At 38.2% G+C, this 72,089-nt stretch overlaps 4 protein-coding genes across 8 annotated transcripts; 2 read left to right on the top strand and 2 right to left on the bottom strand.

The window, feature by feature from the left end:
- Positions 1–34,478: 34,478 nt before the first annotated feature.
- LOC124410797 (histone-arginine methyltransferase CARMER) lies at positions 34,479–40,428 on the bottom strand. 4 transcript variants are annotated; one of them, XM_046889418.1, is made up of 8 exons: positions 39,746–40,428; positions 38,673–38,813; positions 38,073–38,567; positions 37,675–37,941; positions 37,353–37,575; positions 36,984–37,270; positions 35,958–36,094; positions 34,479–35,197 (listed from the first exon to the last, which is right to left on the bottom strand). In XM_046889418.1, the coding sequence occupies exons 1-8, from the start codon at positions 39,876–39,878 to the stop codon at positions 35,069–35,071; spliced, it is 1,812 nt and encodes a 603-aa protein (XP_046745374.1). In that variant the 5' UTR covers positions 39,879–40,428; the 3' UTR covers positions 34,479–35,068. The 4 variants fall into 4 exon arrangements, with proteins under 4 accessions (XP_046745374.1, XP_046745376.1, XP_046745375.1 ...); XM_046889420.1 differs by having other exon boundaries at positions 35,999–36,094; XM_046889419.1 differs by having other exon boundaries at positions 34,479–35,179; positions 39,746–40,427.
- Positions 40,429–41,053: 625 nt separating this feature from the next.
- On the top strand, positions 41,054–43,784 carry LOC124410799. Of its 2 annotated transcripts, none has more exons than XM_046889422.1 (6): positions 41,054–41,188; positions 41,346–41,532; positions 41,655–42,317; positions 42,424–42,801; positions 42,875–43,175; positions 43,243–43,784. In XM_046889422.1, exons 2-6 carry the CDS (start codon positions 41,347–41,349, stop codon positions 43,494–43,496), a joined length of 1,782 nt encoding a protein of 593 aa, XP_046745378.1. In that variant the 5' UTR covers positions 41,054–41,188; position 41,346; the 3' UTR covers positions 43,497–43,784. The 2 variants fall into 2 exon arrangements, with proteins under 2 accessions (XP_046745378.1, XP_046745379.1); XM_046889423.1 differs by having other exon boundaries at positions 41,136–41,186; positions 41,342–41,532.
- Positions 43,785–44,626: 842 nt separating this feature from the next.
- On the top strand, positions 44,627–48,200 carry LOC124410796. Its single transcript, XM_046889417.1, has 4 exons — positions 44,627–44,737; positions 44,899–45,084; positions 45,168–45,300; positions 45,368–48,200. Exons 1-4 carry the CDS (start codon positions 44,687–44,689, stop codon positions 47,107–47,109), a joined length of 2,112 nt encoding a protein of 703 aa, XP_046745373.1. The 5' UTR covers positions 44,627–44,686; the 3' UTR covers positions 47,110–48,200.
- Positions 48,201–49,151: 951 nt separating this feature from the next.
- Positions 49,152–51,502, bottom strand: LOC124410800. The gene is made up of 2 exons (XM_046889424.1): positions 51,429–51,502; positions 49,152–50,803 (listed from the first exon to the last, which is right to left on the bottom strand). The coding sequence occupies exons 1-2, from the start codon at positions 51,453–51,455 to the stop codon at positions 50,162–50,164; spliced, it is 669 nt and encodes a 222-aa protein (XP_046745380.1). The 5' UTR covers positions 51,456–51,502; the 3' UTR covers positions 49,152–50,161.
- Positions 51,503–72,089: the final 20,587 nt, after the last annotated feature.

The raw sequence follows: 72,089 nt of genomic DNA, 5'->3' as shown, positions 1-72,089 counted from the left end.
CATGAGTGTGCAGCCAAGATTCCAACCTTCGCTCACATAAATTTTCACCTGAATACAGTGTGCAGTTGCAACAACTCCCTCGCTTCATCTCTGCTGCCTCTCCTTTCTTACTCCATAGTCGTTGCTCTTGGTACGACATATCATCTGCAGAGGTAAATTGCAAAAAGCAATCGTTGTGAATGTGAATTCTTTTTACTTGTGATAATCTGCACTTCAGACTAGTCTCAAGTCAAAGCATTAATAAATTATGAATAGCCCAACGTGGTCATGGACATACTTAAACTGAATGAAGAATCCAACGTAGGATGATACTTTCGTGGATTTAACTATTTAAGATGGAATGATGCTTTCATGATTTGAATAGTCTAACGTGAAATGATGATTTCATGGATTGATCAGACCAACGTGGAATGATGCTTTCATGATTGAATAGTCTAACGTAGAATGATGATTTCATGGATTGAACAGATCAACATAGAATGAAACTTTCAGGAATCGAACAGTCCAACGTGGGAACAAAAATTTCACGGATCGGACAGACCAACATCGAATGATGCTTTCACAGTCTAACTTGGAACGTTGATTTCATGGATCGGACAGACCAACATGGAATTAAGTTTTCAGGAATGGAACAGTCCAACATGGAACGATGATTTTATGGATTGAACAGTCTCCAATGGAATGATGCTTTCACGGCTTTTCAAGTTCAGCATGACCAGACGCTCTCCCGGATTGAATCTTGTTAAAGTGAGTAACGTTATCATAACGAATGATGATAAGGAAAAATCATTATTTCAGGACTTTGGAATTGTCTAAAATTCAATCAACGGTATTAAACAAAACATAGAGCTTCTTTTAAATTTTAGTTCCCTTAGCCATGATAAAACTAAGAAAACAGTGATCTTCTTCCCAATGTCGGATTGAACGTTCCAAGACGAAACAACGCTTTGACGACTTTTCAAGTGCAGCATAGCCTGAAGTTTTCCCAGATTGAACGGTCTAGCATGGAATGATACTTTCGCTGATTAAGAAGGCCGGTAGCATGGATCGAAGCGTTTAATTCCTGATCGAGCATTGCAATAGGTATCGAGTAGAGAGAATGGTCGGTGCAGGATGATTCGAGACAAGGGGTCGTAAATACCGAAGCCAATAATCATAGCTCCTTTGCCGGAATGAATGGTGGACAGTAGGTGGAGGAGAATCGATACAAACGAATGCATGCGGAGAAGCGGAATGAGGATGAGGAGCAGATCAGGAGACCCATGGAGCATCCGCGGAGGAGAATCGAACGGTGATCCCGGCGTCTTCAAACAGCCAGAGAGACTAAGAGAGAGAGAGAGAGAGAGAGCGGCCTGGAGGGGGGGTAGCTGGAACAATTATTTTTAATTCAATCGACATAACGAAAAGCGATCCCGAGCAAACGGCACCAACGTAACTCAGAGTCGTGAGTCGCCGATTTGAATACGCGCATGCCAAATCGGCCCCCGTAGCTCGGATCTTCCGGAGGCTCGACCGCCCGTCGATCTGATCCGTCCGTCCTCCTCGGCGTCTTCGTCTCCGTTCCTAAAGATCCTCCGCGGTTCGGGCAATAAATAAGGCCCCGTGGAAGACAAGAGGAGCGGTGAAACGGCCCGGGACACACACACCGAGGACCGCAGAATGCATCGGCAGCTCGGCTGTCAAACGGGAATACGGGGAGGAGGACGTGGACACGCGGGGGCCGGTTTCGTCGGGAAAGGCAAGAATATCAGGAGCTGCGCGAATAAGACGACGAGGCACATCTCAAACCCTGCTGATCCACGTCTCGTCCTCCGCAGTATGCGATCCGATTCACGTCTCAGATTACCGCATCTCTTCGCGGACACATTTCCAAAATGAATCACAACCCTTGCTTCGCCCGCTCGCTTCTCATTCTTATTCTTCCTCCGACGTTTTGCTTCCACTTCGCCTTTCGATCCTTCGCGTATTCTTGCATACTCTTTATGCAGGCACTTCTACTCAACAACCTGCTTTGGATCCTTCGACCAATTCTCCACGCTCAACGATCCGAAGTTGGCATCGAATCGGGATCGCTTTTTTCAGGTTCAACTAGGATCTCGTTACCGTGGTATTTGCCATTCGTGATCATCGTGATTGCAGCCTGATAATGGACTGAACGCGTAACTAACTTACCGACGGTGTACTCGAAACTGAGTCTTTTCTGTACTTCGATTTCGATTTTTATCTCAAATTCATTATAGGCATCGATTGTTTAACGATTAAGAAAATACCACAGAATTTTTAGTCTTTCGATTATACTTACCGATCCGTTAATCGTAGCTATACTTAATCCACACTCCCCAGAATCGTTTCGTTGAAAAAGAAATACTTATCCCAGTTTATTTTGTAGCTTGTGAGTAGAAAATTTTTACAAAATTCAAAAGGAATTAGCCTCAATTTTCTGGCAATTCTTTTTCCCCCGAAAGCTTTCATTCATTTACACGTCTTTCTTTTCCACTACTAATGTGCAATTTTATAAACACACAAGTCCGCAGATAAAATATCGTTAAATGAACAGCTGAGAAAATTCAAAAAGATATTTCATCGTTTTTCGACTAATTTTCTGACAGTTACAAAATACGACGTATTTTGAACATACAATCTTTACAAAATCATTTCGTTTCATTCGTTGAAAGGAACGAAATATACATTTTTCTTGTGCAGAACAGTGCGGCTAATTTTTAGCTAGACTGGAAGTCCAATATCAATCATGAAATTTTTATTTTACAACGGCCCAGGATCCCGTGATATTTTTTTCAGCTTTTATAATAACCCGATCTTTAGCCAAGGTATTCGAAAATCGCAGATTTTTTCTATTGCTCTTTTCAAACATCCGGTGAACCTGGACAGTGACAAATTCACGATTTTGAGGATTTTCACCTGCAATGTAGGAACAATTGTTAATCCGAATCCTGCGATCCACCGTCGATGACGTGTATCAGTGCCCGTTTTATTTCGTCCGGGGCTTGTCAATATACGGGGTGAAGGAGGGGGGGGGGGGAGGTCTTTTGACAGGTGCAATACGCATTAGCATGCAGTGTATAACAGCTGGTAACGTTGAGATTAAATTTATATTGAATTGAACAAAGGGACTTTGGAGAGCTCGATCAAACACCGAGAGCTATGACTGAGTGACCGAGTCGCAAATGAAGCTGAATTGAATTGAAAAAAAGAAGAAAACATCAAACAGGTTACAATCCAATGAATGTATATGCAATTATTTCTGAAACTCAATCACGACGTTTACGTGCCTCTTTCTCTCTCTCTCTCTCTCTCTCTCTCTCTCTCTCTCGGTCTTTGCATACACCACTCCTGCACATTTCCGTATCCCTTAATATATTTCGCTGAGGAATTTTTCGCAAAATTATGCGACTCGCTCTGTCAGAGCTCCGTAATATGAGGATTGAAGTATTCGCAATGAAGGAAAGCTGAACCGGCAGGAGGGCTTAATAAAAATACGAGGAAATCAATTTCCTCGGCGTAAATCAAAGTGAAAAATTCACATGGCTGTAACAGAGGTGAAAAAATTGAACATTAATGATTCCGTTTCTGAATTATAATTGAATCTCAACGAAAAATTGTAAAAATGTAATATTCTACGCCCGTAAACGATTTTCTTTTTTTCAACATCAATCCTGCGAATTCGGAGAAGTATAAACTAAAATATTGCGCTTCACGTTTTTTTTTTTTTTTGCGAATGGGGAAATAATATTGTAGTTGTGCGTATAAATATATGGAGCATTCCACGTCAATTCAACCAATGATTTTCCCCTACCGGTCATTCTTCATTCTCGTTACAATTTTTCATACGATTCTCCGATCTGAAAAGAGCGCTCCTGAATTTTTTCAGATTATTTCCTCTGGTAGTGAATTTTCTACGATTATTCAAACACATTTCAGAAATGGCTAAATATTTTTCAAGATCTGACGTCACGTTCCGATCATCTTGACACCCGTTCCACGATGGGACGATTTTTTTCAATTTCTTCAGCACTTAAAACGTTTCGAAAATTTTCCAGAAATCACCAAAACTTCTCTACAAAATTATGATGAGTTTAAAAAAAAAAAACTCCGAGCGTTGAAACACGGTGTTTTGTTTGTTCAAAATGTTTAGAGTGCTGACGAAAAAAAATATAGAAAAAACGATCGAAATAGAAAATAAGATTTCTGAGAATTGTTTGAAATTTTTTCCAAAATTGCCGTTTTTTAGATAGCTTTTAATAATCGTATAAAATTATTCATGATCGGAGATGAAAACCTGAAAGAAATTCGGGCGTACTATTTCAAGACTATAAAATCGTAAAAAAAAAAAAGAAAAAAAAAATTCTGAAGAGAGCGAAAAATGGTGAGGTAAAGTCATTCGTCGAGTTTACATAGAATACCTCATATATAATCGGTAGAAAAATTCCATGTCCGTTCGGATTTGGCGTTGACATAGAAGCGGGTACAACATTTCCAGTGAGATAAAAGTAGAGAGATAGAGAGAGAGAGAGAGAGAGAGAGTGAGAGGGTGAGAAAAAAAGAGGGGAGGGTGCAGCGGCAGTCCCAACTAATTTGTAGTTGGTAAGAAATTGGGGTTGTTTCAGCGGTTCCTCCCGGGGGGTTGAAGAAAGATGTGAGAAGAACGAAAAGATGGAAGCCGGCCGAGGTTGAGGAGCGCCCGAGACTTTTTCGCATCGTATAAACGATGAAAAAGAAAGGAAAATAAAAATACTAAAATAAGGAAAAAGTTGACCGGAAAGTTTTTAGCCACCGGGGAATCACGCCACAACAGCTCGCGAAACGCCTGCACGCGGCCTCTTCACTTCCCGCCGCATATCAGCTTCCTCAGCTTCTTCCTTCCGAACATTACGCCGCGAATTTGCAAAGGCACAGACGTAGCTATAGTGCAAGGGAGTGAATATATTTTTCCGCTCCTTCGACGCTTAGGGGATGAAAATTAATGATGACTGTTTTTTTTTTTTTTTTTTTCATTTGCTTCTTTTATGAAATCTCAAAACAAATTTTCGACGGAAATCACCTCGGGGAAATGAAATATCGTCTAATATTTTTTTTCTACGCACTGTTTTACCATTCGAGTTTTATATCTGTTGGTATCTACTCACCTTGTACTTTGGTTTATACAGTTAACGTATTTCTAAGGACTTCAAGGTCTGGTATCACAAGGATGCTAGTGGGTTATGTAAATAAAACAGACCGGTAACTGGTGGAAAGTTAAATGAAAGGCGTTTATTTTATGTTTATCGCTACAGACAGAGGTTATGTATCCTTTGACGTCACACAGCAGTCGTATTGTAAAAAAAAATCGTCAGACCCGAGTAACGTGATTTTTTTATAAATTTTTTATTACGTTTGGTTTTCTCATTTCTTGTAACAGGAGTAAGAAATAATAATATAATAGTGTGACATGAAAAATTTTTTTGTTGAAGAAAACCGTCGTTATAAACCCCAGATGTATAACACTTATATTATAATACTAATAAGATTGTACGAAGGGCAAGGAGAAGATTGAGCGAATGAAACTTTTTAATACTTCTCTCGCGACGAGACGGGAAACGGCATGAAAAAAAAAAAACAGAAATAAAAAAATAAGATGAAAAAGTACAAAAGACGTGGGGGAAAAAACTGCGATGTTACATTTAACAAAGTATAATTGCCAGAGTATAAAGCATAAAATCTCTTCTATAATTGAAACTTCTTGCCTATAAAGTTGACTATAATGTAGGTTTAATACAGTTTTCATGCGAGTAGACGTTTGCGATTCTTAATTATATGTTGTACCTAATTATACGTGTTTCTTCTTTTGTGAAAATAATTGCGTAGTAAGCATCCCCGGTTTCTATTCGCCCTCGCTTCTCGCTGTTCATTAATATCTGCGCGTATGAAGTGTAAATAATCCATGAGCATTAACTCCGCAGTAAGCTTCTGCGTATTGCAGAAAGACGTTGGAGAAGAATAAGAATGCTAAGATGCTAAAGTTCAAAGAGGAAAGACTGAAGAAAAAAAGGAACTCGCGAATAGTCAGGTTCGTTATAAATCCGGCAGGTGAATTGACTGCGCGATTGATGCATTAAAAGAGAAACGCAGTCGAGAACTGGGATCAATGAGGGAGAAAAAGAGGAGAGACAAATTTGAATTTAAGCAAATTCAAAGGGCAAGCGCATTCGTTCGGCTTCTGCAGGCTCGTTAAGCCCTGCAATCTGTTGAAGATAGATGGTTGTCATCGACCTTACCGACGGAACGGCTAGGGACTTTTTTTCGGCAATAGCTACACGGGACGGGTGCTAGTAACCTTTCATTTTCCACGATTGGACACACTGCTTCAACTCGACTAGTCACGACGACTTTCGGACCAGATGCTTGTAATCTATGCGCAAAACAAATCCAAAGTATTTTTTGTAATCCCGAGTGAAATCATCGACTTTACCGACAGAACGGCTAGGGATTTTTCTTCGGCAATAGCTAGACGGGACGGGTGCTAGTAACCTTTTATTTTTCACGATTGGACAAGCTGCTTTAACTCAATCTTTTGTAATCCCGAGTGAAATCATTCTGATTTCAAACAATCCTAACACAGTCGATATTCTTCTCACTTACTTTGTAAAGAATAAAGAAATAAACACCGCAAGGCTTAGACAGAAAAATGTTCCATCCAATTCAACCACGAATTAAGATTCGATTTTGCGTATACATGCAATCGGAGCTCTATTAGCTGCAGCCTTAAACTTTATGTAACGTTGAACAATTATTGCACACATATACCGAGGATATGTACCGCTTTAATTGTCCAATGGAGCTTCGCGATCGTCTGATTGCATATCGTTTCCTTAACGAGCCGGAATTAGCAGAACGGAGGTGAAATTATCCGCCCGGAATTGCATCTGACTGCACATCCGTTCTTATCCATGAATCGGTCGGTATCGAAAGTCAGGAGAAGGAAAAAAACGGTTAAAAAAGTCTTCTTCAAACATTAATGAAAAAAATATCCCTTCTATGAAAAGAAATGAATATGAGCAAATTCGATCAACAGAAGTTGAGATATCAATAATCTTCTTAGAAAAGGTCTCGAAACGAATAGAAGAAAAATTTTTTCCAAAAAATAATCATTTCGAATATTGTTATTATAAAACTTAACCTCAAGTCTTTAATATCTTAGCTCGTGTTGCTCGAAATTCCTTACAGTAATTTTAACTACATGTTAGGCAAGTAAATGTTTCGTTATCCTTATTTACCATAATTGGCACAAATAACACTGGCATAAAATGTTTCAAACCTTTCTCAACTTTTAATTTAAAAGGTGAATTGCCTGTTTAAAAATAACCGACGTAATTCCAATATAAATTTATAACCCTCCCTATACTAAAAAATGTAATTATCCAAAATTTGAATTATTTTGTCTCGTAGCTTCCGAATTAATTTACTGTGGCCAAAACTCTGTGCTCTAAAATTTCTCATGAGTATTAAAAGTTCGGAAGTGTAAAAATAGTGTTAAAAAAATATATACGAATGCCGAAAATGAACCCAAAAATTAAGAAACCTTAAAACATCACGAAACAAAGATGAAAATACCGACACGATTGTGGGTAAAACTCGGCACGAGGATAGCGGAAATTGATAACTGCAGGGGGAGGGGTGGGGGGTTTCGGTTGGCGAGAATAAGCCCAAGTCCTGAGTCCCGAATATACATAAGCCATAAAACTCAGGATGGGGGCGCAGGAATGGCATTGCTAAGGTGTAAGTCCCTGTTTAAGCGCGAGAGCCTTTTAAGAGGGTATATGGAGTGGACACTCCTGCAGCACTAAGGGCGCCGGCAGACCGGGCATGCAAATTTTATAGGTTAAGTGCGCCGTGGCCGGCCATGGAAATAATTACACCCAGTTACCGCATATTCAGCGGGGGCTGATATAGGTATGCATATTCACCCGTCTGCATACCAACCCCCAACACATCCACACAAACACATAGTTCTAGCTGTATGCTAGCGCTAAACACCCTCGCAGCTGGTTTCGCCCCCCTTTTCCGAGCTGGCTAATGTCAGTCGCTCTGCGTTAACTGGCCAGCTAGTCTAATCGCGAATTATGCTCTTTGCTAGTCAGTTCATTGCTGAAATTTTGAATTTTAATTTTTTTCCCCCTCTTAGTTACTGTGGGATGTTCAGCGTACCACCTCAAATATTTTCACGTCCTGGCCTTATTACAGTTTATTTACAACTTGAAATGATCTTTGCTAGTGTGTATACCTAACCACAAAAACCCCCGAGTAACAAGTTTCGGGCAGAATCAAAGAATTTGGATAGTTTTTTCAATTTTGTATCCGTCATCTTGGATTTAAAAAATTATCAAATTCTGACTTCAGATTCGTGATCAGAAGCTAGCCCAAAAACACCTGGGTAAGAAAATTTAGGCCGAAATATAAAGTTTAAAAGTGTGTAACTGAAAGAGTTTATTCTTCGAAATGTGTCTAGAAATGAGGACAATTTTTTTCATCACTTATTTGCGGAAAATGATTCTTTCGATAAAGTTAATCGGTTTTCTGGATACATTATTCTCATGTTTTGGAAAAAATAAAGGAAATTTAATATCTTATCGAGAAATACTGTCTTGTTTTATTTATTTACACTTATCAGTAGTTAGTAATGTTGATTACTAGTTGTATAACATCGGAAAACTCAGACATTCATCATGCTTTTCATCCGGCGTTCGTTAGACGCAACCGATCGACACAAATCTGAAAACAATAAGAATTGAATACGAATTATTATTAACCGTATCAAAGTCTAAGAGAACTGATAATTGCGTGTTATTAACTATAGAAAATAATTCAATTCGTTGATTCACGTGAAAAAATTACGACGCGAATTTGTATTATAATAACTAAAAATCGGTTTTAAGACAATTTTTTTATTTGTAAAACGATAAACTTCCGACTTACATTGTAAGGACAAATAATCTGGGAGCAAAAAACTGTTTTATTTAACAAAAAAGAAAACTCACCTTAGGGGGAAGCGCATATAACCAACAAGGATATGTGGTAGTAGATGATGAAGATGGTTAGGCAAACGAGGTGGAGAGCCGCGTAGTTGATGAGAAACTGGTAGATTCTTGAAAAGAGTCCTTGGCCCGTTGAATCATTGCGAATAAATTCACCCACGTGTTTCCGCATCGTAAAACTTGTATTTAAGGATATATTTATCGACAGTTTTATACGTTTTTACCGTATTAGACGCTCTGGATTCCTCTGCGTAAAATATCACGCAACTTCGATGCTCATTGCTTTTCCGTCTGTTATTAACACGCGAATAACGATTCTGGCGAGCTTGTCAATTGTTTCGACTTTCATTTTTTCGCGTCTCACTTCGCGCAGGTTATAATCGTACTACAAGTTAGACTTTCGTTCCTTTTCCAAAATTTTATTCTTTAATCCGTTCGGAGGAGATGATAAAAAAAAAAAATGTTCAGTCATGCGTGAAAAATCTGTTTCGATTAAATACTAGAATCAATTAATTTGAAGAGAGCAAAAGTTTGGCGGAACAGATTCAGACACAAGTTAGACATTCGTTTTTTTCCAAGACTTGTCTCTTGATCTTCAATCCGTTTGGGGAAGATAATAATAAAAAATATTGCAGTAACGAATTAAAAATCTGTTTCGAGTCAATACTAGAAACAATTAATTTTGGGAACAAAAGGTTTGACGAAGGGATTCAGACACTTGTCAGCCGTAACGCGAGGGTGCGCGAAACAATGAGGGGTTGAAAAAATCCCAACCCTAAAATCGTGCCGCTTTCTGCATCGTCATTAACGATCTGCACACACCGCCAAATGGCGGAATTAAATCTGCACAGATGCAGCTCACCCAGCATCTCCTGTGCAGATGCCCATTTGCCGATTAAAAAATCCCCGCAAATGCGAAACGCAATTACTCAGGGGCTGCTAGTGCTGCTCGATTACGCATTACACTGACAATTAGTATAACAAGAAGGTAAAAGTTCAGGCAACCACTTGTGGTCTCTCATTGTTTTTGGAAAAACGAAATTCTATTGTGAAAGCAGTTGAAAAACTCCGGTATAAGCATCATACGAGAAAACTTATTTGGAGTTTTGTTCTGCGTTTTCGAATTTCGCGAGTAAATTCCGGAACAGACTGAAGTGTTAGTTTTTTGTTTTTATTCAGAGGCCACATAATAATTATGGCAATAATTATTATTAATGTTTTAAACCGAGGAAATTTACGCCCACATGAGAATCATTAGAGAGCGAGGGATGAATAGATGATATAAGGTTCCTTGTGTGGTGAAATACAGCAGGGGTGAAATTTAGACTGGTGAAGCCAAGCTTCGCTTCGCGTCTCGCCGGAAATGATGTTAAAGCGCTTTCGCTTCTCTGAGACGGATTTCCTTCTCACAGAAGATGTTCCACTCGCGAGTCGCGCACACCCTTCGTCAGAATGGAAGTTAGAAAATGAAAAATGGAAAGTGAACCACCTAGAGTTCAATGAAATTGAAACAAGTTCAGCGTTTATGAAACAAATTGAATTCAATCTAACGGACTTGTAAATGTGCGGGAAAATTTCATTGATCAACCCTTCCTGCAGTTAATATTGCAAAAGAAGAAAAAAAAAAATTATTCAAAAAAAGTCTACAATTTTAACAAATAAAACGGTGTCTCGAAATGAACAGCCCTAAACTTTTTTGTATTTCTATATCATCTAATTAGTAAAAAATCTGAATTTTTAACCAGAAAGTTAATTTCTATTTTCTACCCAAAACTGTTTTTTAAGTTGCGATTGAAAAAAAAAACAAAAAAAGAAAAAACAAAAACAAAATGAGAATAGTCAAATACTACTGTACAGTAATCTGAAATAGAAAATCCACCTGTGACCTAGGATAGAAAATATAAAAAATATAAGAAACGAAAAAGAAACGTCATTTCCCCCCCAAAAAAAAACTCAAGAAAAGGATCAATTAACGATATTAGCAGTACAACAGGGTTCCTCATGGTGCAGGGGTTGTATAACAGCAGCGAAGCGAAGCGTTAATACAACAAGATGATTAAATATGACCTGGGCCTAATGTTGTTTGAAACGAGGCGAAACTGTTTTCTTGCCGTGGCAGAAATGAGGCGTCAAATAAGTAAGAGAGGGGGAAAGGCCTCCCCCTTTCACCCCGATCCTCGCTACCTCGTGTCTACGCCAGATTTTGCCCATTCGTTTAGCTACGAGTTAGGTATTTCTTTTTTCACGACTAATTGAACCCGCCCCTGGAGCTCTCCAACGTTTTGTACACTTCGCTGACACAGAATCTCCCTCCCCCCCCCCCCCCCCCTCACCCCCTCGTCGCGCCCCCTTTGCTCACCTACCCACAAACTAACCTCCGACATCGAGCAGATGGCGACTCGTAACCAGCCGCGCGTTCGCGGAATTCAGACTGATTGCTGATCTCGGAGTTTTTCCAACCTTTTTATAAACCGAAGTAGATTAAAATAAAATGGAAATATCTCGTTCCAGATTGTGTAGAGGGTATAAAATCAAGCTCTTTCTTCTTCACGGTATCTGCTTTTACTGACATCGAAATTAGTATTGGGAAACGCCATTCAATTATGTACAGAAAATATTTTTCTTCAATCAGACAGTTATTAACGATCAAAGTGGACTCTTTTTCGTACAGTTTATACTCTATATACACTCAACGCTACGAAATGCAAGTCTAGCAATTTGCATGAATACTTTTGTACCTTGATAATCCCACAATTTCATGCAGACGATCAGCTGATCGCCAGTTACGACGCCATATTGTTTTCGACAAGTCGATGTCTGCGCGTTTATAGGTATTCTTATTCCAATCATCTTGAATTATGCTACTAAGAGGACCTTATAGTGAGACACTTTACCGATCGCGTTACATATCGCTTTTTTCGACTATTCTCGAAGCCTACGTATCACTGATCTGAAAATGTCACAGTCAGCGCGATTCCACATTCTAAGCTGAACAAGAATAGTGGAGAAAAAAAAAAAATTTTGTCTCACGCAACAATGATGCCAAGAATTATATTCCTGTAATTGAATTACTTCTTATTGTATTGAGAATGAATTTCTTAAACTTATCCTCGCATAAAACAAAAAAGTTTTCGGATGATTTTATTTGGAATTGCACGTAGAATTACGCAAACTGCGATATTTTTATTAGAATGCTGCGTAGGCGTCGATAATAGTAAAAAACAGTGAGATTTTACTCCGTCGGTAAAGGCTGACTATAGCATCCTCTTAAGCCTGCAGTTTTGAAATTACTTTGAGGGCTACAGGAATTACTTCGTTACAGCCAAAAAACCACGATTATTCAAAAGCGTGTTCGCTTCTAGGCTCGTGCATTAATCAAATCAAGCCATTTCGTTTGATTCCGGACCTTCCCAGGTCCCGATCATCCCAGCTCGTGCGAGAATTTGTGAGAATGTTGAAGAAAAATTGTTCGAAGAAGAAGAAAGCGAAACGAAAGTGGAAATGGAGAGAAGATGTACGAGAAATCGCTTGAAACCCCTGCTATTACACAACACGCCAAACGATAATTACATCGGGTGTAAAATTTATATATATGGTATATACATATATACATGTCTTTGTACATACCTATAATGCTTTACCCTGCAGGTTAATTCTGCTATTCCGTGGCTTGGAAAGATTCATTATACGTAATATCTTCCGCGACGAAACTTTCGGTGAAGAATAGGGAGAGTTAAAAAAGTGATGAAAATTCCCGGCAAGGTGTGCTCTGGCTTAACACCGGCAAATCGCGGTATAAGGTATTGTAAATTTGGTTATAGGTGTGTGTTTTACATGAAACTTATGTGTGTCTTGCTGATCGATTCGATAAAACGTGACGCGAGCGTGTCTGGCAAAGATCAGAAGGGATTTACCGCCTGTTCGGTCTGAAGGTGCAGAGCTGAGTGTTTTCGGCCGACTTAACCTCCGTAACAAATTCCCCATGTCTAGAGCGTGTTGCGTTGGTATACCTACCCCGTACTGCCGCGAGTATCTGAACTCTGTTTGTAGGCGTTGCGGATTTATCGCCGATGTATCCTGCGTTCAGATTATAAGCATCTGATCACTGTAGACACGCAACTTGTGCAACGATATTTAATCCGAGCCGATCGAAACGTGGTGTGAGTATACATGGTGTGCCTAGGAGTCCAGCTTCTTTCTCCAAAAAAGTTTCCCTTCCGCGCTGGATTGGACTTAAGTAAGATGTTTACCAATGGCATAAAAATACCCTAGATCGGTGGTGATTAATTGTTGTAACGTTGGATCTGCGTGGGAAACAAATGAGCAAGACTTTAAATAACTCACACCACGACTACACGTGATGGTATTACCGAGCAGGGTAGCGTTCGCCAGAAAAATAATTCCCTAGCAATATAGGGATTTTTTTAGACAGTTGGTATACGTCTCACTGAAAGACTTTGACCTCGAAGAAAAGGGCGTATCGTAGGAGTTTTAGGCACACCATGGATTGAAGTTACTACGGAATCACAAATTTCGTGGTGAATTGCAACCGCAGTTACACCGCATTTGCGATGCGAATTCCCGAACTCCGATCATTGGTGAAAAAGGGAAACGAATGAAAATTCCATGATCATCGAAAATCGAGCGGAATCAGGGTTAATGAGCTAGGATTCCAAAATTCAAATTTCTTGCCCAATTGAGCGAATTCGAAGCCTTTGTAGGAAAGCTCGAGAATCGTGTATGAAACAATTTTCATTCTCTCCGCTTTGTTTTTCTATCTTTCTTTAAAAAAGTAACAAACGGTCTAAAGAAAACTAAAAATAATGGTAATATCAAACTGTCGAAAAATATTTTTCGATTACATAATCGATTGAACAACGGCAATACATTCTATGCTGTTTTTATTTTTTAAGTTGTTTTGTTATATCTAGTACACGCAATTACCATCGGTTGGGTGAAATTGTTGCCGCATATGTTCATAAATAATATTACATTCAAGTCATAATAACGCAGCTTTAAATCACACGCAAATGGCAGTCCATAATTCATTACCGACTTGTGCGTATCTACCTGCTACTTGTTAATATTACGTATATCTATTGTGGCGTACTTACGTAAAACGGATGTCTGTACATGTACATATATCTATACAGAAAGACCTACGCAGACTTAATACTGTAGTACGAGGAATATCTAATTTAACTTCGAAGAGCGCATGCTGCAAGGTGTGCTGCCGAGCACATTACGAACACCATAAACACAAACACACATCCGCATAAAGCATCGACATGTATAACGAAAGGTGCATACATACTTGCATATATACAGACATTATACATAGATTCAAACGCATGCCCGCGAAGATTAACAACTACCATCCTATCTATCTCTCTAGGATTATTTCCTAGCCAACAGTCTAGACTCGAGAGTTGACTGCATATGCGAATGCCTTCTGCAGAGCAACTCGATACACCCTCGACTATATTATATGTATATTTATGTATATATATATATATTGGAGACCCTACCAACCCTCAATCAATATAGTGAGAATATAGTACGAATAATATTTTCAAATGGTTATTATGGAAAAACTATTGCACGTAGCCAAATGCTTTAGCGGAATTTTGTGTGTGTGTGTGGATCGAGACCTTGAAAACTTTTGAACGTAACTTTTCTATATATCTGTACGAGTGTAGTCAGTGTTCGCATTCAACTGTGTCATCCCCTTCCGATCAGGTTTACAAATATCCTTATATCTCTGAAACCGTTGATCTATTTGTAACGAAATATAGTCTAAATTTTGACCAGACGATGTAGCATTGCACAGAAAAAAAGATCGTAAAAATCGGTTCGGTAGTTCTGGAGTTATAGACGGAGAGACGTCGGGTTTTAAATAGTTAGACACTGCAGCGTTGAGACATTCTCACGCATGGCTCTAGTCATGAATCAGCGATTTTTCCTTATCTTTAATTCTTTTCTTTTCGATTTTGAATCCTGAAAGAATTTCTCGAAATTTTGTGCTTTATTTGCGTATTCCCATAATTATTTCATAAGTAGCCGATATTGAGGAGAGACAAGTGAGACTCTAAACGAGCAGAAGAGTCAGTCTTCAAGAATGCAAATTTGCAATCGATAATTACTCGTAAGACAGGTGGATTTCACACGTCAGCTGAAAATCGAGAAGATCTCCTTCGTCTTGGTCTCAGGTACCGACTTGTACCTAATTCCCGAACACTCAAGATCTATAATTATAAATGCACTGCGGCGTGCACGTCGTGAGATAATTTTTTACTCTAATTAATTCTCGACCGAGAGGAATTAACTCGGGAGATGTTTTCTTTTTTCTCACTCTCTCTCTCTCTCTCTCTCTCTCTCTCTCTTTGTTTTTCATCAACTCTCTATAATTCCACAGCGAAGTTTACGTATCGCGTGGTGAAAAGAGAGAGCAAAGAGGAGAAGCTTATTACTCCCATAATCGGATACCCGTAATCCAATCCTTTGTTCGAAAAATTCAACCCAACTCGAAAATGAAAGAAAAGTTTCGAATTTCTTTCTTTAAAATTTCATTCCAAGTTTTTAACTCTGAGGCTTTGTCGCGTTGCGAAGCTTATTTATACGTGCGAGGGTAACTGCTATTATAGAAATTCTGCCACGGAATAGTACACGGTATACAAAGCGAAGAAAATACCGGCACCTAGGAGTTTTAACGGTCTGCAGGATGCGGAGAAAAGCGTAACTTTTGCAGGGATTTTTGCAGAAAATTTTTCAATTTCTTTTCTTTTCTTCTTCATTTTGTTTATTTTTTTTTCTTGTTTTTTATCAACACATGATCAAAAATACCAAGATTCCGGTTATCGATTAAACGTCAGAGAGCGGAAAAGTTATGGCTTTTTTTTTTTCTTCTTCTTTTTTGGGAAAGGATAAATTTTGACAAAGTATAAAAATAATTATAGAATGATAAGGAAGAAATGAATAGCGTATTAATTTAAAACGCCACATTGCGTGCCAATGGCTTGTTTCAACGCGGGGGGATTATAATTGAAGAGGTGAAAAGAAGCAGGAAAAGCGGCAACCTGCAAGTTATATCAATCAAAGTAAAAGCAACGCGATTATATTTATAGAGGTGAAACGTACCAACCAACCGACCTACCAGCAGCCATCCATAAATCAATACGATCACATTGAAAGGAAAAATTTTCACGACACTCGGGGACATTGTGTAATATAACAAATAAGCCGAGGAGCTGTCTTCAAACATTGAATTCAAATTCATGACTCGGGTTTTCTGTGTAGATTTTTTTATTCGTTACTTTTTCTTTTGCTTTTTTTCTCTGTTTTTTTTTTTTTCTATTTCTTTTGCAGCGGGGGAAACCAATTTTATACAGACTTACAGCGAACGAAGGTGGATAAGGAAATAAAAAGGAGAAAAGAAAAGAAAACACGGAAATCGATTTGCTACACGTGAGAATATATATGTATGTATAATTGATTATTCAACAACCATCAATAATAGTTGTTCCTTATACATATATCGTACGAGATAAAATTCAATTTCAACTGTCAAGACGGGTCTATTATTATTATATATTATCTTTGTGGTCGGCAAATATTATACTTCGATAGTACATCGTTTTAACAATAATAATAATGATAATAAAAATAATAACGTTAGATACTAACCGAAAACGTGTAATAAGAATTTCATAAATGTTATTAAATTAAATCTTGTCAGTTTAATGAGTACAATATTATTATCACGATGACAACAACGTGTGTAAAATGCATGATAATTTTAATTACGAATTTCTAATTTCGTTTTCCTTTGGTTGAATTATATTCTCAACCTGTTATTCGTAACGTGCGGATAACTAATTAAACAGCCACACGACAATGACTTTCCAGCATTTAGTTTCTCATTTCACAATATATTGTATACTTATGGACATAAGGTATGCCTGTATAAGCTGTTAAGAGAAGATTAGGTAATGCTGCACGTTCCTCTGTGTTCAAAATTTTCATAAATGTTTGCTTGTTCTACCATATGCCGCCTTTTACCCCAGCTCGTGCAATATTGTACAATGCGTTACGTACGGATATATATAAGGCGTTACGCGCCAAATCGGTTGGCTTGGAGATTTTTGATTTTTCTTTCTATCAAACTATCTATCAAAAACACGATTTAAAATGTCAAACTCTAAAATTTTAATCATAAACACTTTGATATTTTTTTGATATTTTTTTTCTGCAAATGCCATCTGAAAAGCAAGATTGAAAATCTCAAAATTTACCAGAAAGGCTGTCTTGAGACTTATTAAAAAATACAAAAAAAATTCAGGAAATGAAAAATCAAATTTTTTCAAACCATCCGATTTGGCGTGGAACGCCCCATATATATACGATCTTCTATAACTATACGTATACTGTGTATAATTTATAGATTTCAATCGAAATAGTTAGACGAAATTGGAGTTAATCAGATCAGTTCATATTTTCTCGGACTTCATGTCTGATTAAACCGCAATTTTGTACTTCTTCGATCAGATCCAGCTATACGTATAATCTGATAGTTTATAGATTTAAATAGAACTAGTTAGACGAATTTCGATCTAATTGGACCTGGTCATATTTTCTCTGAATGCCTCCATTGGCAGGAATTTTCTCCCCGAGTTTCAGGTCTTGGATATTTGCGGATTTCAGGCGAAGTCAAATTTCGGTCGACAGAGGGCGCAGCACGCTTAGGTTATGTAAGCCCCAATAATAAGTGATACGCCTAAATCATTCGTTTAATACGATTATGCATAATTGAGGGCTGTATATATTATTTATGTTGCTGTTAGAACCAGGACGCACTGCCTGAGTTAGGTTAAACGAAGACGAAGTAAGGGGTTGGAGCAGGAATTAAAGGGACGGATTAGACGAGCAGCTCGCGCGGCGCGCTTCGCGAAACTCAAACCCCCGGAACTTGAACCTAAACTGGGGGCACTTGAACGGAACGGGGGAATCCCCTCGTAAACGAATACACTTAGATAAGCGCGTATACCTCTCAGGGTCTTCCTGATCGTCTCCATTCACCCTCAGCTCGCTCTCGCTACTAAATTCTCTGCACAGCGAAGCCACGTAAATTCCCGCCGTAATTCCAAGCAGATTTTTTACTCGTCTATAAAAATAAGAAGAGTAGAAAAAAAAAATAAAAAAAATTTGTTCCAGCCAATTTTTAATTTTCTTCCTGAAATTGGACTGACGACAAACGTCTGGTTTCTCCAACAAAACTAACCTATATTTTGAACGATATAAAGCCGATGTATTAATAAAGTAAAATGTGGTTTCGATGGACATGAATTATAAATTTTCCAAAATCTCTACAATTTGTAGTATTGTATTGAAAAATTTTTATCTTATAGTTGCATTGTGTATATGGTAAGTAATCAGTTTTCCCTTAAATTTACTGCAACAAAATTTCACCGGCTTCGTATCTACGTTTAATTAGGTACGTAGAGACTCGGGGTAATTATAAAGTATAAATGGAAGATGAGAATAACGAAGAGTAAATTATGACGTACAAGCTAAAGCTGACGCTGTACTGTAAGCGGAGGAATCGGATACTGCGCGGGTTGTTTGCAATAGTTCTGCTGTTCAGAGCGAAATCAAAGCTATTCATACCCTTCACCCTATAAATAGTAGGTTAAGCAGAGATGTTATGCAGAATTCCGAGTTTGATGTTTATCTGTTCGTTAACGTGTTATAGTTCGATGCAAATATGTTGAAATCTTTTTTTTTTTTCTTTTTCTTTTAACAAGCAAGTTCCCGATCGTCAAAGTAACCATTTCACTTTTTCTTTGCCCAATTCTACGATTTTTGTTATGCCTCCAAGGAACGATTCGAGGGAAAAATCATTTCTCGTGACGTTGCCGTAGCATCGCTTTCTCGAATGATCTCTCAAAATCTGATGCTTTCCACCTGATGAATTATTACTCGCAATTAATACTGTTCGATAGAATCTCGCGAAATAATAACTGTCGAAGCTGGCGGATATTCGAATATACATATATGCATATCTCGGACAATATAAACCTGTAAACCTTACGTCTGTGACGGTTTCCCCAATTCGCCACACTCGAAAAGGGAAAGGTTAACGGCATTTGAAGCATGAAATTCACGCGGCGTTGGTATGGCTTGTATGAAAATTTAGGTATCCTAGTAGAAATATAATAATAATAATGTCTACTCGAAACCGTTTACAAGGTATACATAAACGCGTTCCCCTACATCGGCATTACACCTATTTGGCCGGTAAATATTTTGGCGTTTCGTTCGTACTACCTAGACTGCCGAGCTATACTGCTTTACCGACAGAATCACGAGTGCAAAGGTTCTCAATTCATCCTGCATTACTTATTACACCTCCTACGGCTCACCGTTCACCATGTGAATGTACAATTATTCGAATCAATACAATTTTCCTCTTCGTATAAATTTTTCGAGCTGAGATTTTGGTCTTTGATCTTAATGAAAATTAAATCGTGTTATAAAAAACGGAGTGCACGAGGCATACGATTAAACTCTGTTCACTAAACTTCATATTTAATTGTCTTCTCTCAAACACTTATAGTAAGTAAAAATGACAGTTGGTTTGCTTTTTAATCCTTTTTCACTTTTCATCATTACAGGTTTCTACAGAGTGTAATGTACACACGTGTCAATTGTTTAACAGCGTGTGTACAAGACTGTAAATAGAAACGCGTATAGTCGCAGAGTGTGTGAGGATAATGTGGGGGTATTTCGTAAGGGTAACACCTGTGACGCCATTATCATTGCTTACTGGCTCGGGGAGTAGCTTAAACCCTTACAGCTGAACTATAACGTTATAACCCAACCGCGTCATCGCCCGGCTGTTCCCAGCCTCGAAAATAAGAGCCAAGCTCTCTATTCACGGGAATATACGCAAAATTGATCCGTCGAAATTATTCTCCTGATTATTATTTCGCCATAACTGCACACGGAATTCACTGATCATGAAAATAATCAGTCCAAATTATGATATCAATTTCGATGCAAAAATTCCTGCGAAACCGCGCTATGCCGCAGGCTTATGTATAACCAAAGTTCGCATGAATAGCTGAGCCTGCGGGATCGGGAAAATCCATTTGTACGATCACAAGTAGACCGCAAATGTATAGTGGAATCTGTTCGCCAACTGCGGAATGTCTGGGTATATATGTTCATATATATATTATTCGAGCCATAAGCTAACAATCATATAAATTAGTATGGCCACTTGTGGTACAATTGCTGCAGCTGCAACGCGTGTTGTTTAATATCGCTATTGTCTAATTAATTGTTTTAATTCGTTTGCATTTACCGTTGAAACGAAGAGCATAATTTTGTGATTCATGATGTGAAATTGCCGTCAATTTCGATACTAATTTACTCGTTGAGTTGAACAAGTTACGGGCATAAACGCGAAGCTCGACTTTGCGCCAGTTCTGAATCTTCAGAATTTCACTTGGTACGCATATTATACAATACCATTGTGCGTCGCCGGTAATTATCTTCACGCGTCATTGCCTCCTTTCTAACGCCGACGCGCTGCTCACAGATAACAAACATTCTCCCTTTAAGCCAAATACTCCGTATTCAAGATTATTGTAATAACCGGCAGTAAATTAACCGTGAAAAATTAATGACCCAAACCTGAAATAAAACAGAAAATGTAAAGAGCCAATATATATGATATGCAAAAGCTAGTCATATGCTGGAAAAACACAGTAATAAAACAGATTTGCTACAGAAGAGATCCCCTTTTCACTTCCAGCACATCAGATTTTCGCGCTAGATATAAAAATAAGAAATTCTACTAGCCAAAGCCCTATTGATCCTACTTCGTTGCTCGAATTATACAAATATTGAAGATTTTTTCCTCTAACTTTCATTTAAACTAGATAATTTCCATCTTAGGTTAATTTCTGGACAACTTGTTCAGATTCCCGCCGTTTCTTAAATCTTGATTGATCCTACTACTTTTTTCAAACTATACAAAGCTTGAAAGTTTGTTCGTCTAGCTTTTATTCAAACTGGACAATTTCCATCAGAGATTAATTTCTGGACAACTTGAGCAGATTCCCGCCTTTTTTTAAATCTTGATTGATCCTATTTCTTTTGTCAAACCATACAAAGCTTGAAAGTTTGTTCGTCTAGCTTTTATTCAAACTGGACAATTTCCATCAGAGATTAATTTCTGGACAAATTGAGCAGATTCCCGCCTTTTTTTAAATCTTGATTCGGAATTTCGTCGTATCAACTGTAAAATCTTATAAGTCTTGCTAACTGCCTCATACGAATCTCTAAGTGAAGAAGCTCTGTTGAGAATTGATTTCACGTACCTCAAAAATTCATTTCCTTTTTCCAAAGACCGACTGCATAGGTTTGGATGTTGGACGTGCGAAACAGGCTCAGCTCACATTCATTTTCCAAGCAAAATCTGTAAGATCTAAAATCATTGCAATCTGCATAATGGCCAGTTGGCGTGCTCCGCAATCCATTCCCAACTCCTGACCTGGGACAACACGAGCTCCGTCGTCACTCGGGGTATGCTGCTGAACCTGGATGGTATTAGGTGCCAGGTATCCGTGTGGGTGAGGAAACAGCTCGAGAGCCCTAATCGATCGAGAAAATACTTACAATTAGTACCTACATGCTCGGCGATATTAGCTCCGCGTTGCAGCGCAGAAACGTCGGATGTGCTTAATTGTGCCGTGTTCAGGGATTTTCTGAACACGATTTATGGCTCGGAAATTCATTTCCTTCCTTTCGTTCTTAAAGAAACCGGTGAAGGGGGCTCCAACATTATGATAAAATATTTTTTTTTAAGGATCGTAATACAGAGCACAGCTGTCGGTTATCATTTTCGAAGTTTCGGTGAAAGATAAATTTTCTACGACTGTGTATAATATCTATATATGTATACATGTATTATGAGTGTTCGCAGTATGATGCAACAAAGGCCACGAATTTCTTAAAACGTAATTCAATGGGCCAATAAAATGAAGCTTTCAGTTTCAATCGAGCCCCTTGAAAGGACAAATCAAGTATTGAGGTGCTTTTACGTGGGGAAATCTATTTCACTCGCAAACTAAATTGTATCCCCGGATTTCTCTGGCTTGAGTGACTCGAGGTCTTCTTTCTCCTCAGCCATTACTTCTTTCCTTTCTCTTCCTCTTTTTATCCAGTGAATAATTCCGAACCGACTATAAATTGACAAGAAACTCGTATATTATAGCTGCAGAATTGCTTATAACTATCGGTGACTTGATAATCTGAACAGAATAGGTATAACCACAATTTATTCTGAGCCGAAAACTTACTCAACACATGCGACAGGCAAGTTCCGAACTTGTAATCTCCAGGTTCGGTTGAACTTTGGCAAGACTTCGAAGTACAACATTTAGGAATTGAAAATGATCTTTCGACGCGACACTAACTCAACAAACTTTAGAGCGAGACCATGGAAGCGCAGCTTCCGTGTCGATAGAATGTTACAAATTTATTCAATTTACAAAGAGATTTGGCAGCATGAGATTCTTGAATATAAATGGATAAGTCTTAAAAACTGTGACAATCTCACATGTTATGCATCGATGTGAAAAAGCATTTGAAAAATGGATTCATCGTTGATGTATAAGTTGGAAAATTATACTCATCATTACTACAACCATGTAAATATTTCTCAAAATTTTATGATGAAGCTGAGATATTGTCTAACAAACCAGTGGCGTAAAATCATCTAAAGCAAATGTACGGAGAAATTTTCCAAATTGCTGCTGATCAATTGATCCACTGATTGACTAATTTCAAACTAATATGAACGGCCAATTTCTCTCGTCATTGATTAACAATTAGCCGAATGTAAATCAGTCGTAAGCATGAGACATACGGATACGGATATAACTGTTTTCGCATTTTGTCCGTATTTCTATTTACTCGCGAAACATCCGACAAATTTTTGATCAAGTTCTAAGGCAGCATAAGACGTGCAAGAATCTTGTACGGCCACATTATACATCCGGTGGATCGTTCCTACAGAAGCGGGAAATGAAACATTCATTGGAATTAATTAGAATTATCCGTTTCTATATACCGTTACGAAAACCAACGCGATGGGAGCTTGAATAGGCTGTATAAGCGCGCCATTAAAGGCGCTGCTACAGGGATAAATACAAGAGTTTCATTTGTTTTTATTATTTTTCCCTTTCGCATTAACCTGCCCGCAGCCCGGAGTTGCGGAGCTGCGAAATGAAACAAGGCGTGTTTCTTTACCTCGTGACTAATAGCTCTTTGTCGTTAACCATTGTCTCGACCCCACGGCGTGCAAACGCCCTCAACGAACGCAGCCCTCCCCCACCTGTAACTACAAAACAATCCAATTTCTGCCCAACCCCGAAGTATGAAAGAGATTTTCACTGGAAACGCTGCGCTCTTTCTATTTTGTTTATTTATCTTTTTTTTTTCAATTCTCACCCACCGTTCTGAATCAAGCTATTTCTGAGATTTAGCGTGTCTGTGAAACACATTTGCACTTGTATTTTCTTAAATCTTTAATGTGATAATAATTTTCCGGTGAACAAGCAAATGTCGGTAAAATATTTCATTGGTCAGTTGCATAAGCTGTATAGCTGTATAGTTATAGGCGCGAAATCAACATGGTTACCATTGCAGACTGCTCGCTTCGAGTTTTATTTCGGCTTTCAGAGTCTATTTAACGTGCACCAACTACTAATGGCTACTTCATGTCAAGCAATACGATGGCAAGAATTGTTTCGTTACAATTCAACCATCGTCAATGGTGTAACGATTGCAAATTCAGCTCGCGAAATATCTCCATGTAATATCTTCGGGAGCGTCTAACACGTCTGTGTGTTCTCTGCATGGTTCATGCTTATAACCCACATGATTACGTGAATTGTCTTCCTGAGCATGCGAGTATTATTCGATTACATATATATGAAACATCAGACACCGCTCGAGATGAAAAAATATATCGCCGCGTGTTCAAATGAATTTTTAATGCTTGAAATCTCGCGTCGCTTGTACAGCTGATATTGAAGTAAAATATATGGTTATATTTTAAAAGGTAATATTTCAGCCGTACTTAAACCCTAATCTGACAAGGTAAATCCGCCTTACAATAATAATTCTAATCCCGGGCTTTCTACGATGCTGTGTATATACGTGCATGTATACATGCAGGAATATCAAAAAACTATAACAGGGTTGGAAGATTTTGAAGTTAATATCCTGTAACAATCCTTTGCTTATATTGTTCGGTCAGATTGCTAAGTTGGAGACAAAATCTCAATTCACTTTCAATGCTTTGTACAAAATTCGAATTCCTGCCTCGATATAAATACTCCATATGTGGTCATTACGATCAGGGTATGAAATTTCAACCATACAAAACCGATGACATAGAATTTTCTATCCAAACTTGCAAGGGTCTAGTACGATTCTTAATTTCGTTGTGGCTGAAGATTGAGGGGTGCAGAGGGGCTGAATACCTGCTGGGTATAAACCTCGAGTAATATCGTTCATTAATCAAAGTTATATCTCCATGAGTAGCGTAGGTATACGTACGTGTACCAACATATATTATATTTATACCTGCAACAGCAGCTGGAGTATTTCCCGAAATTAACGAGATATATATAAGACTGGAAATCGCGATTACATCGAAAAGTAGACATTCCAACGGAATTCCCAATTCAATTCCAGCTCAACCGTGAAGAACATTAATAAACATTATGCCGCATACGTACGAACGCGCAAAGCCGTACAGGTCTAAATATTTCGTCAGTAAGTATTTATCGAGTGAGCTATATATATGAGCCACTCTGCAGGCTCATCTGGGCCTCTTACTAACTCGACGCGGCAAACCGTTCGCTCTCAGTTATACTTTACGTGAATAAATTAACTCCGGACACGGATGTCGCGCATGAGAAGCATATGCCTTACAAATATATCTTTCTACGGCGTTTCTAATCTACCGTAGAAATTCGAAGTTCCTCTTTCGCCAAACGCGAATAATCCGTTCCTCGATCCAAAATACCGAATGGAACGGAAGCTGTTCGTTCACTCAAGGTCAATGAACTATTTCGCCAGCGGAATTCACGGTTCTCGGACTTCAAAATACGGCTGAACTATTCTTGCCATCTTTTTGTTGGACATACTGCCTCACCCGATAACTAATAAGGGCAGAAAATTTTCGTCCATCGAAAATAAAATCTCAGGTGGACAAACGGCGGCCATTTTTGTTACGTCTCTCAGCATTTCAATTCCAAAATTGGTTCAAAGAAATTGCACAATCCAAAAAAATTATGCGAAAATCATTTACTTTTAAGCAAATTGAACGGCATTCTACTCGAGCCGTGGAAAAATCGATAGTAATAGGAGGAGTAAAATTTGCAGAGGATGTTTTTTTTGCAACCACTAGCTTATCGATGGGTTATCGTTGTTTCGTCTGTCGCGAAGAGCTGGGAGTTAAGTGAACCCAATTCTATATTAAATTCGTCGGTTTTAAGCCCGCCAGAAATAAGCGTCGTCGGGACGAGCGACGTGTGTATAAGCAAAGAAGTCGTAAATGCGCAGACACGCGAATGAGACAAAAGGTCGAAAAGAAAACTGCTTAATGAACATGGAATAGAGACGATTCAAGGGTTAAAATTAGAACGTCACCTCGTTGCTGGTTACGTATGTATAACCTGTAGGAGCCCAGCATAATCTGATTCGATTTGTCCCCGGGCTGCAGCACGACTGTTCATATATGCAGACTTGAGGATTCAACCCCGATCAATATCTTGAGAGCTGGAATGAGTTCGTATTAAAACTTATACGTCGTTCGACGTGATCGTTAAATACAATATTACGCAATCGCGAATTTGGAATCCATTCGTTTGAGTTCTGCAAGAAAATAAAAAGAAAATCTCGGACCGTGTAATAAGAAGAAGAAGAGTAGAATAAGTAGGTATAGCTCAAAGTCACACTCGCCCACGAAGTGCGCACGGAGAGTTTTTCTTTTTAACGTACTTATATAAAATGAGGAGAAATTAGCAGTTCAGCCGGTGCCTTCGGGGCTCGTAGGGCGACAAAAAAGTTTGCTTGTTAACGGTTAAATGCGCACCTCAAACAAGCCGATTTTTTCCTTTTACCGTTTTTCCTTCTGAATTTAAGTACATACCTATATGTAGGTATTTCAGTTGGCACGTCGTCAATGTGTGCAGAGCGGATACAGGAGAGGGTGCAGAATTTTCGATTATTTATTTTTCACGCTATCCATTCCTCGACGTTATGTCCGACTGAAAGATCCTGCTACAGAGCATATCGGGCTCTGGTTGGTCTCGTTCAAGGTATGCAGAGCACAGGACTCCAGTATATGTATATATTCTACGACCAACAAAGGAATTCAGAGTCGTGCCAACACAGATGCATCGTTTCCCATTAAATTCAAAATAGAAACTTACCAGCTGCACGGAGACGAATAAAACATAGAAACCAACTGCAGCCTTGAATGGCACGATTATTTCCGTAGAGGAATTTCGTTCATCGTTCTGTCTTTGACAGTGCATCACGACGTCATCCTCGATACAATAATTACAAACATTCGCTTTCGAGTACATTTATTCATACTGGAATCAGCTAATACGCGTTATAAAATTATCCAGTAGAGAATTAAGTTGTCAAATAGGAAGAGATAATAGTTTATAAACCAACCGAGAGAATTCCAGTTGTAATCAGTTAATGCTAATACTTTAGTGCAACTTACGTACCTACTATTTAATGGAAAAAGGAATTCTCGAAGCAATTAACCGCAGCGGGTTTTCATATGATAAAATAGCTAGACCACCATAGAGCCACGTACAGTATTCGTCTCTCCGCATGTTAGAGAGACAACAAAGAGAAAGGTGGTGGGTACATAGGGACGCAGTGGGAAAATGGTCAACAATTATTCTCCTGAATTCCTACGTTGAAGTTTGCCGCTAGGGGTGGAAATTAGTTTAATTGTCTTAATTGGTCAAATACGTGTACGCCAGTCTGAATATGCATACAGTTATGGTTATTTCATTATTATCCTAATTTCTCTCCTGCATGGGAACGAGAGTACAGCCCCAAAGCTACACACACAGTGTCTATAAGCTCCTCAGGCTCGCCCAGCGGATCATCCCATCAGCAACATAATGCATCCTATATTACGAAATCTAAATATTAAACAAAAAAATTGTAAACGAGGTAAATGAAATCGCAGATGTTAAAAGCGTTTCATTGCCTCCATTATATCTTAGAGATGACTAAATACGGTAGGTAATTAAGTAAATTATGGCATCATTGAATCGCTAGCCTTCCGAGACAAAAGGGGTCGTTTTTCCATCGCCTCGTTCCTAGTTAAATTGTAATACCGACTTTGATAACAAATGGCCGGGCCAGATCCTAGCAGATTTCATTTTAAGTATGCAAATGAGATTTTAACCTACACTTCGGTTTCGCTTCGGGCTGCCCCGCGCTACCGCGCGTGGTGAAGGAGGCTGCGCTTCGCATTACAACTAATGATACCCGGGGAGAACATCTGAGCTTGCACACAATTTATTTCAACGCGTCAAGACTGTCGGGTTTCATTTTTATTCTGAACGTACCGTATTTCAAGCTTAGACCCCCGAAGGCATACTTTTTCTCCGTATAAAACGTACAGAAAAAAAAGGAAAAAAAATGGAGTGTATTATGTACTTCACGTATAGGAATGTTACTGTGATCGTATACAGGCAATTTCGTTTTTATTCTCAGTGTCTTACTCTCCTTACGGATAGACCACAAGCAATACAGATATGCAAGCTCATGCACATTCACCTACTTTAGAGTCCATAACTTCGCAAACCAAATTCTCGGCCCTCGAACTTTTCGCTGACTTATAATCACAACTCAATTATTCCAGCCATCATTTTATTCTGCATAAAGTACCGCTGGATAATTGATAAGCGATACAAACATTCAGACGGACAAAATAAAATCGCAAGCGTATGAATAGCGGCCATTTTAATTTTTTCTGAGCGTTTAATTGGCCACCTTTCAAACTGACAATTAGGTCTATGATATTATCACATCACGCCAAACATTAATGGATCCAAAGAAGAATTCCCACAGGAAGATGGTGTAATGAATTCAAATCGATTTGAATGAGAACTGATTTTTATCTTTCAAGTATCAGATACCTAGAACCAAGTGTTGTGCTTAATACTGCAGTGGATTTACAAGCAAACTGCAGGTGTAGGTACGTAGGTCGTACAGAAAGACACTACCAACGTGACTGTGACAAGTTTCACGCCAAGTCCATTAATACTTGAGCGGGTGTCCCTGTAATTCGGTCAAGTCTTCCCCAGAGGCTGGTCCCTGGTACAATACGTACCGGGTGACTGATTTGAATTTAGCCTACGCGTAGTCGTGATTCTCTCCGAATCGATACGCACTCGACTGAAAGCGAGTTTGCAAATGAAGTTTGTTTTCCGAGACAGAAGTTGAATTAACTTAAAGTAAACAAGCTTCTTTATTGTTTGCGTAGATTATTGCACAGAAGTGAATAAAAAATTCTTGCAATATAGTTTGACGTTGAGAATTCGTTTAATTAGAGGAGATGAACGTGGGGCAGGATTTCAACACTCCTTTTATCACTTCTGACGTGGTTCTATCCAAGTAACCGCTCACCCTGTACATATGCTGGAGCATGACATTAAGGAGAAATGTGTGCACGCGGTCATCAGGTTGTTACGGTGTACACACTGCAATACAGGCTCGGCTGACCATCGTTCAACCAAATGACTTCTCGAACTTGTGGTTAGTTGGATCCTTAATTATTCAAACTTGACCATGGGACCCCAAATTTACGGTACACATCAAGTATTCCATCACGGTAGTAAGAAACGTTCTGCGTTGTTCCAGATTCTGTTGAGATTTATTGAAATTCGGCAGTTGCCGATGAAGTACCAGCGAAAACGGAATAATGAATCGCCTACTTTTAATAAAACTGCAAGGTTTATTAAAACAATCGAATATTTTATTCTTTCCCTCTTTCTGCCTCTCTATTCTGTAGTAAGTATATACAGCAGCTGCTACTGCCAGACGAGGACAAGTTTTGAGAAAAATCAAATCATCACGAGCGGACTTAAAGAATGAAAAATTAAGGTAGTGACCTGACAGGATCTGAAACAAAGCGGTGTCAGACGCACACGACTGTTGGGTAGAGTGGGAATCAAAGAGAGAGAAAGAGATTGGAAGGGGATCAAGAGCTGATGCGAGAGAGAAAGAGAGAGAAAACAATGAAAAATGTTCATTAGCCGTGGAAAATCAAGTGTCTTTATTCTATGCTTGACAAGCCTCGTATATACTCTTCCCATTGTTTTTATCTCATCGTAAAAATCCCCAACGTAGGTGGACTCGCTGTATCAACGCCAAGCTGCGTCGTTTGTCACCGGAGAGCTTGGCTTGTTTTATACCTCAACATCACCGTAAATACTTACTGCACGTTTCAGCTGCTCTGGTACTTTAATGCAATAAAAACGTTCAATCATCCATCTCAAGGACTTTCGGAAAAAATTAAGAGGGATCAACCGATACCTTTGAAAAAACATACCAGACATTTTCTTTTGCAAAATTCCAATTCCAGGGATCCATTTTCTCTCTTGTAATGATTGAAGGAATAGTTCAAAGGGTGTTGAATATCAACTTAGAGTTTCCAATACTTCAATCAACAGCGTAAATGAATCATTTATAGATTCAACCGTGAGGACCAACTTTTTGTACGTAGTACCTAGCATTGCAGGCTACGCGACTCTATCTAACGCAACCCACACAATGTTTGCGAATGGCTGATAGTCGTAAATAAGGTTCACCGATATCTTGCAGAATCGTGCCATAAATTGAACTACAACGTGGTGTCAAATAGCGGCATTATCGCGAACTGTTCTGCTGATGTTACCGGTCCACTTATTATCGATTTGTTAGGACCATTGATTAACCATATTCTACCAAAAGGCTAGTCTCATAGGGATTCGTCTATCACAAAAATTAAATGGTAACCTACCCACATCAATGGTTATAGCAGATTAGTTCGCGATCTGTAGTACCGATACGGCTGACTGACATACCGACAAAGATCTTCTTTCTTTTTTTTTTTAGTATTCTGTTATTATCGAATGGACACCACGGTAACGTCTTATGACGTTGAGCTTACTGACTGACCCTTGAATGTGAAATATGCGAATTACCGACCACACTTACGATTAGCGCAGATGTCCCTCTGTAGCTGCAGGAAACAATGCTATCTTCAATAGGATATAGTTATTCGATGGTAGCACTTGCCGACACGAAATATGTGAATGGAACTGATTTTCGGGAGTCCTTTGTATATCCTTGGGTGTACCACGCCATGGTATCAAGTGGATAGTTTACGGGCGAAGTCCTGTCGCTTTCATTTAAGAGCCGTATAAAGAGCAGTTTAAAAGATCTTCGAATGATTCAATTTCGCATCCATCAATTTTAATTGTCATTCAGTAATGAAAATTTATAAAAAAATTTCACAGATTCTTGTCGGATTCAAGGATTCCATATTGGAACACTTATTTTGTAACATTTTTTTTTTAAATTTCCCTTTTGTTACATAAATTTATTGTTTTATGAAAATTCAAAAATCGAGATGAAATTCAAATCTTAAATAATCTATCGCACCTCTTCTCGTGGATCCTCTGTTCCGATTGCTGATCTCATTTTCTGCAGTAGAAAAAATGCAATTACCAAATTATTTCTCAGTGGATCGACTGTAAAGATTGTTCCAAATAAGGAACACTTAACATTCCTGATCTAGAGGAGCTACCAAAAGTAAATCGAGGAAGTACGGAGGTCATTTTAGACGAAATGTATTACAAAATTCGTCAGATAACCACGGAAGGAAAGACCAGGATTGCCGAATCCAAAGGGTCGAAAAATAGAGAAAAAATCCTGAAATCGTAATTTTTCGAATTCAAACAAGGCGGGCACTCAGTTTTCCCATCTATAGAGCCAAAATAGATAGCCTTCTTTTCGAGCGATTTTTCGAGGCTAAAAATCACTTTGTCTTAGAATCGATTTACAGGACCCTGTTTTCATTTATAAAGCCCTTAGGAATCAAAAATATACAGACTCTATTATTCCCATTTCCTTAAACCCACTGACATTGACCATGTATGAAGACGATACTGGAATCACGGTATTGTAAGCTGAATATAAATTTTTTACACAAATTTTCGAAGGATGATCTGAAGGGTATTGCTTTGACATTCGTGGATCGATTCGTGCGAAAATTTTCACTGTTATATAATGTCAACTTGTTGAATAAACCCTGATTAATACGATTCTATACTTCGCCCAATTTACCTGGGGAGTTTTTTTTTTGTTTTCACGGCTATAAATCTTCGATCATTAATTGAATGAAGATTGTACAATTAAGAAGGAAGTGGACGCAAGGGTTGTATTAAATTATGTATAGCTACTTGGATGGCAAAAACGTATGATTTATTTGCCGGAACGGCTCGAGTCACATGATCGTATGAGTTTGTTATAATCTAAAAAACACACATTACAGCTACTTAAGGAATATTCTTTCCAATTATTCGTACCAATGTAGAAGCTAACACCTGGCGTTCGAAAGTAACGTGCGCGTATATCACCGAGGTCTTACTAATTTCTATAAACATTCGTATGTATCATGTAGGGCCGATCCTCGTCAATGTTTTTCCATTTTCCTTCTTTTTTTTTTTTTGACGAAAAAAGAAAAATGAACAAAACGAATGTTTCACATCATTAAAATCCTAAACTAATATAAAGAAAAAACAATACAAATAACACCGTAGGTTTTCTTCAAAGCATTTAATGACAATAATATTATAATAATTATATTGATAATAGATGATTGATCGATAGCGTTAAGCAGCACCAAATTCAAGTAGGTACTTTCAGCTCTCGCTAGTCAATTCCTTCAGCCTGAGGAGGTGTATTGAGCAAAAGAAAACATTTGTATGTATGCATGTTTGTTTGTTTGTTTAGGGGAAGTAAGTAGGTATATATAGTCGAAAAACAAATAAATAAACCAGCGAGGTAAAAATATAATAATAATCGTTTGTATAAAAACCTAAAATTAAAACTCACACACGAACTAATTATCTATTACAATATTAGTTATCTTAAGGCGATATCAAACCGATCTCACGCGTGCACGTGCACAGAAACATGGCGTCGTGGTATCAAATCGAGAGAGTCTTTTCTCCCCGAATCACAACACGTTGCTGTTCATAAAACCGACGAAATCGGTGATTTCCTAGTCTGCCATTACCGGGAAAGTAATGGATGTCTGAATCTTGGTGAACAAGAACGTGTGCCAATAGATACAGTGGGCTAAAGTGGCGAGGTGGACTGAGCCTGTGAGTAATGGCAACAACAAGCTAAACAAAGCTATCAAAAGAAACGTCTAGAACACAAAACTACAACAACTGAACGGGTGGACCGTTCCAAGTCTTAAATTCGAGACGATACTTCTAAGAACAGTTTTATTTTCAACTGCCACACCATATTCACGGAACAACATCGTTCACAATTTTTCGAGATCTTTAGAGTTTGATTGGCAGTCACAGTGTTTAAAATGAATTTCGAAACAGACGTAAGACGGAATCTCCTCACTTTTGATGCCACAACGGCAGCTGTGTTTTATGTGTTGAGATCGAATTTGACTACCCACGTATATCTAGTACCTACATTCCAGTATAAAAAAAGGACTAAAACAATAAAAGAGATATTGAAAAAGATGTTGCGTAGGGTGCATGCATGCATGTGTACAGAAATAGAAAACGAATTAGGATTCCTTCTTTCACATCATGCGTGGTAATATTATTAGTTTTTATCGGGAGGAAGAATACGAAAAGAATAATAATAATATTAATAATAAAGATAATAACAACAATAATAACCGCATTAATGTAATGGGCGTTTATGACCGCTAGTGTAGAAATTCATACTGTAGAGCGTAGAATATATATATATATATATATATATGTATATATGTATATATGTATATATATATATATATATATATATATGTGCATAGTCGCAGAGTTTAGCGTTTTACACCTTATAGAATAGGGCAATTATCCTCTAAATGCGATGATTCCGTTAATATTAATAATTAATCTTCAGGATAGAATTAGGGTTATTTAGATTAGTTTAGTTCTTAAAATTACAGCCAACACATTCAACTATATTATTTAAACCACTGGGCGTCGATTCTTCTTTCTCTCTGATACTTATTAAGATTTTACGTACTACGAAGAGATATAATAACTAGTATCGTATTATCGTATATAAACCACCAAAAAGTGATCAACGCTCGCTTATTTAACACTCGCAATACTGACTGAAGCGTGATTCAAAATAAAAATGTTTTGCTTGTCTTTGCTTAGTTTTTCTTCTAACCTACTCCGACGTTTCATTATATGTATTATTGTGTACAATTACCTTAAATTCTAAGATTATTTAAATTTATCTATAAAGATTGATTACAAGGGTCTCGAAACGTAATGCGAGAGTTGAAATATCGATATCTAAGAGAAGGGAGGGAAGGAAAATTGAAAACTAAGTACAATCGCGCTTGAAGCTTTCACTCTTGAGTTCGACGGATGTTTCAAGTGGAAGTAAGAAGTTAAATTAAAACTGGAAAAAAATCAAATTATAAACAGACAACGTCAGTTTGATGACCCTTCAATACTAAAGTGATGATGACCAGTGTATAAATAAGAACAGGCATATTGAAACGACGTATCATGTTATTTCCCCTAATGACCTGTAAAGAAACGGTCTAATTTTTATTCTGAAAAATATAGGTACTTTCTCGCTCTAATATCATTGTTATTGTACTAAACGTGTATTCGATCAAATATTCTAATGACGATTTGATATTTTTACCTTTAAATTGCCTATTTTTATTTCACCTTATTTTTAATGTTCGAAGACAAAGACGAGGACTAAAGAAAAAAAAAAAAAAAAAAACAACAAAAAAAAAAAAAAATAAACAAAACAAAAAACTATTCGAACTACGACAAACACCGACGACGACGACGACGACGACGACGACAACGTTTGATCAATTATTGCTCTACCCATACTTTGTGGCAGTTCAAACTTGACTTACAGGATTTGTTTAAAAACATAGAACGATAAAAGAGAGAGAGAGAGAAAATGATTAGCAGTGAGTTGAAAAAAACTTGAATAACCGATGTTATTTGTGTCTGTGTGTATCGTATAGTACTAATTAAAAAATATCGCTATCTTCTCGGTAGTTTGGCAAGCGAGCGTTTTTATGTCTCTCTCTCCCTCTCTCTCTCTCTCTTTCTCTCTCTCTCTTTAATCGCAACGAGAGGAAGGTCGGAGGTTATCATTCCTCCCGAATATACGTTTCATCTATTTCGTTGGACACGATAATAATTGTTATGTAGGTAGTTATGAATATCAAGTCGTCCGTCCGTATCAATAACGGTGGCGATAATCTTACTGGCGCTATCGTGATGACGACAGGCTATATTAAAACGTAAAAACCTTAGCTACGAAAGTATGGCTCGTAATCTTCTCCAGCGGGCTTCGATCAGCGATCTGTTCCTGGCTAATCCCAGGCTCAGTCCTATCCCGAAATCGAAATCCTTGTCGACGGGCATCCCGTGATTTCCTCCGTCGAGGCACGCGATGTCCGAATTTTGAGCGGACAAATTGAAAGCCCTCACGATCCTTAGAGCGGAAGATAAACGAGGCTTGCTTGTAGGCGAGCTGAAGACGAGCCGGCGATTCTGCTTCTGGGAAATGACGGTGGATCCGTTCTTCGTCCCGTTTCCGTTACCACTTCCGCATCCGTTTCTATGGCTGTTATTATAGCTATACAGATGTTTAACTTTACGGCAAAGGATGGATCGTGGAGGCTTCGCTATAGATCATTGCCGGTAAGGTTGTGGCGACATTCCGTTACCAGGCGTAACGTAATCCCCAATCATCAGACTTGGGTTGACTGGGTAGTGAGACGTGTTGCCGAGGACCAGCGATTGCTGGAAAGTAACACCAAGCTGTAGCGCGAAAGACACGCAGGCAGGCCGATACTTTAGTATTCTGTTTACACGGTTTTACGGGGTCTGCGTTAAACCAGCTAGCTATAACGATATATCCAAGGGAACATGGCACCGTTTTACATTTAATTTTTATAATTTTGAAAGATCACTTTTTTTTCACCTCGCCACCGTTCACCTCTCCTTGAAATCGGTAAAGCTCGCGAAATTAATTCGACGTGATATGGAGGCGAAATTGAAAAACGAATGATTGTCTCTTTTGAAAATATCCAAGAAGAATCGGTCGATGAGAAGGAAATTTTGGTTTGTTTTCTTTTTTTTTTTCTTTTTTTTTTTTTTTTTCTCAAGTACATACGTACGAGTTGCGAAACTGAAACAGAATTTACAAATATTACATAACACGAGCACTTGGTATTTCAAGAAATTTCAGAAAGAAAACATCATTGTTTTATTTCGTATTACTTTACTTTGCTTCGATTACGCCAGACCTGAGTTAAAGAATATCGGAGCCTAGAGAAAGACTAACAAAACTTGTTACATTGCTTTTGCGAATTTTCATTATCTGACCTGTAGGAATGATTTTGTTGAATTCTTTGAAAAAGAAAATGTTACTTCCGGTTCTCTTTTCTTTTCTCTTTTTCTTTTTTTTTTTTTTCTTTTTTTTTGTTTGTTTCCAAATTGACTTTCATATCTACCACACACATTACTGTGGATACAGAGTAGCTAGCTGGTTGAAAGCAACAAGGTTTGTTATACTAACTGTGGCCGGCGACGTAAACATGTTTGGTGTAATTCCACCACCTATAAGCTGTGCTGCCTGCGTGCTGGTTGCCGTTCCACCTACTCTTCCTCGACCTGTACTCGATATCGATCCGGGATGTATGTTAGGCTGACCCCCTGCCACAGAGAAAAACGTAGGCCGTTAATTTTTACGTAATTCCAATAGTGTTTTCCTCAATATCGCTACGCTACTCCAATTTATCTCCAACGTATATCTTTCTCTGTCGCTATTACTGCGTATACATTTTCAAGCTGTTGTTTCTAGTGAAAAAGAAACAAAGACAGCATAAGTAGCAAAGAATCAACCTCAATCGTCTCGCTGAACTTTACTGATCTATGAGAAATACTTCGACGTGTTGAATTTTTGGTTTGCTCGCGACAATGTTTGATCATCGAGAGTAGACGACGAGCAGCGTTTCTCTCATGGGAGTCAAAAAAAAACAATCAAAAAAAGAATGAGGAAAAATAAATGAGTGCAAATATTGCAATAAATAAACTCGGAGCAAAACGTTACTCGACAAGTTGAATATTATTCGAGGATACGTTCAACAACAAGGTATAATTTAAATGATCGTTATTTATTTATAATTTCGCATTTTCCTGTGTTTACTTACAGATAAATTTGAAACAAAGAAGAGAAAAAAAAAACAGTAATAATAAAAAAAAAAAACAAAAAAAAAACGAAATAAATAAATAAACATTATACTCTACAAGTAACACCAGTATACATTGATCGACAAGCTTGAAACAGAACTTGGGAAAGGGAATGGATTGGCAGAGGATTAAACGTACATCGTTCGATAATTACACAGCATTCAGGAAATATCCCTCAGGTTAAGGAATCTCATGCGTAAAGAATAACGATATTGGTGTAAAGAAATCTAGACGAGACAGTAAATACGGGATAAAAAAGAAGACAGACTTTACTTTAAATAAACAAAAGGCTGGCTAATCTCTTCTATAATTTTCGAAAGCACAGACTACGGTTATCTGAACCAGCTCTTACCTATCGCTAATAAGTTATTCTGATTCACTGCCGAGTTTGTGTCCATCGATACCTCGCCAAGACCGTTAACAGACATTCCGTTGACCATGTTAACGGCTTGTCGAGCTCCTTGAGCGTCAAGATTTGTCCAGTAAGCCTCGCTCGGCGAAGTGTTGTTCAAGCCTGGTGGTGGCTGAGCAGCTGCTCCCGTATACCTAAAGTACGGGTTCTTCAAGTCTAAAGTATTGCTGCTAGTTTCCATGTTGGTTCCTTCCAATTTCAGTTCTATCGTAACGTCGTAAGATTGTCTGAAAGGTAAAAAGAGTCAAATATTCAGTAACAATGGATCGAACGAGCTATCGCAAGAGTCATTTTAGTAGAACGCTTTACCTTTTGTTTGCGATCAGTATAACTTTGCCGGATAAAAGTTGACCGCTCTTGCAAAATAGTGGATTTTCTAAAAGGCATCGAACCTGATACCAGTGAGTCAGCGGCTCCGTAGGAGCTGTGCTTAGCCAGACTTGTTGGGTACAACCAATAAATGCTACGTCAAACCAAAACGCCAGTCCGTGACAAGTGCCGCTTTCTAGTATGTGAAAATCAACGTCTATTTCTGTAAAGGCGAAAAAATTTCTAGTTAGATCAAATGAAATTGATTATTTTTTTTCTGTAAAATAGGATAGTGACGATGAAATTGTTTTCAATCGCTTACCTATTTTATGTAAATCAGTCTCATGTGCTGTCTGAAAATCTACAACGTGTCTGACGGATTTTGCCATACATATGCGTATATCAAACGTATCGACTATCGGCTGTCTGAAGTACTCTTTGATGGCGTTGTTTCTCATCGCAGATAAATCGACGCCGTGAAAGCATGTCTGGTACCAAAAATTCGCCTTGTTGAACTGCTCCATGTACAGATTTTCGTCGGAGAATGGAGCGACGTGGAGATCCCCTCGAGAGGGAAACATACGACCACCTGAAAATCGTTTAGATTTTTAGCTTTCGAAAACAAAGATAAACGAATGGGAGAAAAAATAATAATAATAACACGAAAACTAATATCACTCCAGTAAGCGGAGTTACAATAATTTTTTCCAACATCCTCACCTGGGGCGAGCCACTTCTTTGCGTGAAGATAAGTCTCGAGCATTCTTTCGTTGTACAGCATGTATCCCATTGGTTCGCTGACTACGCAGTCAACGTGTTCAGGTAAATCGATTTCTTCAATTTTACCAGCAATTACAATTATTCTATCAGACAGATTATTCGCGGCAACGAGAAGTTCGGCGTGATTTGCCATGTTGCTGGCTTCTACTGCGTAAACTTTTTTTGCTCCAGCTTGAACGGCAAAGAAAGAAAGGATCCCGGAACCGGCGCCAACGTCCAGAACGACTTTGTCCTTGAAGTCTGATATATTGCCAAGAATCGCCCGCTGGTACGTGCTCGTCCTTATGTAATCCTGCATCATGTTTTGCTGCTGCGAAAGGTAGCCGTAAAATTGGAAATACTGCATCGCCGACGACTCTTCTGTTCTCTCGTTGAATGCCGAAACCCCTTTTCCATTTTTCAACTTTAATATGTTCGAGTGAAAGTTGCGAATATCTGTAAGCATTCGTCATAAGTTATGAAATTTAACAAACTTTTATTACCAGTAGATGTAAAGACGAGGAAATCAAATAATCAAACAAATCTTTATCATATTTTTACCTGTCTCGTTTGCAAATGTGAGCAAAAGACTCTCCGTATCCAACGTAAAAACGTATCCTAGCGAAGCTACTCTCGAACATTCTGTGCTATGTGTTACTGGGAATTCTAGCAGCGTGATTCTCTCTCTGCTCCCTTGTTCATCTGTTGAAAAAAATCATTCAATAAATTGATATATGCCTAAACAACTAGTTAAAGAATCAAAGTGCACTCATCCTTTTAGAGATCGAAAAGAAGAATGCATTGAAGAAAATTCTCTTCTAGAATTCATGAGTGCGCTTATATATTAGTTTCTTAGCATTTTCAAGTTTCTCTTATAGCGAACTATTTCTTCTTTTTTGGATTTGGATATAGTTGGACAAAGCAGCGATATGACGTGATTTAAGGAATTACCGGTTACAAAATAACAGTTACTTAAACTTTTAAAAAAGTCATAATTCTCACGACTTATTCGCGCGTCAAGTTCCTCCAGAAAACTCATAATAATGAACGTGTGAAACAAAAAATCACGAGTCACGATTGCACTTAGCGCAAGAGAAGCTTTCGTCCTCTCAAGTAGTTTCCTTATCTCGCTCTCTCGTTCTCTAGTTCTCTGACAAACGATATTCAGAGCTGCGTTATCATTGCGGTAGATAAATATTCAGTTCGATCTTGAGATTGTAACGAACTAAAAATAGTTAAAAAAAAAAAAAAAAAATATATCTCCAATCCGTTGTTTTCCCTGGGAAAATGAAAACTGAAATGAAAATTTGAATAACAAAAAAAAAAAAAAAAAATAACTCCATGCAGCCCGTAAATCAGTTTGAAATCGAACAAATTGTACATCTTTTTGTCCATTGTTTTTCCAATACGTCTTTTGTTTTCGACATTGAACTTGGTCGATAACGCTGAGTGGCGATGCGGAAGCACATCGGATAGAAGCACGTGATGCGAGTTTCGGTATTTCGGAACTCACGCTAAGGGGAAGAAGACGGGCGTCGGGCATCGACAAAGATATAGGTTAGGTTCTGCGAACGGGGGTAACGTTATTTCAGCGATATTATTGATCGGGTTTAAGAGCATTAAGAGGCCATTACCTGGTATCAATTCGACGCTCAGTCCCTGGGGGTCGTAATTGATGTTAAGAGTGACCGGCTTGTCGTATTTCAGCGTCGACTGTCCATTGTTTGACAAAGTCGATACTGTCACCGCGCGAAATACCTTCGCCATTTTTATCAACTAACTACTACCTAAAACCGCGTGCGTTTTTGCGCGGCTCCTTAGACCGCTGCTGCCGCTTCTCTTTCCCTTTCCCACCAAGAGTCCAAGGCTCACTCGCACTCACTCACTCACTCACTCACACGTTCGTTCATATATCGTCACCTCGGGTCGCCGGTCGTGATTTTACATGGATTTTAGACGACTACGCAACGGCGACGAGCCACGATTATTCCAGTCTATTATCACCGTCGCTGGTATCTCGGTGTTGAGTTGCGCGTGTCTGCTTCAGCTTTAGTGCTTTGGTTTACCGGTTCCTGTTCCTCTCTAGTTGCGATGCACGGATTACCCGCTCCTCCGAGGGGGTTTTGTTCGATTGTCTCTCCAGTTTCGTGGAGGATTTTACAATCGATGAATCAGAGATTCGTTTTATCTATTTCAATCGCTTTGTATATGGACGGCAATTTTTTTCACTCTATTGCTCTTGATTATAATTATCGCCCAGGGATCACTTCGGATTATTTCCTCTATCTGCCACCGACCAACCACCCCCACGGACACTCTTCACCACAGGCCAAAATTCATTCGCTCCTGCTGCTGCTGCTGCTGCTGCTACTCCTGTAAGCGCACGTTTACACACGCGCGATTGTGATGTTTGATTCGTTGAATGCACGCACCTCAGCGCTATTGATACGAATTGTGCTAATCACTCAAATCCAACTAAAACCTTGATTATTAACCACGTAGCTGAATTTTACTGATTTCTAGACAATCTAGTATTTTTACAAATTTTCGTCACGTTCCAGCGGAAGAATGGTTGAGAAAACGCGGTTGTTCTTCTTTACCGACGTGAATTATGCACTAGGATAACAATCTTCTGTCAACATTGGTACTTGATACAGCTACTTGTTGTGACGTGACGGAAACACGTTGTACAGCCTATGAGGTGTCCAAGATTCTCCTGTTTTTCCCATGAAGTTTTTTCAGTCAGTAAAATAGAAAGAGTTGACTCACCGCTGTCAGTATGACCATTTACTCTATCGAAAGGATAGTATGTTTACTTACCGACTGAGCCGAAAATATTATATCTAGAGGTTAGAAGACCTACGTGAAGTTGGTCGGCGACCTTCAAATTTTTTGAATTTTCTTGTTTATACACTTGCTCTCACACGGCATTCAGGGAAAAACAAAAAACAAACGTGTCGGGCACTTGATCCCGAGTATGATGGCGCCAAATTTCAACAAGTATTCGGAACAAAGCCATGGTTACTCGATCGAAATGACCCAACGCATGCAGTAAACAAAGCAATTTCACACGTGACGTTAGTCTAGCAATTTGAGGTTATAATCAAGTAGTTAGTGTTGTCAATCATGTTTACAAATGTATAAGTAATACAGAATAACTGGAAAGAAACAAGTTTTATCACATTTGTTTTGTATGTATATTTGAATTTTTATTTTTTCTTTGTCTCCATAAAGCATGGATACGAAAGTCTTAGATTTGTCAAGCTTAACTGAATTCGTCCTTCACTCACTCCGGTCGACGGACGACGTCAAGAATATTCTAAAGTCTCAATGCGAAGAAGTAAAATTTGTCCTCGCCCCATGGAATCTCGAAACGATTGAAAAGCGACCAATCGACCAAGAATCGTGCAAGTGCCTTCGGGTAAGAATGTATATTTTTTCTTTTTCTTCAACAAAAAATGAAACGACTAATAACAGCAAAGGAAGACCGAAAAAGATAATATTCATTTTACCATTTTTTGTTGTTCCACCAATTTAATTAAGATCCCATCGTCAGAGGACCACGTCAATGAAATAGCAACTGGTATAGACAGAGCAGTAGCGCAAGCGCGTCAACTTAGAGAAAAGCTTGCGATTAACGTTCTGGCTGAGAAAAAGCTAGCCCGCAAGCCTAGCGTAAGTCAAATCTACGCTTCTGGCTCGAGAGTGACGGGGAGCAAAACAAGGCTGTCCGATTCCAAGGGAGGAAAAGAGAACGGTCGCAAGCTGTCCAGCAATGCGAATAAGCGAGGTGTAACTGAGCAGTGTGATATTGGAATGAACCAAAGGGAGCCGGAAGAAGTGAAGTCAAATGACAATTCCTGTTCTAAGAAAAAAATTCCAGTTCAAAATCAATTGGGAGTTTCAAAAGCGTTGAACGAAAAAGATAGGGCAACGAAAGTTAGCAAAGGGGATAAAAAATCTGTCATTGAAACATCTCAATTTAGGAAGAATAGAAACAGAATTTCAGAATCTAAACAAATTGATAAAAAGCTTATATCGACATCTCCGTATAATTTACTGGCTGCTGCTTCAAAAACGGATCGAACGTCAAAGGGAAAGAAGAATTTCATCGCTGCTAATAAATCGCGTATAAAAAATATAGAAGCTACAAATGCAAGATCGCAGGCTGTGATTAGACGGAGTAGCAGCTCGTCGGAAATCTTGGTAAAGAATTGGTACTTTCAATAATTTGAATGACTTAAAATTTTTTATGGAAACTATCATATGAATCTCGTCCGCTGAGAATTAATCTTCAATTTTCTGTACTCAGATTCACAGCTCCCAGAGTTTGGCAACTGAAAAATCTTCAGAGTCATCGATTTCTGGCCCTGCCTCGGCCGCTGAGCTTGAAAAATTTATCAGCAGAATGTCCATTGATTCTGATACCCGCTTGTCAAGGTCTGACGAGAATTCAGAAGCTGCCGGCTGTCCTGTGCATGATAAAAATGCTCCAAAGTTTCTAGAAGAAAAGATTTACACGAGCATGGATGTAACGGAGGGTTTGGACAGATTTGGAGTACCTTCGGACCTCGTTAAACTTCTGAAAGTTTATCACAGCTATTTCAACAGGCAATCGACGAGTAAAATGACAAACGACAAACGAGGCGAGAGAGCCGAGCACAGATTTCTCACAGAATTTCATACGATGGTGAGGGAGTCTTATGTTATTGATCAATTAGCGTACATTTTCTATCCAATTTTACTCAACGCATACATTCCAGAATCACGATAGGGATAAATTATCAACCAGAAAAAAGCTGGATAGCTTGTGTAAGGATTTTTTACCTATGCTGAAAGAGTCCTGCAACGACAGCATGGATTTTATAGAACTGAGTAAGATTAAAATCCGTTTCACAAATTTGGATACCACTTGTAAATTGCTTGGAATAAGAAGCTTCAGTCCTGTAAAAAGGAAAGTCTGCAACATGATGCAAAATCGTTGCACTGAAAGTTTAATAGAGAGATGTAGGACCTGGAGATTAAATGCCATTTGGAATGAAGTGTGTATTCCAAGTTTCAAAGGTAATTCGTCATGTGCAATAAAATAATTCTCAAATCACATGTCATATTATTTTTTCACTGCTTACAGAAATGTCACGGGTTTGTTACATACGATATGCGAATAAAAATCAACTCCTTGTACTGTTTGAGCTCATGCAAAGGATCCAACAACTGAAATATCAAGCAATGTTGGTGAATTTGTTGAACAGAGAAGTAGTGCCTTTGATACGAGACACTTTTCAACCAAATAGCGAAGAATATGTCGAGGCATACAAAATGATTTCGATCATATCGAATTTATTAAACCAAACCGTTCCAGTTCTGGTCCGAACAGATCAATAGAAGAAAAGTATTGCAACGAAATTCATTTCAATTTGAAGTTCCTTCTATAAAATGAATATGAAACTTTCAGCTTAAGGCCAGAGGTGAATTGCTCCTAAGGAAACACGTTCGTGTGGTTTACATAATACTCATAGAATTCGATGAAATGAATTCGAATTTCTCTCATCAAACCGATTTTTGAACAAAAAGGAAATAAAAACTCAGAAATATCAACGTTCACCTGAAAAGTATTAAGGTTGATGAAAAATGTAAATATGTTTACAATTTGTACAGTGAATGAGGTTTAAAATTGTTTTAGTATAGAAAAAATGTCTTATTGTTTGTAATAATTTGGTGAAAAGAAGTAAAAATTCCGATTACAGTTCCTTTCTTTATTCATTAATAAAAATATCATCATGGCATGAATTCTAAGACTTTACTCTTGCGATTTCGTAGAATCCGTGCCATTTCTTTATTTCTGCGTCAAATGAAAATGCGTCAGAGTATTTTCGTTCAGAAACGTGTATAGAATAGAGCTCTCAAGCCTTTTTTCGCACTTCAGATACATGGACTTTGATATTTGGATATATATACCACAGCGTTGAAATCGACTATCGTCTCGAATCTAATCGATTTATATTTGTTCTTTCTGTCGTACAAATATATCATTACATCGATTGTAAATCACTTATCTTCACATGCGAAATAATCAGCACGAAACGAAAAGGAAACCTTTTTTAAGTGAACAGCGTACTAAAAACATAATTTCTCTACGAATGTAAGAAAAATATTAACTAATTTATTCTCTACCGTGGCGATGTTAATTCGAGACAGTTGAATCGCGATCGTCATTTGTTCATTCGTTCAAAAAAAAACCGTTACAGAAATGCCGCGTGAATAAAAATCTTTGTATTGACTTTGAGCTTTTTTTTTTTCGATTATTACTCTTTTAAGGGAAAAACCCTTTTCAGTTAGACACGCTGCTTACGGATTCGAAAAGCCGAACGCGATCCAAGCATGTTTCAACTTCCCAAATTCCGTTCCGAGCCCCCTGAAGGTAGCGCTTTACCAGCAATATTAGCAGGAAAATTCGAAAATAGAATCGTAAGTATTGCGAGATATCGAAAGTGGCACTCGCATCTACGGGCAGCGTTTATCAACAATCGGTTACCGCAATACAAACACAAATACGCCGGTAAAAGTGTACGAAAATGTCAGATAAAAAAAATCAGAAGCCAAAAAAGTTACGGAAACGGAGTCAGGTGAGTTTATTTATCAAATATTCTGCAGCTTCAAGCTAGATAACTCTGAATATGATTCTTAACCTAACTCAATATTAGTTGTATTTCTGTGGTTACAAATATTCATCAAACGTCTTGACAGTTGACATGATAATTAATCTTCATTTATGATTTTTTCTAAGGATAATTCTAGCACCAGCAGCAACAGCTCAGAAAGTACTTCCTCCGTGTCTTCGGACGACGAAAGCAATGCTCAGAACTTGAAACCGATTAAGGATTACTTGATAGATCGAAGAGAACTTGCTCGTCAATTATTCATCGCCGTCAAGGGGGACAAGCTTCGCATGATGCTCCCGCAAGTTTTGAAAGTAAGCACAATCAGAATCTCTCCGTGGATATAAGTTCAAGATCGAAAACAGCTAATTCTGTTTCTGCAATAATTTACTTTCAGAAAATGGAACAGACCGAACTCGAAGAATGGTGCGCCAACGAGCTGAGCGGTATGTCCAAAGCGCGTATCTTGTCCATACTAAACGGCCAGCCTTTGCTCCAGTCCTCGGATTCTAACGACACCGATGATTCTGGTAAGAAAACATATTTCTTTCAATATCATGACGAAATTTACTTATTTACGGCGGTTATTCGATTCAGGTCCTTCTTTGGAGATAATATCCGACACTGAGGAATGGGGAGATGCGTCAGATGTAGACGCAGTGCCTAGAGAAGAGGTGCAGGCACCGAAGAAGGGGGTCGGGTCCAAGAAAGACAAGCCAAAGTCAAAAATGCGTTCGGAAAAGACGAGCAAAGAGAAAGCTAAACCCAGAGGCACGCAAAAGTGTAAAGTGAAAATGGAAGGTGACCCCAAGCCGCATAAATCTGGGGAGGAGGTAATCGTAAAGAAGGAAACTGAGTCCGAACAGTCCAAGGAAAAAGACGGGGAGAGTTTGCTTGATCTTTTGGAACTGGAAATGAGAGCTCGAGCTATCAGAGCGTTGATACGCAAAGAGGAAGACATAATTCCGACTCATTCTACCACCGTTATGACTACCCAGAGCAGCGTTTCGAATTCAGGTTCAAGCTTGGCTGTGAATTCCAAAGCAAGAGCCAGGGATCGGAATCTGAGCTTGAAGGTAGTCGAGGACAAGCTGCAGGAACTGGACACCATGATGTCTGGACAAACGAATCAAGAAATACCTGTCGAGGAAGATGTTGTGCTAGTTCTTCAGCCGACTACTACCATCGAATTGCTGTCCAGCGAAAGCGACGGCGAAGGCGGTCAGGGAAAGCGCAGGAACCAGAGACTGGTGAACGAACGTGTACCGAAGAACGGCGCTGCCAGTTCTAAGGAGAAAAACGGTGCAGTGGAGAGCAGAAAACTGAGCGAAAGCCAGAATCCTGTTGCAAGAGAGAAGAGCACGGCATCGACCGAGCAAAAGGGCTCCAGCCCTGTAGCTGGAGTAGTAGAAATTGTGGGAAAAGCGAACGACGGGAATGCGGAGATATCGGTAGAAACGCCCGCGAAAAAGGTTAGCACAGAGTTGGAGACTTTCAGGAAGTTTAAAAGAAAGACGAAGGACAATTCAGCGACGATTGAGAGAAATAATCCTGTTTCGGAGACGCAATCGTCGGATAAAAATGACGATAGCGTTGCTTCCGGGGTCAAAGAAGAGACCCAGAAAGACGCGAAGGTGCCGGAAAGCTCGAGGCCTGAAATCCAGCAGAAACGGATGGAAGAGACCGCGGAAATTCCGGTGACCGAGAAAACGGAGCGGAAACAGGAAGCCGTGAATCCGCGCGAGATCGACGAGGACAAGTCGACCGATTTGGAGATAGTAATAGACCTCGACGACTATCCGGACGACATGGAGGAGCCGGAGCCCGGTGAGATTCGGAATCCCGTGCAGGTCGAGGAAAAGAAACCCGAGTCTCCGAAGGAGGAAGCAAAGAGCGATTCCAACGCCGCGGAAACTTGGGCGACGCGTTATTACCAAACTGAGGACGTCCAGAGCGTGATAAAGGAGTCGAAGATCCAGTCCGAGATCAGGAAAAGGCTCAGAGAAAGGCAGCGACTCGCTAGGCTGAACAATTCCCCGGGTCTGAACACTGCGCAAAATGCGCCAAACGCCTCTGTCGTGGAGAAGAGCGGCCCTGAAAAGAGCGAGAGTCCGACTACCGGGTCTGTCGAAGAATATCTCGCCCTGAAACACGTTGAAACGGTGGCTCCTCGCACAGAGTCCGCGAAGAGTAATGAGGTTGACAAATCGGTGGAGGATCACATTCCCGCCGGTCGAACTGACGCTGAGAGTATTGTTTTAGCGACGACTGAGCCATCGGCTTCGAGTCAAGTTGATAGGAAATTAGATAGCAGAACTGAAGTTAGCGAAAACCATTGACAGTGTAGATTTAATATGTCGTGATGTACTTGAAGTTTCGAAAGATCGAGCTTGATCGAAAAATCTTTCAATGGCAAACGAAATTGTGGATCAGTGCAATAGTTGGACACAGGATTCGGAAATTGGATTTCTGATCAAACTTGATCGATCGGAACTTTTGGTTCAATATTCACGTATTAACTTATAATTTGTTGCACTCTGCAATGTGTAACGTGTACAAAATTTTATATCTCACAACGTTGTTGTGTTCAATTGTCGTGTTACGGCAATTTTTTTATTCCAATGTCTGAAATTCTTGAATCGAAATCGGAATTGAAATTTCATTTTTCTCAAATCTCCGAAATTCCTTGTAAACAACCTGAAGATATTGCATCTGAAAAATTCCCTCACTCCAGCAACAGCTTCCGAATACTCGTTCTTGTTCGTGAAAAATTTTATGGACCACTTGTCACTGGCTAATCCCAGTGATTTTTTTATCACATAAATTATTGAGACGAATTTCCGAAAACTCAATTAGGAGGAATCGTCGTTCGAATTCGAATTGACAATTATGTAAACTATCTTAATTTGCCTTTTCAAACGACGATCAAAATGCGAATTTGGAAATTCGAGTTGTTTTGATTGCTGTAATTACTTTCCCGTATTCCTGTAATGATTAACGAGCCAAATTTCTCCGAACCTGAGGTTTCGCGAATTCCATCTACCTGTGTGATTCGTGGTTTGTAGAATCTCTGCGTATGTACACACGTTACATGATATATATGCTTGGTATAAGCGGTGAGTATCTACCGAACTGTAATTAATTCGTGTGATAATTACAGCGGAGCTTCGGAGTTGCTAAACGTATGTGTGTGTGTGTGTGTGTGTATGGACGTATTGTGTCTACTCACCCGATTGTTTATCTGATAATTATACAGATATATTCATTAATAACAAACCTGGGCGTGTGTAGATATATACCTAGAATATGCCTCACGCATAATCATCGGTGTAATTGATTACCAAGCTACGCCTTCAGAAAGGGCTTCATAGTATCCCTTCAGCTATAAACTCTTTAGAGGCATCAGTTACATAGTCGTAATAAATATGTAGAAAAAAAAAAAAAATTTAAATAATGAGAAGTGAAACGAAGGGATGAAGCGAATGAGAATCAGTTTGAAAATTCGATTGAAACTGTCTAATACCCGTCTGATCGCAGGTTTTTTTTTATCATCATTCCAACAGAGTAGCGGTTTGACTTTCTTCTCTTCTGCGCGTATGAAATATTATATCAAAATCGACTTTCTAATAGAGATTATTGCGTGTAGTTCAACTGGAGGTAAAGATAAAGCCGCCTAACGTGTCCTTTTGAATGATGCGTATCACGTAACGCTTCATAATAACACATTCGAATGTGGTAACTGGCATTGCAAGTGCCACGGTGATGGATATTATTCACTGCAATTGTATACATACATACGCAAGTCTGTTGCATAAACGTTTCCTTCACTTCTCTTTGTCAGAATAATTTTGTACTCGGTGTTACGTGTTCAGGTGCTGGAAATTATCAATGAAATGAGTTTAGTACTGTTAGAAGTCGCGCAGAAAGTGCGGAAATGTTAGCCAGATGATAATGTATTTTCTTTCATAATATTACGTCGCATGTGCAAACGAATTTCCTAACTTGACACAATTTTGACACGAACTTTAGGTTAATTATCAACGTAGTTTCTATAATCGGTTAATATAAATTGTCGTTAAATAACTGTAATCTCGTGAAAAAGTTTGGTTAGAAAATGAAAACTCGTTCTTATATTTTCTCGTATATTTATATTTAATATTATAGATGTATACAATCGTGTTCTTAGACTAGGTATTGTTCTTACACTTAAAATACAAGAAGATCTATTGATTTATTTATCTATATTTATATATTTATCATTGTTCTTTGCCACCGAGATCCCTGAAATTTATAGTCTGGATTTTATACTCTTATATACATAATTATCAATTTACTTAAAAAAAAAAAAAATTTTCTTCCAAATCACGAATTTAACAAATTTTATGCAGTAAGCGAGACAAATTTACTTCAGTGGAAAAAGAAAATGATAAATATCAGGATATCGTATAGAATTTTCCAGAGATATTTTACACTTTATACGCATTTCACAGTGACCTTATATATAATAATAATATTGAGCAAAATTTAGAATCGAATGCGGTAAAAAAAATAATCTATAATTTACGGATCAACTTTTGAGGTCTGCAAATCAAAGTTACATTACATAATAATTTCCCTTTTCCTGTACATTCGTATCAAAATACATTTATCAAAAAGTGATAGAAAGATGCGGTAAACCGTACGCGAATAATCGCAAAATTTTCTTCTGTAATGAAAATATATATCTTTTACGCTGCAAAATTTTTCTTCGCGTCATTGAGAGTGCCAATATGATTCCTAACAGAAACGTGACTGGAAATATGATTACGCATTCGTCTCGCGTTACAACACCGTTTATCCTTACAGGGAGACTTTTCCCTCTTCCAAATCTGCGTGGAAAGCGGGTGGATTTTGACAGAGGATTATCGTGATCATATACTTTTCGAAAGTATTTGTGAAGCTTGTTTAAAATTACTCGCATTGAACTCGTCCCTGTTTTGTGGAATATCTGATCACGATTGAGTCGACGATATGTTACGGTTGAAGTTGGTAATAACGAGAGTCGACTCTGTCGGTAATGAAAATATGGCGTTGCTTGAACTGTGTAATATTTAATTTTGAACAACTTTTTTTGTCGTTTTTTTTGCAGTACATCTGTTGCACGTGTAAAAACTAAAACTCGACAGCTTGCACGGAATTGTCAGTACTCTCGTATCGGGATAATTGACCTGAAACTAATCCGCCGACAGTCAGATCCTCACCGCCATATTGCTTACACATTGCCCTCACAAATTCACACAGTTCTCATTTACCTTGCTCCTCTGTTCAAACAAGAAAAAAAAAACCGCAAACATGCATTGATAAAAGTGCCCAATAAAATCTGGGGTAAAACGAACGATCTAGGGAAATTATCTAGTGATGACCAAAGGACTCGAACCCGTGGGATCCCCCGAATCCTCCGCCGCCGTATCCACCACCGAATTCGCCACCCTCGTGGTGATGATGCTCCTTAACGAATACCGGATAGGGCTCCTTGACGACGACGGGCACTTTCACGGGATACGGAACTGGCTTGTGGACGGGGTAGGGGACCTTGTAGGGTACTTTTACGGGGTAGGGAACCTTCACCGGCACCTTAACTGGATACGGAACGTGTTTCTCGACGGGATAGGGGACGTGCTTCTCGACGGTGACGGGGTACGGCGCCGGGACGTGAACGGGATACGGCCGATCGACGTGAACCTTGACGGGATAGGGAACCGGGACGTGTACCTTCTTCTCTTTGGTTATCGTTATCGCCGAGATGTGTCCCTCGTGGATGCCGACGGTGTCGCCGCCGCCTCCGAAACCGCCGCCGCCGCCGCCGCCGAAGTCGTGCCCTCCGAAATCGTGGCCCCCGAAATCATGGCCCCCGAATCCCCCGTAACCCAGATCCAAACCTCGTTTTGGCTTCGATTTATCTTCGCTCGGTAAAGCAGATGCCGATTTTTTCTCGTCGGCTGACTCCTCGGCTACGCATGCTGCTGAAAATGCCAGGCCCAGCAGCAGAATCACCTGTACGGATGAAAAAAAATTGCGGTTTTGCGTTTTTCTAGTTTTATAAATTTCTGATAGTATCGTTTGAGAGAGGAAATCAAACGAGGATAGTTGCATCAACGCTTCAACAAGTGGTTAATTTGACGAAACTTGATTGCGTCAGTCTGACTGCTTGCCGCTGGATACATTTCAAGCTCATAAAATATTGACCAGTGATATTTAAAATTCTTTTTTATTTTGTTATTCGAATAACTCCTAACAACAGGGTAAAACATGGTTCATTTTTTCATAATGTCCAACTCAAAATCGTCCGAAGTACAGAAAGATAAAAGAATAAAACGCGTCTATAGTCATCTGTAATTCTTTTCTGAAAACTGATTGGTTTTTAATTAAAGTAATTTAAAAGTAAAAAATTTACACAAATGTAGTGTTTTTTTTCTCTCGCTCTCTTACAATTATGCGATTCGAGCGTATATACTGAAAAACGAACCGACTAACAGAAAACTTTACAGAAATTATCAACATTGCGAGAGCAGAATAAATAATTAGAACCAAAATTCTAATTGAAGAGAATAAAAATACAAAATGATGTACATGCTCAATTCGAAAATGTACAAAAAGAAACGAGGAGTATGCAGCCCACCTTAAACTTGTCCGCGTAGTTTCTCATGTTGATTGAATGGACTCCACCACGTCTTAACTCCGCGTTAAGACTGCACAGTGTATACTGAATTAAATTCTCTCGAATGGGGTTCCTTTTATATAGGAAAAGTCGAGGCGTTGCGTTCCTCCCCGTCTTTCCTTTCAGTTGCAGCAGCAACAGCAGCAGCAACCTAGCCGGTGGTCATCGACTCGAACGGATTAAAAAAAGGCGCATTGCGGATTGAGGAAATCAGAATTTCACATATAGCTGGTGCACATATCGTACACAACACGTCACATACCTGGAGGTACGTAATATTCACCTACGGCAAGTGCAGTCGACTGTACAATGCAGGCAATACAAACCACGGGAAAGTACATATCCTATATACGTTGTACATATATCAGGTCATGTAAGAATCTATCACAGCAGCGTATATGCTGAAAGATAAAAATGGCGGGAAAAATTGTTTTTCCAATTTTGTGATTCTTCTTTCCGTCTTCTCGTCGTCGTTCAAAAAGTTTTTAGAATTTGTACTTGACTGCAAACTGGGTGACGTTCCGTCTTCTGCAAATTTTTTTCCCTACCTGCATCTTATATTGTTGTACACCCGGAAAAAATTTGAAAAGTGGCGGGAAAAATTGTTTTTCCAATCTTGCGATTCTTCTTTCCGCCTTCTCGTCGTCGTTCAAAAACTTTCTATAACTTGTGCTTAACTGCAAACTGGGTGAAGTTCTGTCTTCTGCAAATTTTCAGATTTTTCCGTACAATCTGTCGTTTCTTTGTTTTGTTTGTGGTTGTTTGGGGTTTTTCTCGTTTTTGGTGATAAATTTTTATACCTTGAAAATCTATATGTAAAAATTACCCCCAAGAAATTGATCCGCAAAAGAGAAAATTAAGTAAGAAGAGGAAATATAATATGTTACAAACAGCAGCGGTGACCAGAGCCGATTCTAACCTAACTCCTAGTGTCGGTATGTATATATGTAAGTAATGTAAGTATATGTATCTATATACGAGATTATAGGTACACCCATGTTTCGCAGAAATTACCGCTGCACTTTCTTCCAGCACAGATCTGGACTGCAGGCTGATGACAATCTTCAACGTATATGTATATAATGTACCTTATATGTATACCTACTTAACTATTTTATATCGTTTGAAAACGTTGTATCCTTATAATCGGCAACACAAGTGCATCAAAACATGGCGCTGGCACATTTGCCGATCTGATAAAGTGGAAGGTTGAATAATGTATGAATTATAAACGCCGACTAATTACTGGTTTAATAATTCATAGGTTATTTATTTATACTTTTTATTGCAGTAGATGTTATCCGTAACAAATGACACGAGTGTATAACTTTTAATTGGATGAAAAAACTAAAATCGCAAGTTATGTTGAATTGAATATTTGAACTATTACAATTTGAATTGAAGGCTTCCAATTTTAATTCGGAATAACTTGAAAAGAGAGGAAACTTTTCACAATTTTTTTATGTCGGATAAAATCTTCACGCTAGAGGTCGATAACTATAATTAGATTTATCAGTAGTCATTGAAAAAGCATTTTTCTAAAGAAAAATTTTCAACGATTCTTCGTTACAGGTAAAGTTTATTGTAAATATCAGCTAAATTTTGAAACGAGACTGAGTATAATGAGAGAGACGAAAAGAATTGTGAAACTATTCTGATCGCGACAGCACGAAACGTGTGCAAAATATGAGGCGTCTCTTCATCTCTTTTATAGGATAGAATATGTTAGATAGGTGTGTATAAATATATGTAGGTGCAGAAGATGCAAAGACTGTTAGAGAGGTTAGATTCGGCACATATCGCTGCAGGTTTATCATGTTCATCGGGATGAATAAATTTCCATAAGATATGTAAAAAGGCGAATACGTGCGGCTTCTGAATATCTGAAAATAATACCTCCTCTCCTGTACATATATATGTATATATTTGACATTTTTGTCCGGCTCTTTGTGAAAAAAATAACCAAAAAATCATGAGGAGAGATGCGTTTTTCACCGTATTTTTCGAGCTCAATTACAGGTTAGAAATTATTGTACGAAGTAAATTTCAAGTTTTTCTGAAAAATAAAAACGATATACATGACAACATTATCGCATGCTCATCAAACTCGACAATCTGCCGAGTTGCTATTAGAAGCCGGTACGTAATCGTTGTAATTGCACTTTCCTGAAGCAGGTTATGTATACACACGCACATTTATTGCCCGAGACTTTCGTTGCATTATGTTTTAACACAATTGTTGGTGCAATGATTTGAGAGACACGAGGAATCCCGTGTGCGTTCCTCCGATAACAATTGCAGTATCGTAGCTGTAATTGTTGCATATTCTTATCTACGCGGTTTGAGGTTATAATTATGAATTAACGAGTCTATCGCCCTTCATATTACGCCATCGATAATCGGTTGTACAGTTATATACTGTGCGTGTAACTCTGTGTGATGAAGAAATGCTCCACTTCCTCCTTTCGCTGATTTTCAACCTCCTGTCGTATATCACTTTCCATTTTCCATGCCGTTATTGCGTGAATACAATTTCCGACACACGAGTTGTAAGTTATATTTATCTAGGTGTACACAGACAGCTGGATGCAATAAAAATGAGGCAAACGGAAGAACGACAGGAAACTTGTTTGACTTCTGTAATTATCTCATGTTAAGCCTTCCTTTATTTGGTTACATAGAAAAATATGTGACAAGTTTTTTTATTAATTTTGTTACAAGATAGTCGTAGGATGGCATTTACCAGATCATTATAACCATAAACGACGGAAAACTTTTCGAAGATACAGAAATATAAAGAACTGAAGTCATAACTAGTTGAGCTTGGATATCGATGCTATATTTTGAATCGATTTGAAATTTTGAAAAATTTTGTAGAATCGTTTGGTTTTATTTTACGATGGCTTGTTTTGTTCCGACTACTGTTTTAGCGTCCAATAGGATAAAAAACAAGCCGAAAAAACAGTTTTTTCGCGATACTTTTCATCACCATGAAAAAGGAAGAGTCTGTCGGTCGGTCTGACAAACTTCCGCGATAATCTCGAAAACGGCGGAGTGAAAAATCTAAAATCTGATAGGACTTGGCAGCCGAATGAAGAATTTTTGAAAGAAAAATTTCAGAAAAATAAAAAATTTGTACATTGTTTTAAAAAGTAAATATATAAACTGTAAAAAAAAGTAAAAGTAAAAATGTTTCAGTAAATTCATATAAAATGGTCTTCTAAATAGAATGAAATAATCTAAAATAACTATAAAAGTGGTATTAAACTATGTCTACTGTTAGATTTTTAGCAACCTTAAAGTTATTTGAAAATAGACATTGATATCAAAATTTTTAGTTCAAAATTCCAGTCATATTTTCTCCGAGTAAAAGTTTACGAGTAAAATAAATTCAATCATTAATTAAGAAGTATCGATTTTTGACCAACCAAACTGCTCGTAACAAGAGAAAGAAAAATGAATGAAAGCCAAAAAAAAAAGACAAAGAAATGTAGAAAATTGATTTATCTTCTAAACAGCCAATTTTAATTTTTAATTATTTTTTACTTCGTTTTGCATTCGCAGCACGTTTGATGCAAATTTAAAATATACACACACGTTCGCTGATCCTCGGAATAAGTTTAAAAAAAGGTCAGACTCTACCCTTCGAGTCGTGAGTCGGTTTTGAGGGCGGTGCTTAATCAGTTCAACACGAGAAAACGAGGGAGAGACGAAAAGCAAAGGGGAAAGGGAGAATGAGAGGATTGCAGTCACGAAGTGACCTTTTAACCCGCGGATCGAGCCTCGCGGAGTATTCCTGCAGGAAGGGAGGCGCTAAAAGGTTGGCGTTATTCGCAGTTAGGTTAGGATCACGCCGCTCGAGTCCTGCGGAAAGGGAGAAATAAACGGCGACACCCATATCATGCAAATTGCAAAACAAACAGCCGAAGGGTGGCTGAACTTGGGCAGCTTTTTCTCCCGGATCCTCGGACTTCGATTCTGTCCATGATTTTCGGTCCACGATCTTCATAATCTGCAGCTCTGCATGGGAACATGTTGGAGCTCTAATAATATTAATTGACTCTCAAGTTTTATTTACAGTTACCGCATCTGTATCTAAAAACACGTATTTATGTACAGATAATAATTGTAAATGCGTCAAATCACCCCTTGACATGCCTTATTACTTTGGAGTGTGGTTTCACCCCTTTAAAGTATTTAATGGCAGATGAAAAAAATATGTGTCGCTTAGTTTTCAGTCTACTGTAACATATTACAAAAGAAATCAAATCGGAGAGATCGACCTGGGATACCTTCAAGTTCGCAGACTCGATTCAATCAACATTGTGGTATAAATCGCGTAATTAATCGTCGGCCGAAACGCAGGTGTTATAATGGTTCAAGTTTTTGCAAAAAGAAGGCAAAAAAAAAAAAAAATGCCGAACCAAGTTTTCAGACGAAAACTTTTCGATCTGCCGTTGCAATTAATCAAACGACCGCCAGCGATTGTGGTCGAAAATGATCGTGGTTTTAGAATTTTCTCTCATTCTCTTGCGTTTTCCGAACTTCAAACCAAATTCTTTTTTGCTAAAGTTCGGGAACTTTGACCACGGAGAGTTTCCACGATCTATGATTTCTTTTTGTTTTACCCCCATTTTGTTTTGTACCATTTTAAATTTTCCTCAAAACGAAGAGACATTGAATTGAGGATTAAAAATAAAAATAAAGTAACACGTCAGACGAGTCACGAATTGAATCGATCGATAACAATCCACAAATTATGGGATTGCATCGTTCATTTAGTACTTTCGATTGTTTTTATTGGTAATTATCATTGGTGATAAAATACAGTCGATTACACGCGAGTAAACAAAATGGTAACGGGCACTGGCGTGATTCTTTTACTCTTGCCATAGACTATAGAAGACAGAAGCGAGAAACCTAAGGTCTAACTTATCTCATCTAACTATATCTCTAGGAACAACTGTTGACAGAAAACTGTATTACCGTCGCGAATTACATCTAATAATAAAATTGCGTTACGAAGTTCCAATATCTTATAGCTACGGATCGTTAAGTTTAAACGCGCTGATTATACGTATGTGCCGGTGTAACCGGCGACGTTGCAGGATCGGCTCGCTTACACATTTCCTTTCCACTGCACATGTATGCAACGTTACTTGCGCCGCGCCGTGCTGATGCAGCCACGCTGCAGAATGTCGGGTATATGCACCTACAGCATGCTGCATATGTGCGGTATGCACGCATATATATACCATGTATGTAGACCTGATCGTTAAGTACATGTTGAAATATATGATTTTCCAGGGAACAGCATTGTGGGTTTATTACATACCTTCCCTACGATTGGCTAGATGTGAATTTAGGGTGTGCAATGCAATTGATTATATATTTGCGCATAGAGAGAAATTTCTGTAATACGTAATATTGTGGTTATTAATGTATGTTATTAGGAATTATCATTTTTTTTTTCATCAGAATCAACAAAACATACAGTTTTGGAGAGAAAGCAAAAAATTTCGTAAGCCACACATAAAAGAAACAAAGGGTATTGTTAAAAAAATAAATAAATTAGAAAAATTCAAGAAAATCGAGGGGGGAACGTGGGTTTCCACCATGCTTCAAAGGGTTAAGAGGACACGTCAGTGAAACTTTAAACTTTTTCGATTTGCTTGAAACTTGAACTCATAATAAAGCTCCATAAAACAAGTGGTTTTCACTTGGTTCCAATCAGTTACGTTCCATATGTGTTCTGTTATTATTTAAAATAAAGTGAACAAGTGATGTTTTTTAAAAACTTCTTGCGTCACAATTCTCATCGTAAAAATATGAAAAAATGCCACAGCCGGTAGAGGAGTATAGAGAATAAAAATTACTATGGAATTTGCAATCCGACAAGTTGGCCGGCATTTCCTTCTCAGTTCTTTAAAGCATTTTTTAGAGTAATTTCAGACTATTCTAATACAGAGATCTACGAGAGTCAAGACAACGATTACCCAAAAAAAATCACAAGTCAAAAGAGATAAAGACCAATGATCAGACACAGGTTGAGTTGGCATGGAATCCCTTATATAGAGGTATATAATTCAGCGTCCAGCAGGAGGAACAGTGCAGAAGCAAAGAGAAGAAAAAGAAAATAGGAACATGTAATGAAACCGGTTAAAAAAGATGAACGTTCAGGAACGAAAGAAATGTATTTTTAGTACTCTAACCTCAAAATCGCGACTTCACTACGATTTCTTGGCTTTTGTGGTCGAAAGTACGTGTCGAAACTCGTACGGATAAGGCTTTTAGACTCGCATTCGACTCGTGCTGTAAACCTCACGTCCCGTCAAAAGCCTTATCCATACTCGTTACGAAATGTGCTATTGAAAGGGCGCGAAGAGATTGGCTCAGGTGAGCTTTCACCGTAACAGGGAGACGACACGTTGAACTTGTGACAGTGATGCTGGGCAACTGCAATCGTGCTGTGAGTATACATTTCTGCGAGGTTAAAGCCTTTAAGTGATACGTGTACCAACTGTCTAAAAAAATCCCTATATTGCTAGGGAATTATTTACCTGCCGAACGCTGCCCTCCTCGCTAATGCCATTATGTATAGTCGTGGTGTGAGTTATTTAAAGTCCCTCTCATTTTTTCTCCACGCAGATTCAACTTCACGACAATTAATCACCACCGATCTAGGGTATTTTGGTGTCATCGGTACACATCTGGCTTGAGCTCAGTCCAGCGCGAGAGAGAAACTTTTTTGGAGAAAGAAGCTACACTCCTAAGCACACCACGTATACTCACACCACCCCTGCAATGCTCGAAACGCGTAGGGCACAAGAGTATCTTCGACGCAGGCGCCATTTTGAGCGCGTCGCGACGCCCGCGATTCGGACCGAAGAAGAGTCACGCCGATTATTCGTCAGTCGGGCGACGCCGGCCGTCGCGGAATTAGCGTCACTCGGAAATATCATTCCTCGTTTGGAATTCGTCCCCCTTTCATCGCGATTTCGTTCAGTACACTGGAATAATTGAACGGCAGTCGAGTAGCATCGGTTTATCGGTTTTCAATGTTGAATTTTCCGCACTGCACTTTGCTGCACTGTGTTTTCGTATTATTCTGTAATATCTTGCTGCAGAAATGTGCTTTCGGCGAATGTATTGTTCCGAATATCTGCTTTAATCACTCGTCTGCACCCTCGACAATTTAATCCTACGGTTTTTGTAACTAAAACAAATAATTTCATCAGTGCGAACGCTATTTTATATTTCTCTTTAACACCGAGCTTTTTTTAAAAGCTGCAGTGAAGGTTCGAACAGTGAGACTCGCACACCTCTTCAGGACTTTGTAGAATTCAACGTGAATATGTTTACATCTCCGAGTTCGTCGAGATCGTCTTTTTAGAAATGTTGAAGGTATTTTTATAAACACATTATACATATATATTGTTCTTATCTTCTGTGTAATTATTTTCTGGATTTCCAGTTTCGGTTCTTATTGCCAAACTTGCCGAATTTTCAGTGTCGACATTGAAACCTTGAGAATAACCAAATCGTTTCGAATATTTCAGTTTAGAAAGAGGATAGTTAGATCATGCAGAAAAGTATTTTAACTTGTTGCGCCTTTTTTCTGCGAGCATGTATCATTATATAAAGAAAAAAGATGTAAAAGATGTAGAACAATTGAAACTCATTTAATGTGAACTTTTAGTGATTTTTGATTGATTGCATTTTTCAAAAAAGGAGTAAATATAAAATAAAATAAAATTTGCAGTATCTAACCAAAATCCATTCTTTGTTGATTATTCGAAATAGGGGTGAATTTTTTTATTTCTTTCTGTGCGCACACGTTATATTTTTGAGGAAAAGGGTTCTACTATAGATTTAATAGTTTTTCTGATCTAGTATACTTCTCTTTTATAATCTGATATAATTTCCATGTACGCGAAACAGTTTAAACGAATTCCTAAGCGTGAATTGCATTTCAAGTTACAAAAGTGATTACTTTTTATTAATAAAATTTGTCCTAAATTCAACGAATCGAGTTGATGATTTTGTGAATTCAACTCTTTCAAACTTTTTGCTAGTAGTAAGTTGAAAACTTGTTATATTTTCAATATTCCATTGTTTTAACCACTATTAACTAATTCGATTTCGTTGCAAAAACGTACATTTCACAGGTCGTAAAATTGTTGTTATTTTTTGTGCTTTCACGTGAGTGAAAGAAACGTTAATTCTACGTCAATTCTACCGGGGAAAAAAAAATTTTACCTCTGTTTTATCACCGCATTCGACCCAATTTTCATGCCCGTGACCTTACGCAGTAACCGGAAACGCGCTAAATGAGATACTCGGTGTTGATGTGAAAAGCGGCTTATTGCTATGTACGAGTGAGCTGGAGGCATCCTCTTATATCGTGGTGTGCCGGTATACATGGTGTGCCTAGGACTGCAGCTTCTTTCTCCAAAAAAGTTTCTCTCTCGCGCTGGACTGAACTCAAGTAAGATGTGTACCAACGGCGCCAAAATACCCTAGATCAGTGTTGATTAATTGTTGTGAAGTTGAATCTGCGTGGGGAAAAAATGAGCGGGACTTTAAATAACTCACACCACGACTATACATGATGGCATTAGCGAGGAGGGCAGCGTTCGTCAGATAAATAATTCCCTAGAAATATAGGGATTTCTTTAGACCGTTGGTACACGTCTCACTGAAAGGCCTTAACCTCGCAGAAATGTATACTCACAGTACGATTGCAGTTGCCCAGCATCACTGTCACAAGTTCAACGTGTCGTCCACCTGTTACGGTGAAAGCTCACCTGAGTCAATCTCTTCGCACCCTTTCAATAGCACATTTCGTAACGAGTATGGATAAGGCTTTTGACGGGACGTGAGGTTTGCAGCACGAGCCGAATGCAAGTCTGAAAGCCTTATCCGTACGAGTTTCGACACGTACTTTCGACCACGAAAGCCACGAAATTGTATTGAAGTCGCGATTTTGAGGTTAGAGTACTAAAAATACATTTCTTTCGTTCCTGAACGTTCATCTTTTTTAACCGGTTTCATCACATGTTCCTATTTTCTTTTTCTTCTCTTTACTTTTGCACTGTTCCTCCTGCTGGACGCTAAATTATATACCTCTATATAAGGTATTCCATGCCAACTCAACCTGTGTCTGCGCGGGGAAAGAATGAGCGGGAGTTGAAATAACTCACACCAAGACTATACATGATGGCATTAGCGAGCAGAGTAGCGTTCGCCAGAGAAATAATTCCCTAGCAATATAGGGATTTCTTTAGACAGTTGATACCCGTCTCACTTAAAGGTTTTAACCTCGAAGAAAGGGGCGTCTCGTAGGAGTTCTAGGCACACCATGTATACTCACACCACGGTCTGTATACTGCGATGATGCCTGAGTGGCTTAGGGTATAATATGTATAGTCACAGACGCCATTGCACAGGAACCCGTATAAATTGGAAAACGGTGTAAGCTTCTTATACTTCTCGAGGAATTAAGCTCCGCGCAATTATTACAGCCATATTCCATCGTCATTTTGTTTACAAAGAATTATCAACCTACAAGATTTCACAGATTATTATATCGAACGACATGCTTAACCCTTCGAGTCATGGTGGTAAGCATCATCACCACCTATTTTGTATCCATTTTTTGTATATTCGGGTAAATTTTCGACATATTTCATGGCGGTTTTTTATTATTTCTGATAGTATACTAAAAGGTTTTCAATACTCGAGAGTAATTATATCTGAACTGGTAACGAATCTGAAATACGATTTTTGAAATTCAAGAACGCGGATCCAATATGGTGGACAAAAATTTCAAATTTGATTGAACCAGCAGAAAAATCTCTGTACAGTGATTTTTGGGGTCGCTGATTACGAGTCTGATATCAGATTTTGAAAATTCACTGTGTCGAATTTAATCAGTAACCCCGAAAACCCCTGCGTACAGTTTTTTGACTGGTTTCGATCAAATTTGAAATTTTCGTCCACCATATTGGATCCTTTTCTGAATTTCAAAAATAATGTGTGTCTCAAAGAGATAATATTTTCATCCAATTATGTTCTACGCGGTATTCAATCTTTCAAAATTTTTCGTAAAATCATCGTAAAATTTTATAAAACGACTGATTATTTTCCTAATCGTAGGAACAAATTATAGCAGCATAACGCTTTTCGAAACGGCGGGATTTTTGCCGAAAGATTTACGCCTTCTAACCAAACTGCAGAACCCCGAATCTTTCGTCTAATATAATTAGTTTGGTAACTTTTGCCGATACGTCTTCATCTAACACGCATATTAGACATGCAGCTGTATAGAATTATTTCGAGGGGTGCGATAATTCACTCGTCTAAGACGGGCCTGCATCTCCTCAAAACTCTCCGCATAATTTGACGTTAAGGGATGAAGCATGTTCGTGAGGATATAATTTATAACCGGATTAAGGTTTATAAATTTTTATTTTTATCCCAAATCGAAAAATTTATTATATTCATGAGACGTGAATTTCACTTGAGACACAGAAACACTTAAATAATACTTTCCTTAAATGACAATTCTAAAAATTATATCTGATGAAACGAGAAAAAAAAAAATTGAAAATTTTTCTCCAATTAACGCAATTATAAATTCTCGTTTTGGTAGCAGCCAAAAAAAAAGAAGCTCAATTTATTTACCGTTGAGTGAATCTTGAATCCTCTTGTTTTCTGAAAAACTGCTGACCACTTAAGGGGTCTACACAACTGACGAGTAAAAAAAAGGGTTTGTTCAACAATTTTTACAACTATAGTTTTAACTTGAAATATAGATGCAGGCTTTGTTAGGCTTAATAAATACACTCTCGAATTACGTACAAAATTTTTTTTATTGTTTTTAATCACTTTCTCTACACGAAAATCGTAGTTGAAAATCAGTCTGAAAAAAGGTAGGTTTACGGTGTTGAAGATTTCTCACAGATGGTTAACATGAATCCAAAAAATCGAACGGTGTTAGATTCAGCATGTTGATGGTCTTGGAATGAATCATACAATTTTTGATATTTGCAAAATAAACGAAATATCGGCCACTTTTCGAAAAAGTTAAAAAAGACCGCGTTTTTGCCCTTTTTGCAAGAAAAAAAAAATGTAGTTAAAATCAGAATTTCAAAAAACGTATGAGTTGTTTTAAGACCATTATCATGCTGAATTCAAAACCGTTCGATTTTTTAGTTTCAGGTTAACCATCTCCGAGAAATCATCAACACCGCTGATCTACCTTGTTTGTCAGACTGATTTTCGACTACGATTTTCGTGTTTAAAAAGTGATTAAAGTCAATGAAATTTTGTTTTTTAATGTAATTCGAAAGTGTATTTATTAAGCCTAACAAAGCCTATATCGATATTTACAGTTGAAACTTATTGAAATAATTCTCGAAAAAAACCTTTTTTTTGCTCGTCTGTTGGCCCCTTAAAGAAATCGACTCGTTTTCAGCATAAATGAGGTCACAATAATTCTCACCCTCAAATTAATCACGGCATTTAGTAATCTGAATGATTTGCATGGATATTCGCAAGACGTGGCTGCTCGGCTACCGAAGCTAATGGAGTCTAACAGCCCGTTCCTAAAAGCTTCTCGGATAGTGGCTTAAGTTTGCCCTGATCACTAAGTAATCAGGGTAATATATACCTGTATAATACTGTCTGCTATGATACCGGCGTATATGTATGAGGGATTCCATCCCAAAAATTAATTTCTGAATGAATAGCCCCTATAAATTGTCTTGAAATTTTTCTCGTGAATTTTTCGTTAAAAAATGAAAATTTTCAGACCAAAATGGAAGCGGAAAGCTTTTGGTTCAAAAGCTGCAGGCGAAACGAGTAATTAAGAATTGAGAAAAATCGAATTATATGTTCATTTAAAAATACAAATTTCTAGTTTATTCGTTTTGCTCATTTTTTAATTATTTGTTTTGCCTGCAGCTTCTAAACCAAAAGCGTGCCTAATTCCATCTTGGTGTGAAAATTTTCAGTGTTCAACAAGGAATTCATAAGAAAAATTTTACGCCAATCAATTAGGGGAATTCATTAAAAAATTGAGTTTTTATGTTTTTGGGAGCAGTAAATATCAAACCCGTCGTCCAAAAAATCTAAAACTCGGGGACAGATGGTTTTTTTTTTGTATACTCTATACCATACTTCAAAATAATAAAATTGCCGATGGGGTGAGGGTCATACGTAGGTTAATTTGGAATGGAATGCCGTATATATTTGTATATTTATATATATAAAAAAAGTGCAGCCTACCATTTTTACTATAAAAAATTTCGTCCATGGTTCATGTAAAGTAATATTTATAATAAATTGAATGGAATGCTTCAATTGAATAAATTTTTTTACACTGCAGCGTGCATTGAAGTATTTTCAAATTATTTTTCATCGTCATAGCTGTACATCGTTTCTACGAATAACTGTTTAAATATTTTGCAATCTATCGAATTATATCTCGAAAAAATTACAGACAGGCAGCTAATGCAATTAGTGAATAAATTCGCATTCCGTTCGTCTGCTTCGTTATCAATTTATTTGTACAAATTAAGTTCAGTGTATCGAAATCAAAAACAGAGTCGAAACAACTATGGTCCTTAAATGAATGCATCCTATAATGTACTTGTGAATATTTTATTCATCGTCGATCCGATCGAATTAACGATTATCGAATTTATGTGTAATATTCCTCGTTTTATGAGCATTGTTATATAAAATTAACGCATTTACGGTGTTGAAAGTAATTATTTTCGCATCCGGATCAACAGACACAAATTTAATATGAAAATCTCTACGCAATACGTGAGGCTTGAATTTTGATACAATTCCCGATGAAAAATTTTTCATCCATCAATATTCTTTTTCCATTTATACTGATTAGGGTGGTCCTTAAAAAGGTCATTTTTTCATTCCGACCGGGTCACCCCCCACATCGGGTCGAAATAGTTGAAAAATAATTCCCATTTTGTTCAGATTTTCATCTCAACTCTAACCCGTAGCGTGGCAAGAGGGTGGATTTCCCCACTTAACCCTTTCATGGCACATTAAATCTACCGAACGGATTTCGATGAAATTTGGTAGGAGGGAGTTCCGTGGATCGCTGATTACGAATCCGAACTCGAAACTACAAAATTCAAAATGGCGGATCTAGAATGGTAAATCAAAATCCCAAAAGTTGCTTGATATTGCCATATTGAATCCATGATTTTGAAGTTTGGAATTTTAAGTTCAGGTTCGCAATCAGCAGCCTCGAAAACCGCTGAGCACCGACTTTTGTCAAAATCGAATAAAATTTTGCATTTTGGTCCGCCATATTCGATCCGACATTTTGAATTTTCAAATTACAAGTTTAGTTTCGTAATCAGCGAACCATGAAGCCCCTTAATACCTATATCATCGACATCCGTTCGATAGATTAGTTGTGCCCTTAAGGTGCTTATAAAATCGCTTTGTACACCTCGAAAACGCGGCGAGCCAAAACTTCGATACCGCTCAAGCGATCAGGACGAAACTTGGGCAATTGATGCCTTAATTTGGCAAAAAATGGAGCGACTTTTTACTTTTTGAAAATTTGGAAAAAAAATTTACAGATCAGTTATCATCCATTGAAATTGGGAAAATTTTCACAATTGCACCAAAATGATCGAACTATCCGTAATGATGCCACTCGGCGCTGATGAAACGCACAGTTTGAGCCCAGTCTCATAAGATTTGATGGTGAAATGACGAAATGGCAGCAGATCTAGTTTTACGACTACAAAGAACACCGACATTTTATTTTAGCGACAAGTTTTACCGACCTTACACGCATGTCGGTAATTTTTTACCGACATTACACGTATGTATTACCGGCACGCGTGTAATGTCGGTAAAAAAAGTCGCCAAAATCAGATGTCACTGTTCTTCGTAATCGAAAACCAGATCAACTGCCATTTCGTCATTTTACCATCAAATCTTATGGGACTGGGCTCAAAGTGTGTGTTTCATTAGCGTCAAGTGGCATCATACCGGATAGTTCGATCCTTTCGATGCAACTGTGAAAATTTTCCCTATTCTAGTGAGTGATAACCGATCTGTAAATTTTTTTTCAAAATTTTCAAAAAGTAAAAAGTCGCTTCACTTTTTGCCAAACTAAGGCATCAATTGCCCAAGTTTCATCCTGATCGCTTGAGCGGTATCGGAGTTTTGGCTCGCCACGTTTTCGAGGTGTACAACGCGACTTTAAAATGGGGAAATCCACCCTCTCACACAGAACAGGTTAGAGTTGAGATAAAAGTCTGAAAAAATTCGGGAATTATCTTTTAATTATTTGAAACCGATTCGGTGGGTGAGCCGGTTGAAATTCGAAAATGACTTTTTTAAGGGCCACCCTAATACTCATGTATTTTTATATCCTCACTAATGTTTTGGAATGTATATTATTTCGAGGCGAGGATTCTTGCTGCCAGAAACAATAAGAACAAATTGGACACGAAAGGCGGTTGTTTTAGCGAATGTCGTTAAACGTTAAAGCCCCTCCGGATCTCGTAAAGCGAAAACCGCGCGCTTCGTGTCTGACCACGCCTTGGCTGTTTCTACTTCCGATCTCGAGCGCTTTTTCACACCCAACAGCCAAAACGTTAATTTCTTCTAAGATATATCGTGTGATGAATTCATCAATTCTTGACACAAAAGTATCGTCACTTTCATCGACGACTTGCGTCATTATTTGCAAAATCAAATCTATTATACTTTTTATTTTATTTTTTACTACTTCTGTCACGAAATTATACTCGAACGGTAATTAGATTTCTCATGTAACACCTGTGTCTAAATTAGTTCTGAATCTATTCTACCTGAAATGAGTAGTATAAAAATTTCACAAGCAGAATTAAAAACGGCTGTCAGTGCCTGAAATCGAAAATAATTTAGAAACGGAGAAAAATGTGTGTTTTTTTTTTTTTTAGCAGCATAGTTATGATTTTCCTTTATGGAATCTTGAAAATATTCAACTCACCCAGTCTTCTTTTATTCTCCTATTTAATTTTCATCAGAGATATCTAAAAGTTCTGAAAATTGTAAAATGAAATCTAAATTCACGGTGTTTTAACGTGTAAAATATACTTGTCTACAAAATTTTATTATAGCGACATTTTTCAATGCAACATAATATCCGGCTCTTTTAGTTTGCTATAGGAAATGACAAGAAGAAAAAAAGAAAAAAAAAAAAAAAATAAATAACCGAGAAACAGGAAGGAGAAATTTATACCATCGATTGACAGACAATGGCGACAGCAAATCGTGACGAACGGATATTGCCGCGTGCAAATATGTACATCCCTTTCCAAGCTGACACATGGAGCGATACATGGATCAGGGATCGATAAACGTCGGGGTAATTCGTAGACACGGTGACATGAGGTGCAGGGATCATATAGACATGGGTCATTCCGCGAGGTATCGATCAAGATCAGAAGTTAAGATTTTAGATTTACTCCAGAATTTTTTACACAAATGGTTGGAAAAGAAAACGGTGTTTAGAAAAAAATTTTAAAACAATAAAAAAAAATCAGCAAAAAATATTTCTAGTGATCTTATTTGTATCTATTTATCTACTTTGTAACCTCATAAAATACTAATCTTTCACAAATTATTGATGATTAGATTTCAATAAACGAATAAAAATTTTATTAGCAACACGTGACTCGATTCTTTCGATTTTTTCTTCAAATTCTACAAAATTGTTAATCCGAAAATATTAATTAAATCATGGATGTCTCAGATAAGGATGGTGGAATTTTTTCCTCTCTCTCTCTCTGATCGAGCTTCATTCTTCAACATGCAGTAACATCGTACAAAAAATTTTGCAGCAAATCTAAAATTTCTCCTATCGATATTGATCTCTTGATACCTCGCGGAATGCACTATATGTACGAATCTGATTCTCAATTTTGGTAAACCATTTTAAGTAAGAATAAACTTGCCGCAGCGGTATGCGGTATTTGCTTTCGTCACGGGGTGCAATGACTTACGATTAGTGCATACACTCCACGAGGTTTTCTCTCTTCGTTTTTTCGGTCGTTTTTTTTTTCAACTTTCCCGTTTTTTTTTTTTTTTTTTTTTTGTTTTTCCATTTTTTCAATGTCCCTTCTCCTTCTCTCTCTCTCTCTCTCTAGCTATCCTTCTCTTTATCTAGCAACCGCTGCTTCCACTGCTCGAGCGCTTCTCAACAGCGAAAAGCTTTTAGAAAGCTTGGAATAATACATGCGGAGAGAATGATAAATGTGCTCGTATTACTTGCTCACCTGCCTGATATAGGTTTCAGGTGATACAATCGTCAAGCGTGTGCTCTAAGCGGTCCTTCCCTTGTTTACTCGACCTGTAAGATTTCTGCTAAGCCTGCGACGTGCAACGCTTCCGGTTTCTGTCATTTCAGAGAAAATGGGAGGAAGTTATTGTAATCACGCCGAAAATGAAAAGTTGACTTTTCACTGTAACTCCGCGTTTTGCAGATTGGAGAATCATCTCCAATCATTGTCAGATGGACTTCTGTGTTTGTATATGTGATCAATTTTTTCTCTCAGCGATTGTGGCTATCCAAACCGATTAGATTTTGGCTCTGATCGGTTCAGTATTTTTACAATAATTTAAATAACAGAATTACAAGAAAAAAAAATAAATAAAAACTATCACATCTTGAAAATTGATTTGAATGGAAATTGGTATCGTAAGGTTTTATGGGCTGCTTATCATGGATCTAACCTCAGATTTGCAAAATTTAAATTTGGCGTATTCAATACGCTGAGAAAAGACTAAAAACATTTGAAATCTGATAAAAATTGTTACACGTCGGTTCCTTGCGTGGCTGCGATCACGAATCTGAAGTCAGATTACAAAATTCAAAATGGCGATCTAATATGGTAGAAAATTTTTTTAAATATTCCGATTGTGGTAGAAGTTATTTTTATCTTCTGTTTTCATACTAATTCTTTCTCGATCACCATTAACAATAATTAAGAGTGAGTTTAACCAGTCAATTATGTAAACAATCATTTCACAACAACAACAACAACAAAATTTGCTCTAAAGCATTCTTGGCATGAGTATGCAAGACATTTATTGCGTTTAAACCAGGAAGAAACTCCCTGTTGCTATTTGCCAATATAGAAAGTTTAAATTAATACAATTAATACAGATTCAAGCTGTATAAACTTCAATTTTTCAATATACATTAATTAAGATTGCAAAATGTAATTTACTGAAAATTACAAAGTGGTCCATTTTACATCATTCATTGCCTGCGTGTATAGCTGGAAATTATTTCGACCGTGATGAATTCTCACAACTTATTATTATTCAGGTAAGTGTTGAGCGTTTGAAGGGTGGAAAAAAAACTCAGTTAACGAAGTACTCACAACCAGTCAAATTTCCCATCCACTCGGTGATTGATGTGTTTTCTAAAATTGCCAAGCTATGAGAGGGGGTGAAAAACGAGTTAAAAACCGGACTATAATATCCGGGAAAATTGACCAAAAACGTACGAACGAAAGACAAAAAAGAGATTGAGCTGTTACGATGAAGTAAAAAAAAAAACAAAAAAAAAAAGAAACGAAAGAAACAGAAGAAAAAAAAAACTATAAACACGCAGTGGGGAAATTTCCGGTGCCAAATGTATCTATATATATATATATATGTATAGATATGACGGTGATGATGAGAAAGTATTTTCGTATATTGTTTTCCATCAATCGACCGCCTCTTGCCGTGCTTCTGCAAATCCGTAAGATCTGTATCTTATAAGGCCAAGCCTCATTTTCTCTCTCTCTCTCTCTCTCTCTCTCTCTGCGCTATTCTGACCTTCCATCTGGTTACACCTCCACGTTAAGAGTTCGTTTGCGGTTGAATTTATGCTTCATTTTTGCTGTGATTTTATTTTCTTGCATTATCCTTGGTTTTCAATTGTCTTTAGTATATCCTTATAGTTTACTAAAGAACGTGCTTTTCTCTCTACTGGATTTTAGGCGTGTTTTTTTTTTTTTTTTTTTCCGTTTGTTCAGCCATATTTCATTGGGATTGACCTTTGGTTGAAGTTTTCTATCCATCCGAATTGCTCCTTTCTCTTTTATACTTTACTGTAACTCGTTTTCTACCCCCTGTCTTGTCTTTCGTTTATTTTTGTGTCACTTTCGTGTGATTAGTTGTCCGTTTTCTTGAATTGTGCAACATTGGCATGGATGTAATAATAAACTTTATATATTTGTCCATCCATCCATCCGTCCATCCATCTATTTCCCTTCAGTCAGTCTTTTTGCCAAGAATATACGTACACGTATGTACTGTAATGTTCATTAATGCCTTCCCCTTCCGGCTACCTTCTTTTCAGTCCAAAACAAACTGCGAATTCGATTCTATACGAATCAAGTGAATGAATCAATCTCCTTTCACCATATTCCCTCACTTTTTCATTGCATCTTCCATTTTTCGTTATCTTTTTTACTACGACTCTTTCGTCTCTCCCACATCTGTTTCGGTAAAAGAAAAAAACGTGCAGGATGATCATTTCAAGCCGAGGGTGATGATACAACGAAATAAGATCGCTGATTGGTAAAAACTCGACAAAAAAGAAATTAGAAAGAAAAAACGACGGAAGAATTTGTATGGTCGGGTAGGTGATCGGGGGTTTGATGTGCTTAAATTGGCCTGCAGAACAAGCCTGCCGTGTAAAAGTCTCTCCTACATAGAACTCAGTAGGTATAAGGTATAAGGTATAAGGTATAAGGTATAAGGTATAAGGTATAAGGTATAAGATGTAAGACATAAAAGCACAGGGAGTAGAGGCGTTAAGTTGTAGAAGACTATGACGAAGTGGTTGAGCTGGATTGCTGCAGTTGAGAGGAAAGGAGAACGGGATGAGAAAAAAAGACTTGCCTGAAGGGCAGAAGAAGACGAGGAGGAGGAAAAAAAGAGAATTAAAATTAAAATAGAAGAAAACTAGGGGAAAAAAAAATTGTAAGAAGTAGAAGGGTCGGCGGTGGAGGAGAGGGGGGGGGGGCTAGGGTTGAAAGAAATTACCGAGTAAAGTTGACGAGGTATATACCTATATATATATATATATATATATATATATGTTCGTATGTATATATAATATACATTGGTATATAGTTACCTGCCTTATATTCAGAGAAGACCGGTTGAAGGAGGGTGAAGCGCAGCTCACCACCTTAGGGATTCGAATTGAATTAAGAAGACTAATTTAGGCTTAATCCTAAAGTTAATTTAAAATGGCGTCTTGAGTCCGGTAATCCCTTCCGTGGATAAAATGCTCCGATATTTTCGTACCTTCAGCAAGTCGCGCATATACAGGGTGCTTCCGCAAGTAAACGTCCTAGTATTTTGGGTCACCCACCACCGAGGGGAACAAGTATTGGCAAGAGTTATCGGTAGATAGTGTGTTTAAAGTCCTCGCGAGTGAACTGGATCTGCGGGTGTTGCCGAGTTGTGTGGATTTGGCCAAGCAGTCGTTTCGATGTTCATATAACCTTAAAGTAATTATTAGGACTTGAATTAGCTAAAGTGATTACGACTCGGTAGGTCTGTTTTACCGATATTTCTCCCCCTTAGTGGTAGGCAACCGAACATATTGCGATGTGTTGTTAGAAATATCGTCCATCTAAAAACCCTCTATGCGAAATGGAATCGAGATGATAATAATAATATTGATGGTAATCCGAGGTTGTACAAAATCAACTGTGAGCGAAAATTAATACAGGAATTTTTTTTAACAATAATTATGGGAGGACTTAGGACAAAAATATCATCATAATATGAATTGACTTGTAGAAGTTTGGTTTATTGATGTCACGTATCCAGCAATTGATCTCTCTCGCTTTCTTCTTCTCTTTTTCTTTGAGGTTAGCTTGCTAATTAACAAGAGATTTCAATTGGCATAATGTTAATTACGTTAATCACGTCATGCGCCTAGCCTCTAATGAGGATTTTATCAGCTGTAGGCAGCTTCTTTTGACGTGTTCCGACGGACTCGTTAAGTGTGTGTATGTGGGTATAGAGACGAACGGATGGCTACACGCCGAACATGTTGCGTCCGACGTTAGGAGTGACGCTGACACGTTTGCCCTGACCGGGTCAAAGTGAACCTCCGTTGCCGCGGCGAACCGGAACGTGGATTTCGGCAGCGATGGACTAAAACCAGACAATGATTAAAACTTCGATAACTGAGACCCCAGGGAGCAGAACAAGAGACTGTAGAGATGCGAGGTATTGAGAAGCGCCAACTTGCGGTGGAAAGTGCGAACCTCGATCCTGAACACCCGTATTTAGTTATAAAAGTCTTTTCTTCCCACGTATTTTATTACCTATCAACTTAACGCGGCGAAATAAAAACTCGATAGCTTGCGTGAGATCTTATGTATCTTAATTACCGCGCAACTCGCCCTCAACGATCAGTTGATCGTACTTCTGACACCATGTTGTTTCGTCGCTGCTCATTTGTCAGATGCCGATAAATAAAGACATAAGTTGCTAATGTCTTTCAGAGAATAGTCGTTGAATCGTATCATCAACTCTGTTTCGATCGTTTCAGATTATTGGTAT

The sequence above is a fragment of the Diprion similis genome, chromosome 10 (genome assembly GCF_021155765.1).
Source record: "Diprion similis isolate iyDipSimi1 chromosome 10, iyDipSimi1.1, whole genome shotgun sequence".
NCBI lineage: Eukaryota > Metazoa > Arthropoda > Insecta > Hymenoptera > Diprionidae > Diprion > Diprion similis.
Note: the sequence above shows the minus strand (reverse complement) of the source record. Positions and strands in the feature narration are given on the sequence as shown.

Bases quoted from the DNA above. Each gene is read 5' to 3' on its own strand.
- LOC124410797 (XM_046889418.1), bottom strand. From the start codon at position 39,878: ATGGCGAAGGTATTTCGCGCGGTGACAGTATCGACTTTGTCAAACAAT. The intron at 38,814-39,745 runs GTAATGGCCTCT...TTTTTTCAACAG, and splicing joins GAGCGTCGAATTGATACCAG to ATGAACAAGGGAGCAGAGAG. The intron at 37,576-37,674 runs GTAAGCGATTGA...TCGCCTTTACAG, and splicing joins GACTGATTTACATAAAATAG to AAATAGACGTTGATTTTCAC.
- LOC124410799 (XM_046889422.1), top strand. From the start codon at position 41,347: ATGGATACGAAAGTCTTAGATTTGTCAAGCTTAACTGAATTCGTCCTT. The intron at 41,533-41,654 runs GTAAGAATGTAT...AATTTAATTAAG, and splicing joins AATCGTGCAAGTGCCTTCGG to ATCCCATCGTCAGAGGACCA. The intron at 42,318-42,423 runs GTAAAGAATTGG...TTCTGTACTCAG, and splicing joins GCAGCTCGTCGGAAATCTTG to ATTCACAGCTCCCAGAGTTT.
- LOC124410796 (XM_046889417.1), top strand. From the start codon at position 44,687: ATGTCAGATAAAAAAAATCAGAAGCCAAAAAAGTTACGGAAACGGAGT. The intron at 45,085-45,167 runs GTAAGCACAATC...ATTTACTTTCAG, and splicing joins TGCTCCCGCAAGTTTTGAAA to AAAATGGAACAGACCGAACT. The intron at 45,301-45,367 runs GTAAGAAAACAT...TATTCGATTCAG, and splicing joins TAACGACACCGATGATTCTG to GTCCTTCTTTGGAGATAATA.
- LOC124410800 (XM_046889424.1), bottom strand. From the start codon at position 51,455: ATGAGAAACTACGCGGACAAGTTTAAG. The intron at 50,804-51,428 runs GTGGGCTGCATA...TCATCCGTACAG, and splicing joins ACTACGCGGACAAGTTTAAG to GTGATTCTGCTGCTGGGCCT.